This window comes from Odocoileus virginianus, chromosome 21, assembly GCF_023699985.2.
Source record: "Odocoileus virginianus isolate 20LAN1187 ecotype Illinois chromosome 21, Ovbor_1.2, whole genome shotgun sequence".
Lineage (NCBI taxonomy): Eukaryota > Metazoa > Chordata > Mammalia > Artiodactyla > Cervidae > Odocoileus > Odocoileus virginianus.
Window position 1 is genome coordinate 53,266,000 of NC_069694.1, and position 72,089 is coordinate 53,338,088.

General features: G+C 36.1%; 1 long non-coding RNA gene and 1 pseudogene across 2 annotated transcripts; one reads left to right on the forward strand and one right to left on the reverse strand.

Moving 5' to 3' along the window:
- Positions 1–10,686: 10,686 nt before the first annotated feature.
- Positions 10,687–17,010, reverse strand: LOC139030273 (uncharacterized). Of its 2 annotated transcripts, none has more exons than XR_011482583.1 (3): positions 16,878–17,010; positions 12,002–12,060; positions 10,687–11,412 (listed from the first exon to the last, which is right to left on the reverse strand). It is a non-coding gene; the product is annotated as an uncharacterized lncRNA (long non-coding RNA). The 2 variants fall into 2 exon arrangements; XR_011482584.1 differs by having other exon boundaries at positions 16,846–17,010.
- Positions 17,011–22,431: 5,421 nt separating this feature from the next.
- LOC110135500 (peroxiredoxin-6 pseudogene) lies at positions 22,432–35,556 on the forward strand (annotated as a pseudogene).
- Positions 35,557–72,089: the final 36,533 nt, after the last annotated feature.

Below are 72,089 nucleotides of genomic sequence, written 5' to 3' on the forward strand. Positions count from 1 at the left end.
GTCACTACAACTACACTGGAATATGTTGATTGGTTCCATTAAAACATTTCTCATTGAAGTGAAAATGACCAATTACATATAGAATTGGGTAAAGAGAAAGAAAATAGGTACTTATAGCTGTCCCTGAAAAGTGAAATTAACATGGCTGATCCAGGTAAACTAACTCTGCTAAGGGAAAAACTAAAGAAACAGTGAAAAAAATAGAAATTTTTTTTTTTTTTTTTTTTTTTTAATGTACAATGTCTAGCATGCTGTATTTTTTCCCTGGTGTTTCAGAGGTAAAGAATCTGCCTGCAATGCAGGAGCCACGGGAGATAGGAATTTGATCCCTGGGCCAGAAAGATCGCCTGAAGGAGGGCATGGCAACCCACTGCAGTATTCTGGCCTGGAGAATCCCGTGGACAGAGGAGCCTGGCAGGTTACAGCTCATTGGGTCACAAAGATTTGGACATGACTGAAGCTACTTAGCACACAGTTTTAAAATATCAGGTAGATTTTATTACTCTCTCAGAAGCTGTCAAAAATTTTGTCATACATTATACAGTTTTGGACAAAGGAAATATTTATTATAGTTTAAGTCATGTTTTACCCTACTTCCTGAGTGAAAGCTTTTAATATTTAACATTGTTCTATTTAGAATTAACTATCTCCTAAGACAACATTCTATTGATTATATCTTACAGCAAGTACCACATATGGATAAAGATAAATATCTTTTCATTTGTTCTTATTTTCAAATATAATTTGCCACCCATGCTGAAAGAAGCACGTTTGGGTAGCTATAAACTATATCTGAGAAGATACTATTAAATAATGCCACTTATAACAAATGCTCCTCTTCGGTTCAGGCTTCTCAGCTCCCCAAAGGAATCGGTCTCTAGTGGCAAGAGTCTTGAGGCTGCGTTTCTGCTTTTTTGCTACAGATTGTATTGACTGCCGGTAGTTCCTACTTTGAAACAATTTGTCTTCCTCTTGAATATTTGTTCAATCATACCTTGTTGTAGTATTGACCTTACACCATGAGGAAGCAGTGAATAATGACAAACTTCCCCAGGGCCTGACAGATGGCCTCAGTACTTGGCTTTGCTGTCAGCACTGAGCCTCAACGTGTGCAGAACAAAGAAACAGAGTGCAGGGAGATGTCTGCATTAAGAGCCAAGCGACCATTTGCAGACGAGAAGTATGCTAACTCCTGGATTTTAATAGGGATATATTTTCATCTAAACTAAGTTTTCAAGGCTAAACATGAAAAGAAAGGTTAATATGTGTATTGCTGACTTTAGCTGCCAGACTGAAGCATATGTAAGTTTAAAGACACACATAATTACATTTGAGTATTACAAATAAGCCATAATTTTAGTACCTATATATTTTTGAAATATGTATCATAGATATTAGTTTTATCTTCTCACACATTCAACAGTTAACAGTTGTTGATGTACAGTCAATTGACAATAAATTGTAAATACTTGAAATTAGATTCTAAAATATGATTTATCAATAGCACATACTTTTATAAGCAACAGGTAGATAAATGTCTTATATTGATATAGTCATTTCAGTTACAAACTTGAATTCACTTTCAGGCAAATAACATTGGATTTGTTGGTTTAATATTCTATTCTCACTTCAGCTGCTTCTCAATGATGTTATACTATGGGAATTACTGATTAGTATTTGCATTTTTCCCAGGTGACTCTTTCTCCTCTCTCCAATTAATTCTTCATATATTCATCAGAATTTTCCTCTGTAATACAAATCCGATTTTCTCATTTACCTTCCTGAATATCCCGTATGGTTCTCAACTGTTTAGAAAATAGACATTAAGGTCCTTAGTAAAAAAATTTAAGACCTTTCATAATTTGAATCTGATTGTTTTTTTAGTATCAAGCCAATTCTTGCCTCAAATACTGTATTTAAACTACCCTGAGTCCTCTAAAAATACTATGCTTTTTCACATCTCTACATTGCTCATCCCATTATTTAATCCTTCCCACCTTGCTCAGCCTAAAGATGCCTCATTCTTTTTTTTTTTTTTTTCATTTATTTTTATTAGTTGGAGGCTAATTACTTTACAATATTGTAGTGGTTTTTGCCATACATTGACATGAATCAGCCATGGATTTACATGTGTTCTCCATCCTGAACTCCCCTCCCACCTCCCTCCACTTCCCATCCCTCTGGGTCTTCCAAGTGCACCAGCCCTGAGCACTTGTCTCATGCATCCAACCTAGGCTGGTGATCTGTTTCACCCTTGATAGTATACTTGTTTCAATGCTATTCTCTCAGAACATCCCACCCTCACCTTCTCCCACAGAGTCCCAAAGTCTGTTCTGTATATCTGTGTCTCTTTTTCTGTTTTGAAAATAGGGTTATCATTACCATCTTTTTAAATTCCATATATACACGTTAGTATACTCTATTGGTCTTTATCTTTCTGGCTTACTTCACTCTGTCTAATGGGCTCCAGTTTCATCCATCTCATTAGAACTGATTCAAATGAATTCTTTTTAATGGCTGAGTAATATTCCACTGTGTATATGTACCATATCTTCCTTATCCATTCATCTGCTGATGGGCATCTAGGTTGCTTCCATGTCCTGGCTATTATAAACAGTGCTGCGATGAACATTGGGGTGCACGTGTCTCTTTCAGATCTGGTTTCCTCAGTGTGTATGCCCAGAAGTGGGATTGCTGGATCATATGGCAGTTCTATTTCCAGTTTTTTTAAGAAATCTCCGCACTGTTCTCCATAGCAGCTGTATTAGTTTGCATTACCACCAACAGTGTAAGAGGGTTCCCTTTTCTCCACACCCTCTCCAGCATTTATTGCTTGTAGACTTTTGGATAGCAGTCATCCTGACTGGTGTGTAATGGTACCTCATTGAGGTTTTGATTTGTATTTCTCTGATAATGAGTGATGTTGAGCATTTTTTCATGTGTTTGTTGGCCATCTGTATGTCTTCTTTGGAGAAATGTCTGTTTAGTTCTTTGGCCCATTTTTTGATTGGGTCATTTATTTTTCTAGAATTGAGCTGCAGGAGTTGCTTGTATATTTTTGAGATTAATCCTTTGACTGTTGCTTTGTTTGCTATTATTTACTCCCAATATGAAGGCTGTCTTTTCACCTTGCTTATAATTTCCTTTGTTGTGCAAAAGCTTTTAAGTTTCATTAGGTCTCATTTGTTTATTTTTGCTTTTATTTCCAATATTCTGGGAGGTGGGTCACAGAGGATCCTGCTGTGATTTATGTTGGAGAGTGTTTTGCCTATATTATCCTCTAGGAGTTTTATATTTTCTGGTCTTACATTTAGATCTTTAATCTATTTTGAATTTATTTTTGTGTATGGTGTTAGAAAGGGTTCTAGCAATCTTCAGAAAGAAGAATGGGGCTGGAGGAATCAAGCTGCCTGACTTCAGGCTCTGCTACAAAGCCACAGTCTTCAAGACAGTATGGCACTGGCAGAAAGACAGAAATATAGATCAATGGAACAGAATAGAAAGCCCAGAGATAAATCCACGTACCTATGTCTTCGACAAAGGAGGCAAGGATATACAATGGGAAAGAGACAACCTCTTTAAAAAGTGGTGCTGGGAAAACTGATCAACCACTTGTAAAACAATGAAACTAGATGCCTCATTCCTGATTCAACTTTGCATTGGCATGTTATATCCAACACAAGGCTTCCCTGGCCCTATCATTTCGATCAAATTTCCCTCTGCTGTACTTCGACTGAAATGCCCTACATTTTAACCTCTGTTTTGTTTTGCTTTTTAAATTGTCCCCTCACTCATAGGCATGCAGGTTTACTAATGCAGAAAGCACAAACAGATAAAAATATTAGATTATGATATTCTTCAGTAAAGTAACTTTTTATCTTATTTTCTCCCCAGACCCAAGCACAGTTCTCAGCCATGTCTCCTGCAGTGCATATATCTGAATCACTTGAATAGGGAACAGAGGGTAGAGGGTCAAAATAATCACAGAAATATTGAAGTCACTTTGTACTCTATTTTTTTCCCATTCACTTCTGGTATTCTTATAATAAAAATAACATGAAATTAAAAAAAACAGCTAATTATAATTTAAGAAGTTTAATTCAACTATTTAAAAAAGATTTCTGTATTCAGAAATAAAAACTTTACAGTATAGATAAAAGATATTTATTTCTTTAACTTTATTTGTCTATTGCATCTTTGCAAAAATATTCTGGAAAATAATATATATACTATGTAGCCAACCAAATAGCATCATTGTTATTTGAATAACAGACTCATGTAAAATTACATATACATCTTTTTCCAGAAAGGAAAGTTAACATAATAATCTTATTAAAGATTTTCATTAAACCAGATATTTTAGAATTAAAAGCAGAGCTGGAAGCAAGGCATGGCCTTTTAAATATAAATGTCATCAGACATATTACACTTTTAATGTTGAAGTGCCTAATTGGGCAACTATATCTTTTCTTCTTTTTTCAATTAGTCTTTAAACTATTTTATCTTCACAATAAAATCATGAATATTGGATGAATAAAACTTTTTAGTTGTGTATAATATTTGAATAGTCCTAAGGAAGCATCAGTTGTATTAATAAAAATGCATCCTTGTATACTAAAATTGAAAACAATTTTTTATAGCTTAGTTGGTAAAGAAGCTGCCTGCAATTCAGGAGACCCCAGTTCAATTCCTGGGTTAGGAAGATCCCCTGGTGAAGGGATAGGCTACCCACTCTTGGGCTTCCCTTGTGGCTCAGCTTGTAAAGAATGTTCCTTCAATGTGGGAGACCTGGGTTTGATCCCTGGGTTGGGACAATCCCCTGGAGAAAGGAAAGGCTACCCACTGCAGAATACCCACTGCAGTATTCTGGCCTGGAGAATTCCAAAGGGTTCCAAAGTGTTGGAGATGACTGAGTGACTGTCACTTATAGAACCATAATGTTTACGATGGAATCAGTCCTATGCTTGGTGTCAGAGCTTATATTTCAAGTCTGGATTCTGGCTACCACTATTATCATTTATTCTTTTCAGGCTTTCTTTATTCAACAGAGTATAACAAAGTTATCCTTCAAATTCTATAGTTATATTTTAGCAGAGTAAATATTTTAAACCTTTTTTAAAACTCTATTTTAAGGAACTTAGGTCAGCATTTATACTATTGTTTTCAGTATAAATGGAGAAATAGAACAAACCTAATAGTATATAACAGTCTCTGAAAAATTTCCTGTTTCTAGCCAATAACTAAGCTTCAGCTTGTTGTAATAAAGCAAATAGAAAAATTATAAAAGTGCTTAAATTGTAAAGAATCATTAAGAACAACCATCTATTTTTATAAGTGAAAAAACTGAGTTATAGGCAACACAAATTTCTTCCCCAGAATCCTATATCTATAATCAGACTTTTAACATTTTGCCTGTCTCTCCCATAGTTGGCCTCACATGGCAAAGACCAACCCAGGATATTCCAAGAATCTATCATTTCCTATTGTGCGTAAGGGCAGATAAATCTCTGTAGATAATCTTACAAGTATGACAGCTGATTACACTCTAAATTTATGCATGCACAACCCCAAGGGATATCTTATAATTTTCCTTCAACTGTTCTTCAGTAGCTTCCTTCCCCATACACTGTAAGGATAACAAAGTCTCCTCTTCTAAACAATGGTCTTACCCCTTCCTCATATTATTTACTTGTTTTGTATCTGACTGATGTAGAAAAGTAATTTAAACACTCACACAATGAAATGGGGTATTCAACTTGGTTGAGCAGTCATTCAATTTCCTTGTGATTCAGGTGAATACTTGAGGCTTGTTTACAATCCTTGTTAATACAGGCCTCATTGAATTTTCACTATAGATCAGATTAGCTCTACTATCAAGCTGGTGCCCTTGCTTGAGTCTCTACTGAATCACAGTCATTCAACAAAAACTGTCCATTTGTGCTAGATAGAAGTTTAGAGTCAGCTAGGTACACAGGGGTCTTCCCAGGTGGTCCTAGTGGTAAAGAACCCACCTGCCAATGAAGGAGACATAAGAGACAGGGGCTGGAAAGATCCCCTGGAGGAGGGTATGGCAACACACTCCAGTATTTTTGCCTGGAGAATCCCATGGGCAGAGGAGTCTGGGGGGTTACAGTCCATAGCATCGCACATAGTAGGGCAAACTGACGTGACTTAACACACAAGCAGGCAGGTAAAGATGAGCTGCTTCATCTCCCTCGTCGTTCTTTTCCTGGCCTCTTCGATTTCACCCTATGCCTATGTGACTATAGTCAATATCATCCTCTAGGGGATAATACACAGGTTTCTTTCATTTTTTTTTCCATTTATTTTTATTAGTTGGAGGCTAATTACTGTACAATATTGTAGTGGTTTTTGCCATACATTGACATGAATCAGCCATGGATTTACATGTATTCCCCATCCCGATCCCCCCTCCCACCTCCCTCTCCACCCGATCCCTCTGGGTCTTCCCAGTACACCAGCCTTGAGCACTTGTCTCTCATGCATCCAACCTAGGCTGGTAATCTGTTTCACCCTTGATAGTATACTTGTTTCAATGCTGTTCTCTCAGAACATCCCACCCTCACCTTCTCCCACAGAGTCCAAAATCTGTTCTATACACCTGTGTCTCTTTTTCTGTTTTGCATATAGGGTTATCATTACCATCTTCCTAAATTCCATATATATGCGTTAGTATACTCTATTGGTGTTTATCTTTCTGGCTTACTTCACTCTGTATAATGGGCTCCAGTTTCATCCATCTCATTAGAACTGATTCAAATGAATTCTTTTTAATGGCTGAGTAATATTCCATGGTGTATATGTACCACAGCTTCCTTATCCATTCGTCTGCTGATGGGCATCTAGGTTGCTTCCATGTCCTGGCTATTATAAACAGTGCTGCGATGAACATTGGGGTACATGTGTCTCTTTCAAATCTGGTTTTCTTGGTGTGTATTCCCAGGAGTGGGATTGCTGGGTCATTTGACAGTTCTATTTCCAGTTTTTTAAGGAATCTCCACACTGTTCTCCATAGTGGCTGTACTAGTTTACATTCCCACCAACAGTGTAAGAGGGTTCCCTTTTCTCTACACCCTCTCCAGCATTTATTGCTTGTAGACTTTTGGATAGCAGCCATCCTGACTGGCATGTAATGGTATCTCATTGAGGTTTTGATTTGCATTTCTCTGATAATGAGTGATGTTGAGCATTTTTTCATGTATTTGTTAGCCATCTGTATGTCTTCTTTGGAGAAATGTCTGCTTAGTTCTTTGGTCCATTTTTTGATTGGGTCATTTATTTTTCTAGAATTGAGCTGTAGGAGTTGCTTATATATTTTTGAGGTTAATCTTTTGTCTGTTGCTTAATTTGCTATTATTTTATCCCAATCTGAAGGCTGTCTTTTCACCTTGCTTATAGTTTCCTTTGTTGTGCAAAAGCTTTTAAGTTTCATTAGGTCTCATTTGTTTATTTTTGCTTTTATTTCCAATATTCTGGGAGGTAGGTCATAGAGATCCTGCTGTGATTTATGTTGGAGAGTGTTTTGCCTATGTTTTGCCTCTAGGAGTTTTATATTTTCTGGTCTTACATTTAGATCTTTAATCCATTTTGAGTTTATTTTTGTGTATGGTGTTAGAAGCTGTTCTAGTTTCATTCTTTTACAAGTGGTTGACCAGATTTCCCAGCACCACTTGTTAAAGAGGTTGTCTTTTTTCCATTGTATATCCTTGCCTCCTTTGTCAAAGATAAGGTGTCCATAGGTTCGTGGATTTATCTCTGGGCTTTCTATTCTGTTCCACTGATCTATATTTTTGTCTTTGTGCCAGTACCATACTGTCTTGATGACTGTGGCTTTGTAGTAGAGCCTGGAGTCAGGCAGGTTGATTCCTTCAGTTCCATTCTTCTTTCTCAAGATTGCTTTGGTTATTCAAGGTTTTTTGTATTTCCATACAAATTGTGAAATTATTTTTTCTAGTTCTGTGAAAAATATCATTGGTAGCTTGATAGGGATTGAACTGAATCTATAGATTGCTTTGGGTAGTATAGTCATTTTCACAATACTGATTCTTTCAATCCATGAACACAGTATATTTCTCCATCTATTTGTGTCCTCCTTGATTTCTTTCATCAGTGTTTTATAGTTTTCTATGTATAGGTCTTTTGTTTCTTTAGGTAGATATACTCCTAAGTATTTTATTCTTTTTGTTGCAATGGTGAATGGTATTATTTCCTTAATTTCTCTTTCTGTTTTCTCATTGTTAGTGTCAGGAACAAGACAAGGGTGCCCACTCTCACCACTACTATTCAACATAGTTTTGGAAGTGTTGGCCACAGCAATCGGAACAGAAAAAGAAATAAAAGGAATCCAGATAGGAAAAGAAGAAGTAAAACTGTCACTGTTGGCAGATGACATGATCCTCTACATAGAAAACCCTAGACTCTACCAGAAAATTACTAGAACTAATCAATGAATATAGTGAAGTTGCAGGATATAAAATTAACACAGAGAAATACACAGGTTTCTTGAGCTCTTTCTCTGCCTAGCGTCTTCCTCTCCAGTGAGCATCCCCGAATATCTCAGCTGACTCAGCAACCTGGTACTATCTCTGGTTCCTTAAATCCGCAAAAATTACTTGGCTCTGCTTGATTTTCTCTGTGAAGCATGTTTTGCAAACTCAACAGTGATTGTAGGGTTAAACTTATTGTTTGCTGTTAAGGCAGGAAAACAGTCCTGCTCTGCCTCTTGTCTTTTTTCTAAAAAGGGTCATTTTATACATTTTGTCTAGTTTCCTGTGTTTACTCTGCTGTTTTAGCACTTACTCGTGCCTGGAAGTAGAAGCCCCACCTGAGCTGTAGTTATTGTCAGTTTCACAGACATGGGACTAATTGCATAGTGGGAATATATAAGATAACATTAAAATTTATTGAAAAGAAATTATTAAATAGAATAATAAACTTTTGTCTTCAAAAGTGTTAAAAATACTCTTAATGTATATTATTCTTTGTCAAATACAGATCAGTAAACTGCCAAAGTAAGCATCATGTTATAGAATGTGCTCTGTAGGTGCAAATAATTACAGAGGGTTGACATTTTTGTTTCTTATGGGACTGAGGAAGTTAACATAAAATGGAAATTTAAAATTTCAATTTTAGTTTACATATAATGTGACATATAAATTTAAAAGTGAGAAGTTTAGACTAAGATCAGCATTAGTGTGGAGGATCAAAAAAAAAAAAAAAGGAAAAGATATGCTAAAGAGGTTTTTCTTTAAAAAAAGCAAGAGTAAAAATTTATTTTTTCAAAGTCTGGAGATTTTAAACCATTTCTAGACATCTTTCTGTTATGCACTGTTATGAAGGAAGCTTGGTGCTTTACATTTTGATATGCGACTTTCAGGAAGATAAAACAACATCTATTATGCCAGCAAATTTGGAAAACTCAGCAGTGGCCACACGACTGAAAAAATCAGTTTTCATTCCAATCCCAAAGAAAGACAATGCCAAAGAATGCTCAAACTACCACACAATTGCACTCATCTCACATGCTAGTAAAGTAATGCTTAAAATTCTCCAAGCCAGGCTTCAGCAATACATGAACCGTGAACTTCCAGATGTTCAAGGTGGGTTTAGAATAGGCAGAGGAACCAAAGATCCAATTGCCAACATCTGCTAGAAAATCAAAAAAGCAAGAGAGTTCCAGAAAAACATCTATTTCTGCTTTATTGACTATGCCAAAGCCTTTGACTGTGTGGATCACAATAAACTGTGGAAAATTCTGAAAGAAATGGGAATACCAGACCACCTGACCTGCTTCTTGAGAAACCTGTATGCAGGTCAGGGAGCAGCAGTTAGAACTGGACATGGAACAATAGACTGATTCCAAATAGGAAAAGGAGTACGTTAAGACTGTATATTGTCAACCTGCTTATTTAACTTATATGCAGAGTACATCATGAGAAACGCTGGACTGGAAGAAGCACAAACTGGAATCAAGATTCCCAGGAGAAATATTAGTAACCTCAGATATGCAGATGACACCACCTTATGGCAGAAAGTGAGGAGGAACTAAAGAGCCTCTTGATGAAAGTGAAAGAGGAGAGTGAAAAAGTTGGCTTAAAGCTCAACATTCAGAGAACTAAGATCATGGCATCCAGTCCCATCACTTCATGTAAATAGATGGGGAAACAGTGGAAACAGTGTCTGACTTTATTTTGGGGGGCTCCAAAATAACTTCAGATGGTGACTGCAGCCATGGAATTAAAAGACAATTACTCCTTGGAAGGAAAGTTATGACCAACATAGACACCATATTAAAAAGCAGAGACATTACTTTGCCAAGAAAGGTCCATCTAGTCAAGGCTATGGTTTTTCCAGTGGTCATGTATGGATGTGAGAGTTGGACTATAAAGAAAGCTGAGCACCAAATAATTGATGCTGTTGAACTGTGGTGTTGGATAAGACTCTTGAGAGTCCCTTGGACTGCAAGGAGATCCAACCAGTCCATCCTAAAGGAGATCAGTCCTGGGTTTTCTTTGGATGGACTGATGCTGAAGCTGAAACTCCAATACTTTGGCTACCTGTTGCAAAGAGCTGACTCATTTGAAAAGACCCTGATGCTTGGAGGGATTGAGGGCAGGAGGAGAAGGGAATGACAGAGGATGAGATGGTTGGATGACATCACTGACTCATTGGATGTGGGTTTGGGTGGACTCTGGGAGTTGGTGATGGACAGGGAGGCCAAGTGTGCTACAGTTCATGGGGTCACAAAGAGTTGACGACTGAGTAAACTGAACTGAACTGATTATGCTTGCACAGGTGGTGTCCTAAGTTCTGTCAAAAATTTTGCCAAACACTTTTATAAATGAAAGTTTAGAAATCCCATCAATATTTTAATATCTTATGTGGTCCAAACAAATTACAATAACCCAGTTTCATGCTGTCTATATGATATGATGAGTGATGGATCCTCCATTTGATGTAGACATTTACTTCCTGGATAAGCTCTGTACAGTTCCTAGAAGATCGGCTCATCTCAAACTGAGGTATCATACTTGGTTTCCTCTAGACTACTCTCAGTAAATCTGATTTTTCTTCTAGGTCTTGCTGCCCTAGTTATGTGCCTCTATTTAAAATTCATCACTGATTTGATTAACCTCAAATGCCATTCATAATCCAGCTGTCAGAGGCAAGAACTGAGTAGCAGCTGGGAATATGAAACAAAGCAAAGCAGACAGCGCAGCAGAGCATTAAAAGGAGTGGAATGACAAATGGGGAATACCACCAGGAATAGAGAATTACCGTAGGAGAACAACTCAAAAGCACTTTGCATGATCAAATTCCACATGTACTTGTTTGGATGCTCTGGGAAATGCAGGCAGCTCTGTCTGCTGTTCACAGCAAGTTGTTCAGCGTCTAAAAGATAATTAGGCAAGTTGGACTACTATGCTGTTTTTCAGCACATATTATGCTGAAACACTGTGATAATAAGGCAATTTTATATAAGCTTAGCCTTTAAACTATGCTCAACTTCTTTTTCCTGAAAAGAATACCCTAAACTTCAAACCATGATTATCCCACTAATTATTATGGCTTAATGAGACATAGAAGAATGAAAAAAATTGCCCCAGGTTCAAAGACAAATGTGAAAATATACATTGCATTTTAATTAACAAGACCATTAGCATTTTTTTTAAAGCTGTCTATAATGTTTGGAGTTTAAAAAGTGATCTATAAAGCCATGCTAAGGAAACCTAAGCATGTGATTCTTATCTGCCAGAATGAAAAAATTTGATTTTGCTGCTCACAAGAAAACTGTTTACCATATACCAACCAATCATGGAAAATAGGAATATTGACTACATTATAGTACTTTGGTGAGGAATTAGTATTCTAATAGGAGGATTGCTTTCCTAAAATGCTATGTTGCTATTTTCATAAAATATATCTAGACATAATTGGCTTCCAATAGCAACCATATAGTACAATAGTTAAGAGCACCTACTCAGTCATTTGCTTGATGTGTTACATTCAGCAGTTACATGTGTGTCTCAGCTTCCTGTTCTGTAAAAAATAAAGTAAGTTATAATGGTATCTTCATTGGAAAAGACCCTGATGCTGGGAGGGATTGGGGGCAGGAGGAGAAGGGGAGGACAGAGGATGAGATGACTGGATGACATCACCGACTCGATGGGCATGGGTTTGGGTGGACTCTGGGAGTTGGTGATGAACAAGGAGGCCTGGCGTGATGTGATTCATGGGGTCGCAGAGTCGGACACGACTGATCGACTGAACTGAACTGAACTGAGTACATAAGGAAGGACTGATGCTGAAGCTGAAACTCCAGTACTTTGGCCACCTCATGTGAAGAGTTGACTCATTGGAAAAGACCCTGATGCTGGGAGGGATTGGGGGCAGGAGGAGAAGGGGACGACAGAGGATGAGATGGCTGGATGGCATCACCGACTCGATGGGCATGGGTTTGGGTAAACGCCGGGAGTTGGTGATGGACAGGGAGGCCTGGCGTGCTGCCTTTCATGGGGTGACAAAGAGTCGGACACAACTGAGCGACTGAACTGAACTGAACTGAATGCATAAGGTTTTTCAGATAAGTTGTTAATATAGTAAAATGCTTAGAAAAGCACTAAGTAAAGAGTAAATACTGAGTATTTACTGTAATTATTATTATCACTGCCATTGTTTTGTTACTATTACTGTCATTTCAGTGAAGAATAAACCAATTTTGATTCTTCACATCTTAATTATTAATGAAACAATTTTATGAATAATTTATTAATTATAAATTATTAATGGAAACAAGTATTTTTTCCACAGATGTTACTTTATTAATATCTTCCAGATTCCTTCTGAAGTAGTTACAGAGTTGAACACAAATAGAAATGTACTAAGTATTTACATACTTTAGAAATTTTTGCTTACCATAACTAGCCTAATAACCCATTATTTGTAAATTAATTGTAATTATTAAATAAGGAGTCTGAGTTTAATAAAATTAAGTAATCCATAGAAAAAGCATAAATAATCATGACTCCAAATCTGATTATTCCCTTTAATTTGTTGTTGTTGTTTAGTCCCTAAGTCATGTCTGGCTCTTTTGCATCCCTATGTACTGTAGCCCGCCAGGCTCCTCTGTTCATGGGTTTCCCAGACAAGAATACTGGAGTGGGTTGCCATTTCCTTCTCCGGGGCTCTTCCCAAGCCAGGGATTGGACACGTGCCTGCCAATTTGGTAGGTAGATTCTTTACCACTGAGCCGCTCTGCCTGCCAATGCAAGAGATGTGGATTCGATCTCTGGGTCAGGTAGATCCCCTGGAGAAGGAAATTGTAACCCACTCCAGTATTCTTGCCTAGAAATTCCATAGAGAGAGGAGCCTGGCAGGCTACAGTCCATGGGGTTTCCAAAGAGTTGGACAAGGGCTTATCAATTAAAACAATGTTCCCTTTACTTAGAGAATAGTAAATTCTCAAGACTATACAGAGATCCTGGTCTTCAAAAGGTAGTGACACCAAGTTTCCCTTTCTTTGCAACAGAAAAAGAGGAAATGTTGGAAAACAAAATAGTGAAAAAATAGAAATATAAAAAAATAAGATGTGTAAATCAGTATATTTCTCTTAGTTTGATTCAATGATCCTTATTAAAGTGCCAAATGTATTTCAGAATTTTTTTTTCAGTTTTCAGAAAGGTAAAGGTTTACATAAAATATGTATACCCTCAGAAAGGAATGGGAAGAAAAGAGTGTAAATAATAATTGTATATAGTTTCACTAGAATTCAATTCAGATTGTATAGCCAAAAGTTTGTCACTTTCAAAAAAACTTTTATTTTCAGAGCTGTTTAGATTCAAAAGTAACAGACAAGAATAATTTACTTGATTTTACTCATCATATCCATTGAGTTGATTTTCAAATTAGGAGTGTTTTTTCTTTGCCTTAGTCATTCACTTATTAAAAAATTCTTACAACTATGTACTTTACCTATGATATACATACATTCCATGGCCTTTATATATTCAATATCTTTAAAAATATATAAATCAACTATTTTTTCCTTATTATCCCCAGATCTCACTAACTGATTAACAAAGCCAGATTAATTTAACAAAATACCAAAAAGAGCAAAAATGACTGATGCTGACATCTGATGTCTATTAATCATCTATTAATCATCTTCTTATCTACCTATTTATCTTTTTTTAATTGAATGATGACATTCCATATAGAAGTTCTAAAACTTAAGTTCCAGTCATTCTCCATTTGGATATATGGAGAATTTGCAAACATCCTGGAAGAGCATAATAAATGTGCATTTTTTAAAAAGTATGGCTTTCTTATACTAAATCAGATCCTCAAAATGATCCATAAATCAAATTAAAAATTATAAAAACAAGTTTCAAATATCATAGAATTGAACTTTCTGATAAGAATTTGTATCTCAGAAGTGCATCATTAGTGTATCCCCCAGAATATTTTTAAGAATAAAATTATGGGAAGTGGAATATCCTGTATGCATCTGCTGCACAGGCCCTTCTGGTGTGCTTGTCCTTGATGCTGGCACAGTCTGTATCAGTATGCCTGGAGACAAACTGGGAACAAGTGTAAGCCATGCATGCAGCCCAGGGAACTCCAGCTGACTTTACCCGAGTTGACGTTGAATCCAACTGTAATCATTGTTCATTTGGTAGAAATTACTTGATCCTACATTTTACAAAACTCACGCCAGTACTAAAAATGTCTTTTCCTGCCAGTTTGCTCCTTTGTTTACACAGAGAAAGTATGGGGTTCCCCATGTTAACATTCTTGATATGTTCCCAGGTATCATGTATATGAAGATAGAATAGAGATATTCCTCTGAGGGTTTTATTTTGGCAGCTTTCTTTCAAGTATTATTGAAAACTTGCCCTTACACAGGGTTCTTATTTAAAAGTGATCTAAGTAAATACTAGTGTCTTAACCTTTGCCAATTTTGTGTGTTCATTATTCCCCTGAGAGCAGTCAGACACAAAGTGAGTTTTGAAGACAGGAGCTTTCATCTCTGGTCAAAACCATTGAAAATGCAGCACAAAATAAGAATGGCTTCTAATATTTCATGTAAAGGAGTGCTTGTCATTCACAGGAAAAAATATTGAATTTACATGCATTAAGTAAAACAGAACAATTAAACTAAAAGCTGGTTAGGAAGTATCAAATAAGCACGGGCATATATGAAACACTGAAGAGACATAACATCAGTTATGGAAAAGTTTTATATCATTCATTATAAATTTCAAATTCCTCATGTACTCAAACAGTTTTCACTGTTGAGAGACCATGCCCTCTCATATTTATACAGAGAGAAATTCATCCCTGGTAACTCAGTTAAATAACAATTGAAAAGGTCTCTGTTGGGAAGATATTAAAATGATTTTTTCTTATTTTTATACCTATAATTCTTGCTTTAAGCTATAATTTTAAAACATCAACTACTATTACTGAAAACACTGTGATAGGAAGCCTGCACAAATATTTTCTCCTAAAACATACTCTAAATACTTTAAAAGAACCATGTTGTTCTAATGTTTCCTTCTTTTCTCTTCATAATCTGGATGTACCATAAATGCCTAAAGAAAAGTATATTAAAATAAGAGTCACTTATAACTACCATTTTAATAAGCATGGTTATTAAGTGTAGGTATAAAATATTATTTTAATAGTGTCTATATGATTTAAATAGAGTTTTAAAAATATCTGAACAGCTGGCTCTAATTAGGGCATGGTGGTGGCTGGTGGTTTACTAGATAAGTCCTATCTGACTCTTGTGACCCCAGGGATTATGACTCTTCAGTCTCCTCTATCCATGGGATTCTCCAGGCAAGTATACTGGAGTGGGTTGCCATTTCCTTCTCTAGGAAATGTTTCCACTCCAGGGATCGATCTTGAGTCTCCTGCATTGAAGGCACATTCTTTACCACTGAGCCACCAGTGAAGTTTTATAGAAATATTTGCAAGATTTAAAGAGATAGAATCTAAGTAGAGCCATAATGTTTGCATGAAGCTTCCCAAATTTGCTCAGATCTTTAGGCAAGAGCTTAGAAGCAGAAGAAAATTGCAGAAGTACAATGCAGTTTTCATCACATGATATCATACTAGGAGCATGACTTCCTGTAGGTCCGGATCTTCATCATTTACTAAAGTAGTGCTTTGCAGATCTCTCCACTAGAAGCACCCCTTTTTTCCTCTTTCTGTACTGTGCTCTTCACAAGGAAGTCATTCTTTACAGCTCAGTCTTAAATAGTGAAGAGTTAATGCTTCATTTCCTTGAGAATGGACTATCTTCTTCTTATTTAGAATTCTTCTGTACAAGAGTTTTGTATTATTTCTCTAATTTATTTGTATTTCATACATTCCTTTATGTTTCATGTATTTATTTATATCAGTATGGACTTATGAATATTAATTTATACATTGGATTTTAATGTAATGCTGCTTACTTAATTTTTTTCCTCAAACAGTTCCAGGTCTGGCCACTGGGAGCTCTTTCAGTTTTCTCCTGTATCCATCCCTTTGACAGACATTCCATTGTGGGTGAGCTATTCGTTGTTTTAATTTTTGAACACTTCCTAGTTTTCTGATATCACAAGATGCTGCAGTCATTTTTAAGTATCTCCTACCCCAGTAATTGTGTATATATTAATCTCTTCAAAATAGTTTATGTCTTTCCATAAAACTAACATAAAAACAGTATTGCAATACAAAATTTCTGTATGCAAGACTTAACTAGTTCTTCAGCAGAACAAATCTGTGTGTTCGGCATTGTCAGCCTGTGAGTCCCCAGCAGCAGTATGGCCTCACCCTGTGAGTCCCCAGCAGCAGTATGGACTCACCCTGTGAGTCCCCAGCAGCAGTATGGAGTGAGGACGTAGTGCAGTGGAACAGCTCGAGTTCCTCTCCTCCGGGACCATCCGTTGCACAGGTCACAGAATAAGGTGCTAACGACCCAACCCTTGCTCAACGGCAATATCATGCGGACTGGTAGCGACGGGAATCACAATGGAAAGAACATCTCAAACTTCTTTGTGAGGACGTGTGTTCTAAGATACTTAGGAGAAGAGGGAGACAAAAAGGCTGATGACTCCTCACGTCACACTGCTGGGGAATTGAACTGTTTATGAAATTTCTACAAAAATTGGGTATCCTTAAGCTGATAGGCCTGGGGAAAAAAAAAGAAAAACAATTAATTCACTAAGTTGTTTCACAAAGAAATAATTTTGAAAAAGACAGAAAATGTGTAAAATCAACCAAAATGTACGCAGCCATGGTTTAATGTACAATTACTTTAAAGTCATTGTCAACGTGAAAGTATCTTAAAGTAGAAATGGAATCACAGACATCCTTACACAGTTTATGCGAAATATCAAGAAAGCTGTCTGAATTATCAAGAAAGCTGTCCTGGATTCTCTTGATAGAAACATCTTTTTATTGTATTATTTTATTTACTTGCTTCAGTATGACACTTATGTGAATAACTAAACCTTTCAATAATTCCCTCATCTGAGTCATTTTTTGGAACTGAATATTATTAATGCCATGCAGTTGTTCCCAGTTTTAGTCTTTAGAGAGAAGAAACTGTCCCTGGTCAAGGAAAAGTGTTAAATAGTAATTGGTCTTGGCAGGGAGATCTACATTCACGTTCCAGCACCTTCTCCACTGGGGCGCCACTGTCACCGTGACCTCCACCTCCTTCAGCAGCATTCCAAATGTGCAGTGCTGCGGGCTACCAGATGTATCTTTGAAGTTCCCATAGGTAGGCTTTGCTTCCTGGGGAAATACTACTTATTCACATCAGTTTTCAAGGTTGTTGAGGAGGAAAACACCTACTTTTCCAGTGCCTAAGTGAGACACTGCATTGTGCCTTTCTTTAGCAGAAGACATTACTCATTTTTTCTCCTTCAAATAATGACATGAACTGCCTAATAATACTTTGTTCTTAATTATACTCCAAAGGTGATAATTGACACAAATTTAAAATTGTTTTACATAAAATGGTACCCTCAATATTAACTGAAAACTAACTTAAACTAATTGCTCTAAGTTGAAAGCACTAAAACAGCAGGAAAGAAAGCTTGGTCTTTAAGTTGGCTCCATGTATTTATGCTTCTAAAAATGACTGTACCATATTGGAAAATTTATAAGATCTGTCTTATTATGAGCATATCAAAGTTCATAATTATTTTTTCTTTTACTAATAATTTTATTTTTAAACTGAAGATTTAACTATCTCTGCATAAGTATTAGAAAATCTTTAAATTGCTGACATTATTACATTTTCTCCATTCACTGTTTAATTTCTGGTCAACATTCACTTAGCCTAAGAAAGGATTGGAAAAGAAAAGAAACAATATAAAATTTAGATGCCATATAAGGCATTACTGAAGAAATAATCTACATTATAAATATTTATGAGATAAAATTATCCACACATAATTAAATTAATAATTTCTTTATTTTCACTTTAACTTTTGATACACATATATTTTATCAAATAATAGAGCTATAGTTTTTTAACATAAATTTTTATGCTTGAAGATATCAGAAAATATCCATTAAATTTAAGTGATATTAAATGATGATATGTGGATATTTAAGTCAGTTTAGTCATTATCATACCACCCATTTCCCCCAATATATCAGAGATTCATGAATATTCAAGGTAGTCCTGATTCTGACCTTTACCCTCTGCAAATGGCTATTATTGAAATGTCACTATATTATTGTAATTATGTGTTTGCTTCTTCTCTTTTTACCTTGTGAACTATTTGTGACTAGTGGCTATTTGTCTACAACATTTAGCATAGTACAGACCACATGAGGGAAATTCAATGTTTGTTATATAACTGAATGTAAACAAATATATTTATTCATAAAATGCTTGCTTATTTTTCAAATTGAATGCCTGATTCTCATTTATCATGGAAATGACACTGTTGACAGCCAAGGAAGGAGGCTTAATTGGGGTTTAGAAATAAGCATTATAGAATTAGTAGTTTGTCCTTGAATAACCTCATACAAAAATTATTCCCAGTATCATGTATTTGACAAAGGTAAATAGCTTACTGTTCATTATTTTCCATGAGTTTATACCTTCCACGGCCAACATTAAACCACACTACTCAAGGGAGGCAAGTTAATACTTCACTATACATCCAACAGCACTATAGTACCTAGTGTGTTATCTGCTTCAAAATAGGACTCAAATCCTGTGTTAATTGTGCCTGCTCTAAAACAGCAGCAAATATTATTTGTTCAATCCAACACTACACTCAGCTTTGCATATTATTATTATTTTTCCATTTATTTTTATTAGTTGGAGGCTAATTACTGTACAATATTGTAGTGGTTTTTGCCATACATTGACATGAATCAGCCATGGATTTACATGTGTTCCCCATCCCGATCCCTCCTCCCGCCTCCCTCTCCATCCCATCCCTCTGGGTCTTCCCAGTGGACCAGGTCTGAGCACTTGTCTCATGCATCCAACCTGGGCTGGTGATCTGTTTCAGCCTAGATAATATACATGTTTCGATGCTGTTCTCTTGAAACATCCCACCCTCGTCTTCTCCCACAGAGTCCAAAAGCTTTGCATATTAAAGTTAAAAAGACAGTTGCTTCTCTTAGTGTTTATAAACTAGTAGAGAAAGAATAGTTATCAAAGAGTGAAAATGCATGGTAATAAACAGTGTGTTTGTGAAACTGAACCAGGTTTGGTTTAAGGAAGTTTTCAAAGAACTCATGTCAATGTTATGAACTAAAGAACAGTAGAGTAGAGTAGATACTTAACAGTAAAATAAACTAGATCTAGTCAACTAGACACTTTAAAGAGTTGGTGAGAGATTTCTAGGAAAAGTGGGAGGCACATGAACAACTGTTCTAGCAAAATAATAGCATGATAAATTTTGTATTTAAGAAAATACCATTGCCTGTGTTTTGGAAAATGATTTGGTGAAAGTCAGACGAAAGTTGCTTCATACAACTCCACAAAAGAGTCATGGTTGTCTGTGATAATGTAACATCACTGAGAATGGAGAGAATAGGACAGATTCAGATACTAGTAAGAAGATAGTCTTAACAGGACTTAGTCTTTCTATATATGTAAAGTTAGAGAGAAGGTATATACATATTCTGCCTTAGAGAGTTCTTACCACTATGTCTTCAAGTATCATCTATAGCTTGATGACTCCCCACAAAAACCTCCATCTGAGAGCTTCCTTTCCATCTCAAGACCTGTATTTATCTGTTCTCAGTTACCTGTATTTCCATGATTCAAGGGCATCTCGAGTTTAATATATTCAAGACTCAGTTTTACCTGACAAACTTCTCCTGTGTTCCCTATCTCAAAGAATGGCACCAGTATCTCTGAAGCTGCTGAAGCAGAAAGCTGAATGATTATAAACCCTTAACATACTTCCTCTGTAACTATGCATATGTGAAAAGACCAAGTCCTATTAAGATTATTTTGCTGTTCAGTTTCTAAGTCGTTTCTGACTCTTTGCAACTCCATGCACTGAGGCATGCAGGCTTCCGTATCCCTCACTGTTTTGTTGCCAATACCGGAATCTGTCCTCTTCTCTCCATTCTTGTTGATACCTTAGAACAGCCATAACTTTTGTGGAGTTCTGTGAAACAACCCGGTAGTTGATCAGCTTTTGTCTTCACATTCACCAAACCATGCTAGGGAGATGTTTAAGAAAATCAGTAAAGCCAACCAGTCCTTGTTAAAGCAGCTTTCTTCCCTGTGATCATAAAAAATACTATTTCCAGGTAAAATGGAAAACTTTAATTAGTTAGTAAGTTATCTTTCACCAATATTTCCATAAAACTTTATAAAGCAAGTGCTCAAAATAACTAAATCAAAATTGTGCAGTCAATAGACTGAATTTAATAGAATACTTCCCCTGGCCTGGGCTTTCCTGTGGCTCAGACAGTAAAGAATCTGCCTGTAATGTGGGAGACTCATGATCCCTGTATCAGGAAGGTACCTTGGAGAAGGAAATGGCAACCCACTCCAGTATTCTTGCCTGGGAAATCCCATGGAAAAAGGAGCCTGGTAGGCTACAGTCCATTGGTCAGAGTCAGATAGGACTGAGCAACTAACATTTTATTTCCCCTAGCCTAGTACTTTCAAATAATTTGTGAGAAATTTAAGAATCAGTGTCAACTTTATTGAAGTGGATGAAAACCATAGAGAACAAGCTTATATACAGACTTAGAAGCTCATGGTGTTAATTCTATAGAGCTTCTGTAATAGACAACATTGGATCAACAAATGATCAAATTAAACTAAATTTCAAAATATATTGTAAGTGTGTATCCAGAGTAAAAGCAATAATTTTTAAAAGTATCTCCAAGATTTATATTTACTTCTGTTAAATGTTAATGCATTTATTCATTTAAAGTGTAACTTATTTACAATAGCATATTAGTTTCTACAAAGAGATTCAGTATTTTTAGGATTATACTCCTAAAAGTTATTACAAGATAATGGGTATAAATCCCAGTGGTACTGTATAATATATATATAATATATATATTATATGTATATATAATATATCATCTATTTTACATAGTAGTTTTATCTCTTAATCTAGTATCCCAGTCTTATCCTTTTCCCTTCCCTCTCCCCATGCCTGGTAACCAATAAGCTTATTTTCTATATCTCTGAGTCTGTTTATGTTTTTACTATATATATTTGTTGGTTTTACTTTTTATATTCCAAATAGAAATGACATCACACTGTATTTATTTTTCACTGTCTGACTTATTTCACTAAAGCATAATATTCTCTAGGTTTATCCATATTGCTACAAATGGCAGAATTTCATTTTTTTGATTGGCTAAGTAAAATTTCCATAGATAGATACACCCCCCCCACATCTTCCTTATTCATTGTTGATGAATAAAGATAGACTGTTAATACACTATTAATGGACCCTCAGTTTGCTTCTATAGCTTTTATTTTGTCTTCCTCTCATTCTTTTATTTATTTTTAATTAATTTATCTTTAATTAAAGGATAATTATTTTACAATATTATGTTGGTTTCTGTCATACACCAACATGTGTCAGTCTTGGGTATACATATGTCCCCTTCCTCTTGAAATAGCTTGGCTTTTGTAATAGGAATGCTATGAACATTGAGGTGTGTGTATCTTTTTGAATTAATATTTTTTTCTTTGTCCATTTAGAATATATACTCAGGAGTGAAATTATTGGATCATATGGTACTTCTATTTTTAGTATTTTTGTTGTAGAATCTGAAGTCACAAACTACTTCTCAGAGGACATGCAAGACAGTGGAGTATAGCTATCAGGTCCAAGGGGAATCGGCTCCCAAAAAGGACCCCAATGATATCAGAGGACTCAGTTTTATACCTTTTGCTACATGGCCGGTTACACGTTAGTAATTAGTTTTGCAACAGGTAGGTATGGAAGAATTAACAATTACAGCATGCAGGTTCAGGCACTACCATTAATCTAACTGAGACAACCTGACCTTTACTTCCAGTCTTTGTTTGCCATCGGTGAGGAGGGGGTTTCCTGGTTTTTCTTTAAGGATGGTTAACAGGGTTCAGGCCCAATCCACATCCTGCCTTGAAATGGCTGAGGGTCTTCAAGATGAAATCCCTCTTGCCCTCCCCCAACATTTTGAGAAACTTCTATACCGGTTTCCACAGTGGCTGAACCAATTTATATTCCCACCATCAGAGTTCCAGGGTTCTTTCTTTTCTCCACATCCTCATCAACATTTGTAACTGTAGCCATTTTGATGATAGCCATTCTGCCAGGTGTGAGGTGATATCTCATTATTTTGATTTTCATTTCTGTCATAATTAATGATAGTGAGCATCTTTTTATGTGGCTATTATCCACCTGTATGTCTTCCTTTGAAAAATAACTATTCAAGTCTTTGCCCATTTTTTGATTGAATTGGTTGATTTTTTTCTTTCTTTTTTTTTTTTCTGAGATTGTCTTTAATGAGCTGTTGGCTTAGATGATAAAGCATCTGCCTGCAATTCGGGAGACCGGGTTCGATCCCTGGGTTGGGACAACCCCCTGGAGAAGGCAATTGCAACCCACTCCAGTATTCTTGCCTGGAAAATTCCATGGATGGAGGAGCCTGGTAGGCTCCAAGAGTCGGACTCGATTGAGCGATTTCATTTTCACTTAGATATTTTGGATATCAACACTTTGTCAGTCTTATTGTTTGTAAATATTTTATCCCATTCCCTGGTTTGATTTTTGTTTTGTTAGTGGTTTCCTTTGCTGTGCAAAAGCTTTTAAGTTTAATTAGGTCCCATTTCTTTATTTTTGTTTTTCTTTCTTTTTGCTTCTGATGTGGCTTGGGCCTGAATCCTGTTAACCATCATTAAAGAAAACCCAGGAAACCCCCTCTTCACAGATGGCAAACAAAGATTGGAAGTAAAGGTCAGGTTGTCTCAGTTAGATTAATGATAGCACCTGAACCTACATGCTGTAATTGTTAATTCTTCCACACCTGCATGTTGTAAAACTAATTACTAATGTGTAACCAGCCAGAGCCAAAAAATATTGCCATGTTTCATGCCAAAAAGTGTTCTGCCTATGTTCTCTTCTAAGAGTTTTATGGGTTTTGGTCTTACATTTAGGTTTTTCATCTATTTTGAGTTTATTTTTGTATATGGTATGAGAAAAAGTTGTAATCTTATTCTTTACATGTTGCTGTCCAGTTTTCCCAGCACCACTTATTGACAAGACTGTCATGACTTTGTTACATGTTGCCTCCTTTGTTGTGTTGACTGACCATAGGTTTGTGAGTCTATTTCCAGATTTTCTATACTGTTCCATTGATCTGTATGTCTGTTTTATGCCAATACATGTTGCTTTGATCACCTGAGCTTCATAGGATAGTCTGGGAAGGTTGTATCTTCAGCTTTGTTCTTTTGCCTCAAGATTGCTTTGGTAATTCAGCAACTTTTCTGTTTCCATATGAATTTTAGGATAATTTGTCCTAGTTCTGTGAAAATGTCATGGGTGTTTCCATAGAGATTGTATTACATCTGTGCATTGCTTTGGGTAGTATGGACATTTTAAGAATATTACATCCAAACCAAGAGCACAGGCTATCTTTCTATTTCTTTTTATCAACTTCAGTTTCCTTCATCAGTAGTTAGTAGCATCCAGATTATGGATCTTTCATCTCTTTGGTTAAGTTTACTCCTAAGTATTTTAAGTTTTGATGCAATTTTAAACAGCACTTCTTTACTTTCTCCTTCTGATATTTAATTACTAGTGTATAAAGCAGCAGCAGATTTCTGCATGTTAATCTTGTATACTGCACCTTTACTGAATTCATAATGAATTTTTAAATATTTTTTTGGTGGAGATTTTAGAGTTTTCTATGTAAAGTTCACTTAAGCTGCTAATAGCAACAGTTTTATTCATTACCTTCTAATTTGAATGCCTTTTTTTCTTTTTTTTTTTTTTTTTCGGTCTGACTACTGTGGCTAGGATTCCAATACTACACTAAATAAACATGTCAGTAGTAAGCAATTTTGGCTTGTTCCTGAATTTAAAGGAAAGGCTTTCAGCTTTTGACCATTGCATATTATAGTGACTTGGGTTTTTGTAAATGGCCTTTATTATGTTGAGGTATGTTTGTTCTCTCCATCCCTACTTTGGTGAGGTTTTTCTTTTAATCAAGAATGGATGTTGAATTTTGTCAAATGATTTTTATGCACTTATTAAGATGATCATGTGGCATTTTTCTGACCTTTTGTTAATTTGTTGTATTACATTGATTGATTTGTGGATATCAAGTCATCTTTGAATCCCTGAAATAAAGCTAATTTGATCATGATGTATGATACTGGATATATATCAGATTTTGGAAATAACATCCTATGAAAGTGTTTGTTGCCCAGTCATGTCTGACTTTTCGGGATCCTATGTACTGTAACCTGCCAGGTCCCTCTGTCTATGAGATGTTCCAGGCAAAAAGACTGTAGTGGGTAGCCATTTCCTTCCCCAGGGGATCATCCTGACCCAGGGATAGAACCCATGTCTTCAGCATTGCAGGCAGATTCATATGAGTCATCAGGGAAGCCCCTAATACTGGAGACAGTTGCCACGCCCTCCTCCAGGGGATCCTCCCAACCTAGGGATCTGACCCAGGTCTCCTGTATTGCAGGGGGATTCTTTACCAACTGAGCTACTTAGATAACTATTGAGTTCAACTGGCCCTTTTAATCTCTCCTTGGATCCTGTTTGCTAATATTTTTCAGGATTTTTGTATCTTATATTTATCAAAGACAATTGGCCTGTGATGTTCTCTTTTTGTACTGTTTGTTTGGTTTTGGTATCAGGGTAATTGTGGCCTCATGGAACGCATTCAGAAATGTTATGAACTCTTCAATTTTTGGCTTAGTTTGATAAGGTTAGATATTAATTATTCTTTATATATTTGGTAGAATTTCCCTGTGAAGCCATATAGTCCAAGACTTTTGTTGGTTGGAAGTTTTATAATTACAAATTCAATTTGACTACTAGTATTCAGTTTGTTCAAATTGTCTTTGTTCTTGCTTCATTTCTTGGCAGGTTGTATGTTTCTAGAAATCTGTCCATTTCTTTTGGGTGTCCACTAGGTTGATGTATAACCCCGCATAGTCTTCTTTTCTGATTTTTCCTATCTCTGTGGTAATGGTTGTTATTTCTCCACTTTCATTTCTTATAATTTTTATTTGGGTGTTTTGTTTCCTTCTTAGTGAACCTGGCTAATGGTTTATCAATTTTATTTTTTCAAAAACCTCCATCTTGTGTTCATTTATCTTTCATATTATTTTTTAATTTTCTATTTATTTTCTGTCTCTCAATTCCTTAATTCTGCTTATTTGGGGCTTTGTTCTTCTTTTCCTAGTCTTTTAGGTGGTAGGTTAGGTTGTTAACTTGAAATTTTACTTGTTTCTTGAGGGATGCCTGTATCGCTATGAACTTCTCTCTTAAAATTGCTTCTGCTACATCCCATAGAGTTTGGAAAGCTGAGTTTCTATTTTCTTTTGTCTTGAGGTGTTTTATGAATTCTTTGATATCATCATTGATCCATCATTTTTGTAGTAGCTTGTTGTTTAGTGTTGAGAGGGTAATAGGCAGGAAGGCTAGGGGCCCCCAAACAGAGGAAATAGGCTGCAAGTGTCAGATGGTTTTTCTCTCTCTCTTCAGCAGCAGGAGGAAACAAACTATAAGTGTCAGATTTTTTTCTCTTCTGTATACAAAATTAAAAGGAGATTTCTTTTAAAATTCTGTGTTCCATGATAACACCTGGTTCCACCTGAACTTTTCCCAACCCTTGAGCTTTTCTTATGGAAATGTTTTTCTTAAGCTATGTTAATGAACTATATATTTACCTTAGATTCTTGTCTTTCTTCAAGTCAGTTCCACCTAAGACTCAGAGCGAACCTAAGACTCAGGACCGACTGGACAAACCAGTATATTTTAACCAACAAACCAGTATGTTTTACTCATTCAAATGTTCTCTTAAGCTATGTTAATGAGGCTATGTATTTGCTTGGAAACCTGCCTTTCTTCAAGATTTATATCAATATTTTATGGCCCAGGACAACTAACCTTGTGGCAGTATTATCTCAGAATGCATGTTATGGGTGAGGGGCCTGGTGCCACTCTCTGAGTTTTGGGACATTTCCTTTTTCTAATTAGCAACCTACTGGTAGGTATATAACTTCCTGCTATAGACTAGCAGGGGAGCACTCTTTCTGCCCCCTTCTGATGTCTATGTCAGAAGTGCTCTCTATCTCTTTTATGCTTTAATAAAACTTTATCACACAAAAGCTCTGAGTGATCAAACCTCATCACTGGCCCCAGATTGAAGTCTTTTCCTTCAGAGGGAAGAATCCTGGGTGTCTTTCATGGCTCAGCAACAACCTTTCAGTATTCACATACCTGTTCTTTTCCCAGTTTTATTTATGTCATTTGATTTCTAGTTTCATGCCATTTTGGTCAGTCAAAGTCCTTGATATAGTTTCTATCCTCAAATTTATTGAGATTTGTTCTGTGGCCTAGCATTTAATCTATCTTGAAGAGCATTTTATGGACACTTGAACATGTACTCTTCTGTTTTTGGATATAATGTCCTATAGGTACCTAGTGAGTTCAACTGGCCTATTGTTTCATTTAGTACCACCTTTTAAGAAAATTTAAAGAAAACCTTTTAAATTTCTGTCTAGATGATCTGTCCATTTATATATATCAAAAAAATAAACATAAAGGAACAAAAGCATACTGCTAAGGAACATCAAACCACAAGGGAAGAGGCAAAAAGAAGGAGAAATAAGCAGAGAAAAACTCAAAAAATAATTAGAAAACAAGTAATAAAATGTCAATAAGAGCATATCTATCAATAATTGCTTTAAATGTCAATGAATGATCCAATCAAAAGACACAGAGTGGATGATTGGATTTTAAAAAATTCTTTCTACTTACTCACTTCAAGGGATCACTTCACATCCAAAGACACACACAGACTAAAAGTGAAGGAATGGAAAAAGATATTTCATACAAATAAAAATGAAAAGAAAGGGGATAACAACACATTTCTTTTAAACAATTTCTAGAACAAAAGATGATGAAAGTCATTATATAGTGATAATGGACACAAGAGACAATCAATACAAGGAAAGGAGATAAAATCTGTTCCCATGTATATACCAAATATTAGGCACACCAAAACATATAAAACAAATACTAACAGACTTAAAGGGAGAAATGACAATAATACAATAATAGTAGGGGACTTTAAAACCACAGTTGTATTAAAGAACAGATACTCTGTCCATTATATCTACTATAGGATTTTTATTTTTTATTATCAAAGGGCTCATATATGATATGTTATTTGTTTCTCCTTTGTTTCTAAATAACAATCTTGCTAGGTAGAGTATCCTGGATTATAGATTTACCCTTCCAGCACTTTGAATATATCATGCCATCTCTCTTCTGGTCTGTAAAGCTTCCTTAAATCAGCTGATAGCTGAACAGAAATTTCTCTTGTGTATGACTATTTTTTTTCTCTCATTCTGTTTAGAAATCTTTTCTTATCTTTAACTTTTGCAGTTTTACTTATGATATTTCTTGATGTGTTTTTTAGGTATTAATCTTGTTTGGAACTCTCTATGCTCTCTGAACCTTAATATCTGTCTTTCTTCAGGTCCGTGTAGTTTTTTTTTTTTTGTTCGTGTAGTTTTGAGCCATAATTCCCTCAAACACATTTTTTATTCCTTCTATCTCTCTTCTCTGGGACCCCATTTTGTGTTTAATATTATCACAGAGATCTCTTAAACTGTTTTCATTTTTAATTAGTTTTTTTTTTGCTATTATGATTGGGTGATTTAAATGTATATTTTTGATGAGAAAAACATTTTATGGAATGAAATAGCTATATTTGAAAGATATTCAAAATAAGTATAAAATGAAGTATTCAAAAATGTAAAAGTAATGTATTTTGTATTTATTTAAGCAATCAAGTTTAATGAGTGATCACAATTAATTGACATACCTAAAATATTCATCATGTTTCATAAAAAACATACATAATAGCATTAAGGAACTTGTGTCTTAAATATGCTTTTATTTTTATAAGTGAAAATACTCCTTATTTTTAACTCCATGAAATCTACAATTTACTATTCTTGGAAAGGAAGAATAGATGCACATACTTCCTCTGCATATGCTTGATCAACTTTCCTAACATATGGGAAAACACCAGGCACCTGCCCACATCAGAAATAGTGCTTTGTGAGTGTCTCTGCCTGGAGTCCTCCCTTACAATATATGGGCATTTATCCCTTATCTCTTTATGTTGACTTTTGAATGTCACTTTCTCTTTTCCTGATCACTTTAAAGATAAAATTTCATCTCTACTATCAGGGTTGCTTTTAATTTTTTATGTACACTACTTACTTTCCTTATTTTGCTTCATAGTAGCAACCATACCAAATATAATACATGTTGTCTTTATTTGTTCATGGTCTACCTGCCCCCTCTAGTATATGACCCTTTTAGATTACAGATTTTATTGACTGTTTTGGTCATTGCTATATCCCTAAAGATCAGGACAGCTGCATGTTAAATGGTAAATGCCCAATGCATGCATATTTGTGGGAAATGATGTTGTTTTTATTTCTAATACTCAAATTTATTGATTAAAGAATTAAGTGAAGAATTCCCATTAGCTATAGGCTTAAAAATTCTGTCTTGAGATAAGAAATGTTAACTAGCTCATTCATATTTCATAAATATTGTATTATTTTTAGTCTAGTAAAATATATTATTAGAACACATAGATTAGAAAAATCAAATCTTAATAACTTTATATCCCAAGAAATCTGTCTTCATTAATTGAGGGATGCTTTGGAAACCAATACTGTTCTCCAATATCATTCATATCTTTCCCAAAACAAATAATATCTTACAAAAACACTTTTTGTTTAAAATCCTCTGTGAGATAAAATGTCATTAAGAGGAATGGTTAAAGACATAAACTCTAAAGCAGAAAGCCTCAGTTTAAAGCTCAGCTCTTCCATTTATTAGCTATATAGCATTGAAAGAGACCCTTAATCTCTCTGTCTAGTTCCCACAGCTGCAAAATAAGAATAAAATGAATCATTTAACTATTACTACCTCACATGATTGCTATGTGAATTTAATGAATCAATACAGGTAAAAGCCTGTAGAACAGTCTAGTGAATAGTATATAAATACATGCACACATTATAATGCACAGAATACTATTTTTCAGGATTAAAAAAAAAATTCTACCTCCCTATATCTCCCCTCCCTTCAAATTTAAGCATTAGCTTCCCAGACAGAATGTGATTTTTGGAGTCATGTATCAAAGGGCATATGAAGATAGAAGTGTGAAAAAGTAAATGAGTGGACTCAAAAGAGATTGCATGAAGCTGGACAATCAATTTAGTCTCAGTTTATGCATGAAAATGATGTATTTTTTTAAAAAAGAATACATCATAAAATCACAAGCTATGAATTTGAACCCTTGCTTTTCTTCTTGTGCCTCTTTGAGAAATTGATTTTCCTATGCTCAACAATAAATGGAGACAATTATACCTGCATTAAATAGCTTGAGTAAATTGCTGCAAGGATAACATATATTGCTACTAGTGAAAAGCAGTTTATGGTGATGGTAACCAACTTGCCTTTCTCTCCATGTCTTGCTATTGCATTTCAAGTTCAAAGAGGTTCATGATTTATAGAACTGCCCACTTCACCAGCTTGTCTTTTGTCCTGTCTTGATTGTTTATCTATTGTAAGGTTGTTCAGTTCAGTTCAATCACTCAGTCTTGTCTCACTCTTTGCAACCCCATGGACTGCAACATGCCAGGCCTCCCTGTCCATCCAAACTTATGTCCACTGAGTTGGTGATGCTATCCAACCATCCCTTCCTCTGTTGTCCCCTTCTCCTCCTGCCTTCAATCTTTCCCAGCATCAGGGTCTTTTCAAATGAGTCGGTTCTTCGAATAATGTGGCCAAAGTATTGGAGTTTCAGCTTCAGCATCAGCCCTTCCAATGAATATTCAGGACTGGTGTCCTTTAGGATGGACTAGTTGGATCTCTTTGCAGTCCAAGGGACTCTCAAGAGTCTTCAACCCCACAGTTCAAAAGCATCAATTTTTCGCCTCTCAGCTTTCCTTACAGTCCAACTCTCACATCCATACATGACTACTGGAAAAAACATAGCCTTGACTAGACGGACCTTTGTTGGCAAAATAATGTCTCTGCTTTGTAATATGCTGTCTAGGTTGGTCATAACTTTTCTTCCAAGGAGTAAGCGTCTTTTAATTTCATGGCTGCAGTCACCATCTGCAGTGAGTTTGGAGGCCCCCCAAAATAAAATCTGCCACTGTTTCCTCTGTTAGAACATACATAATTAACTGACAATTCTATGTGGTTTACAAGAGACATATCTAAAATGGAAGGACACAGGCAAGTAGAAGGTTAAGGATCAAAAAATTATAGCATGTAAATTCTAAATTAAACAAAACTAAAAAGTTCTTGCAGCTATATTGCTATCTAACAAAATAGACTTTAAGGATAAAATAAAGTGAAGCAGACTAAAATTATGGTCATTTTATAGTGACCATAATTATTTCAGAAGGAAAATACAGCAATTTTAATTTAGCTTACACTTAAGAATGTCACTGTAAATCTGTTTAAGTGCAGGTTCTGTCATTTTGAGCTTGAGAAATAAACTCTATCTCAAATAAGAAGAAAATGTAGGAAAGCTACTGATTAGCTCATTAGGCTGGCAGGAAGATTACAAAATTAGATACACAGAAAGAAAGACAGCAATGCTAAGTTTCAACTACTGCATCATGATTATAATGCAAGGGACAGTCAGGTTACAATGTCATGTGGACACAGCTGTAACAGCTGACCCCAACACTATGGCTGGATATAGCTGCTGACACCACTGGATTTTCTGGGCAATTCTGGAGGAGCTACATGGGTGAGTGAATCCTAGACCTTTCTCATCACTTTAAAAAGGAGCCCAAGAATCCTAATCATCAAATCCTTTCTGGCTAGAAATTGATAGATACATACAAACACATATAAAATTTTTCTAAATGGATAGTAATTGAGAAAATTTAAAAAATACATACAAGTAAAAATTTGCTTTTGCAAATAACAGAACAAACATGGCCTCTACAAACTACAGCACAAGGCTAAAGTATTCAACTTTCATGGAAATTACTACCCTGAAGGATTTCAACTTCTTTTTCCATGCCTAGCCTGAATGGATTCCTGACTTATTCATTGATCATTAGGGAAGGTGGCAAAATATCCTTAAATAATTCAAAGTGCAAAATCCAGTCTCCAAAACAATTAATAGATTGTCTCAATTTTCTTCCACTTTTATCAAGCCACTATTGATATAGAATTCTGTGATCCTTTGGCCTAAAATAGTCACCATAGCAGGGCTTGCAATTTGGCAGGATAAAAGACAAGCTGATAGCCATTCCTCAAACAAGCATAGACTGCCCTTCCAGTGCTAAACTGAATTTGACATTTAATTTAAAAGGTATTTTAATGTAGATTCACACACACACACACACACATTCTGCTATTACAAAATCAGTGTTATCTTACCTGAACCACAAAAAAAAAAAAAAAAAAAAGAATCTCCTGATATCCAAGAGGCAGATTTTTTTGTAAGAAATATAATTATGGCTCTATAATCATGAATCTTGATAGATTTAAAAATAATATATTATAACTAGTTTACTATTGTAATGGGTCTCATCACTACAGAAAATAATAACTAGTAAGAATCAAGAAGGAATTACTATAAGTACAGAATTCAAATTCCTGTTGCTATAATTATTTACCAACTTAAGTAAAAGGATGTGTAAGTGTGCATGTGCACAACTGTTATAACACATTAATGAACAGGAATCATAAATATATCAAAAAGCATTGCATTAGTTTTATTTTTAAGAAGGAAAACCTTAATTTTCTATTGAGGATTATTTAGAGAAATAGGAATAGCATTATATTTGGTTTTACAGAACAACTAGCACATAAATTCTGAACAAAACATATTTAATAAGTAAAAGAAAATATAGTGTCACTATATGACCTATTCAATCAAATAAGGCAGCGGCATAATCTAAAAGCATCAAATTGACTAAAATAGCAATTTTCAGTATACCCTGCACCATCTTGCCCATGAAATCAGCCATTTGGCATCCAGAGTCAGCCAACATCTGGTCTTGTCCCAGTTGGTTGAATCATGATGTGAAACTGACTAAGGAATTGAAGCATCTCAGGTTTGGTATGGGGGCTTGTGGGGAGATTTGAGGGAGGAGTATAAACAATCCCTCATGGATGCCAAGGAATTATTGTACTTCTTTTCAGTATACTGTCTTACCATATTACATTTTGTTAGGAAAATAAAAAGAAAAATTCCATTAATTCCAAATTAGTTACATTTTTAGAAACTATACTAAAATTGGAGTCATTGAAGGAGAAAAGCAGCAAAAGCCATTAACTGTAATTTTTAGTACATCTTTGCTATATTAGAACAGTTTAAAAAATAAAAAGATGCCTCTGTGAAAACAAGAAACAAACATTAATAAGATAGATTGCAGAAGGTTATTAGTGTTTGGGATGACTTGGTTCTAAACATTATTGAATAAACTGTTGAAATTTTTGGCCAGCATGGAGAAACTGAGGTTGCCTTAATCATAGGACTGGATGCAGCATAATTAAGACTGGGGCTGTAATTAAGCCCATGATGAATACTTGAATGTTTGTTGAATGAGTGAATAGCCACTGGTTGACCAATTTGGATTTATCAAGAGTTCAGAGAAGAAAAGTTGCATTGGTAGTGTCACTGGAAATTTTTCAGTCTATCAGCATCTTTTACCAAATACACTTCTATTATTTTCTTTCCTTCCATGTTATTAATTTCAGTAAAGTTTCAGGAATACAAAAGCAACATTGAAGTATCAGTTGCATTTCTATACATTAAGCATAAACTCTCAGGAAAAAAAAAGAAATTAAGAAAACAATAATTTTTATAATAACATCAAAAAGAATAAAATACTTGAGGATGAATTTAACCAAGGAAGTGAAAGACTTGTACATTGAAAACTACAAGACATTAAGGAAAGACATTGTAGAAGACACACGTGAATGGAAAAATAGTGTGTGTTCACAGATTGCTATTGTTGTTCAAGTCACGTCTGACTCTTTTTGACCCTGTAGCCCACCAGGTTCCTCTGTCCATGGGATTTCCCAGGCAAGAACAATGGAGTGGGTTGCCTTTTCCTTCTCCAGATGCTCTTCCAGACCCAGGGATCGGTTCTGCATCTCTTGCATTGGCAGGCAGTTTCTTTACTGCTGAGCCAACAGGAAGGTCTGTTGGAGGAATTAGTAATATTAAAACATCTGTACTAGAAAAGTGATTTACAGAATTAATAAAATCCATGGCAAAATTTCAATGGCATTTTTCACAAATGTTGGAAAAATAATCCTAAGAATCAAAAGAAACCACACAAGATTCAAAATAGCTAAAGCAATCTCGTGAAAGAAGAAAAAAAGAGGCATCATACTTTAAATTTTCTATTTGTATTACAAAGCTATAATAATCAAAACAGTATGATACTGTTATATAAAGAAACACATAGACCAATAGAACAGAATGAAGAACCCTCAAATAAACCCACATATGTATAATCAAATGATCTTTAACAAAGGTGTCAAGAATATAAAGTGGGGAAAAGACAGCTTCTTCAATGAATACTGTTGAGAAAACTGGATATTCATATACAAAAGAATGAAATTGGAATCTTACACCATATACAGAAATCAACTTAAAATGAATTAAAAACTTAAACATAAGCCTTTAAATTGTAAAACACCTAGAATAAAAAAATAAAAATAATTTCTAGCTTGGTCTTTACAATGAATTTTTTATATGACACAAAAACACAGGAAACTAAGAAAAATGAACAAAGGAAGTAATCAATAAAATTTCCTATGGAATGAGAGAAAATATTTGCAAACCATATGTCTGATAAAGAACTAATATCCAAAATATGTAAGAAAATTCTATCACTCAGTAACAAAAACTAAGCACATTAAAAATGAGCAACTGGAGAAAGGAGAACCAGCAGGCTAGTGGCTGTTGGTCCTGCACCTCCTCCTACGGCCGCATCCCCGCTGCCGCCACGCGCTGAGGTCTCCTCCTCCGGGATGAGGCTCCCAACTTCAAGGCAGTAGTACCGTCAGCGCATCCGTTTCCATAACTATCTGGGAGACTCATAGGGAATTCCCTTCTCCCACCCTCGGGACTTTACCCCATTCTGTACCACGGAACTCGGCCGAGCAGCAAAGCTGGCACCAGAATTTGCCAAGAGAAACGTTAAGATGACTGCCCTTTCCATAGACAGTGTGGAAGGCTATCTTGCATGGAGCAAGGATATCAACGCTTACAATTATGAAGAGCCACAGAAAAGTTACCTTTTCCCATCACTGATGATAAGAATCGGGACCTTGCTATCCAGTTGGACATGCTGGACCCAGCAGAGAATGACGAAAAGGGCATGCTTGTGACCGCTCATATGGTGTTTATTTTTGGTCCTGATAATAAACCGAAACTATGCATCATCTACCCAGCTACCACTGGCAGAAACATTGATGAGATTCTCAGAATAATTATCTCTTTCCAGCTGACAGCAGAAAAGAAGGAGGTCACCCCAGGTGAATGGAAGAACGGGGACAGCATGATGGTCCTTCCAACCATCCCTGAAGAGGAAGCCAAAAAGGAGTCTTTCCCTAAAGGAGTCTTCTCACCAAAGAGCTCCCATCTGGCAAGAAATACCTCTATTACACCCCCAGCCATAGGCTCGCCATGGAGTTGGTGCTGGAGCTGCCCACTTCACACCGTGAGCCAGAGGACGACAGCTGTCCATCGTGTTTCCCCGAAACAGTCCATTAAAAACATCCTGGTGTGATCACAGCCAAGGTCCTTAGGTTGCTATACTACCGCTTATTAAATGAAAGCGGTTCTGAAATTTTCTTGGGATCCTTTGTGCCTTCAGTAGCTTTCTCCTCTGTTCATATATCTTCGCACTCTCTGCTGACTCTCTTCGAAATTTGAGACTCATCTTGGATCTCTGCAGGGTTTATAACCAAGAAGTGATATCAGTTTATGGTCGAAAAAGCCTGCTTTGCTCCATTGTAGTGTCGGCCAAAATGGTCATCTCACTTTTTAAAACCTGAATGAACGTTTTGGCCAACCCAATAGAATGACTATCAGGGGTTTGTTTTTTGGGGTGTTTGTTTTTTAGCTATTCTAATCAAATCCTCTGTTACCCATTTTGGGAAGGAATACAACTTGAGGTTCAACTTCCTCTGTGCAGATTTACATGTGTAACCTAAGAATTTAAGATTAATCTGGAAGTTCTTCAGTATTCCATGTTTTGATCACAACTGGGGAGAAAAGATTTTTTTTTTTTTTTTTTCAAATTCAGTACTTTTCTAGTAGATAAATGAAAGATGAGCCTGGGGAGAGAATCTTTAAATTTTTTGCTATCAAGAAAATTTTTCAGTAAATTTCTACTGAAAACAAGAAGCTACAGAAAAGGTTCCACTTGCCTACCAGGGAGGTTATCAGAAGGCATGAGCAGAATGACAGGCCAGGTGCCTTTCCGACAATCTCTGGATGTCAGTCTGCTCTGTGATAAAGTGCATGTGAAAAGGGCTGACCTAGGAAGAGGAAAGAGGAGGCCTGAAAATGTCTTCTATTGGTCTATTCTTGCAGTGGGGGAGGGAGATGTTTTTCTGAATTTTGCTTCTTAGGGATCAGCAAATAAATCCTTTGTCAAAAACATGGGGGGGAGAAATGAGCAACTGAATAGACATGTCTCGTTGAAGAAGACATGTGCTCTTTGGTGAACATGTGCTCAACATTACTAATCACCAGAGAAATACAAACCAAAACAACTGAGATATCACCTCAGTCATCTTCAGTTCAGTTCACTTCAGTCGCTCAGTCGTGTCCGACTCTTTGCAACCCCATGAATCGCAGCACGCCAGTCCTACCTGTCCACCTCCAACTCCCAGAGCTTACTAAAACTCATGTCCATTGAGTTGGTGAGGCCATCCAGCCAATTCATCCTCTGTCATCCCCTTCTCCTCCTACCCCCAATCCCTCCCAGCATCAGGGTCTTTTCCAATGAGTCAACTCTTTGCATCAGGTGGCCAAAGTATTGGAGTTTCAGCTTCAGCATCAGTCCTTCCAATGAACACTTAGGAGTGATCTCCTCAGACAACCATTTTGTCTTTTTGCATTCCTTTTCCATGGGGATGGTCTTGATCCCTGTCTCCTGTAGCATGTCACGAACGTCCGTCCATAGTTCATCAGGCACTCTGTCTATCAGATCTAGTCCCTTAAATCTATTTCTCACTTCCACTGTATAGTCATAAGGGATTTGATTTAGGTCATACCTGCATGGTCTAGTGGTTTTTCCTACTTCCTTCATTTTAAGTCTGAATTTGACAATGAGGAGTTCATGATCTGAGCCACAGTCAGCTCCAGGTCTTATTTTTGCTGACTGTATAGAGCTTCTCCTTCTTTGGCTGCAAAGAATATAATCAATCTGATTTTGGTGTTGACCATCTGGTGATGTCCATGTGTAGAGTCTTCTCTTGTGTTGTTGGAAGAGGGTATTTGCTATGACCAGTGTGTTCTCTTGGCAAAACTCCATTAACCTTTGCCCTGCTTCATTCTGTACTCCAAGGCCAAATTTGCCTGTTACTCCAGGTGTTTCTTGACTTCCTACTTTTACATCTTAGAATGGCTATTATTAAAAGGTCAAAAAGATAAAAAATGTTGGTGAGAAAGTGGAGCATAGGAAACTCTGATATACAGTTAGTAAGAATATACATTGGCAGCCATTCTGGAACACAGTATGGAAGGTTCTCAAAAAACAAAAATTGCAGTACTATGTGATCCAGCAATCTCCCTTCTGGGTATATAACCAAAGGAATTGTCATCCGGACCTCAAAAGATAGCTGCACTCCTGTGTTCATTGTACCATTAGCTATCACAATAGTCAAGATATAGAAATAAAGTAAATGTCTATCAATGAATGAATGAATAAAGAAAATTTAGTGTACACGTAGAAGGGAATATCATTCAAACTTTAAAAAAAAAGAAAATCATGCAATTTACAACAACAGTATCCTAGGTAAAAAATAAACCAGACATGAAGACAAACACTGCATCATCTCTTTTCTGTGTGGAATCTAAGGTAGTAATATGCAGAAGCAGAGAGTAGAATACTGGTTGCCAGGGGACTCACAAAGAGAGAAATGAGGTGATGGTCAGAGGGTACAAAGTTTCAGTTATGCAGGATAAGTAAATTCTCAAGATCTGCTATGCAGCATAGTGCTTATAGCTAACAATGCTGTATTGTATACTTAAAATTTGCTGAGGCAATCGTGTCTTGCTACACATTAAAAAAAAATATTAATAAAAGAAACCTTGTGAGGTTCTGAGTATATTTATGACCTTGGTTGTATTGAAGGGTAGCAGAATATATGCTGTCCCAAAATTTGACTATAGGTATTTAGAACATGCCAAACCCAAATATGCTGCTTTAGTATATTGATTATTTTGATCTATATGTATTTGAAAAACACCTAATTCAGGGAGAAGCTTTCCCTGAACTCTCTGTATCTGCCTAAAGACAGATCCTTTAAAAGAACTCAGTTGTCATAAATCTCCATTCTGAGAGTTTCATCAACTGGGGAAGATTGACTCATCACAGGAGAGGAGACTCGACATGGATACCACAGCCAGACAAACTTGGTCACAAACCATCATACTTCCCATGCATTATTCTGAATATCCATTCATTTTTCAAAAAAAAAAAAAGCAACTTTTATTCTCTTCTAAGATGCCTCATCTTTTGTCCCCTTTCCCTATGAAAATAGTATATAATCCTGAATTCTAAGCCACCACTTTGAATTACTCATTTTCCCCTGGATATCTCCCAAAATGCATATGGCATACATGTTAATAAACTACTGTTTGCTTTTCTCTTGCTAATCTCTTTTATTATAGAGATATCCGCTAAGAATTCAGAGGATAGAAGGAAAATTATTTTTCATCCCCTGTGGTGGTGATAGTTTCATAGTAGTTAATATGTGTTCCCGCATAGTGGTTAACTCATGTCTGACTGTTTGTGACCCCGTAGACCGTAACCCACCAGGCTCCTCTGCCCACAGGATTTCCCCAACAAGAATACTGGAGTGCGTAGCCATTCTCTTCTACAGAGGATCTTCCCAACCCAGTGATCAAACCCATGTCTCCTGCATTGGAAGGCAGATTCTTTACCACTGAGCCACCTGGGAAACCCTCATAGTTGTACACAAACTCAGGAATTTCTGTAGATTAAACTTGTATAGCTTTTTTCATCAGTCATACTTCAGTATTTCTTAAGGTTCATACCAGTATAATTGGTTTTAAGAGCTTTCACATGTATATGACCTTAAACATATTCCCCAGTTAGAGAAAAATTATTACCTTTTGGCTGAGATGTAAGTTTTAAAATTTGTTTTAAGAATTATAGAAAAAATAGAGAGATATATATACTCATGCTCCATTTCTGAAAACTGAGGCCTATCTGAATGATGCAAAGTTATCATTTCCTTGCTCTCTGAGGAAAATAGTTTGAAGGCCAAGATCAAACCTTAATCATCAATATAATCCCCCCTCAGAGTGTTCATCCATAATTTATGGCGTAGTATTTCCCCTCAAGTAATTGTTCTGTAAATATTTGCAAATAAATTATTAAAATTTAAAGTCAAGAAGAAGAAGAAAATAATGAATGATGCCTTGGATAGAATGTCAAAATGAGTAAATAGCTAAACTTAAATAAAAGATAGCCACTCACAGATTTGCTCAGATAGTCCATAGTAGTGAGAACAAATGGATACAGCTTTTTTCATTCAGTGAAAAGGAGGCCAAGAATAAGTCTTCTTTGTATGGTAGCATGTAAACTCACACATACTCATCTGCATGTTTAAAATGTACACTTAGTGTTTCTCATGTGGCAGAATCAGTCTACATGTATTTGTTTGATGCTTGCAATTATTTTCTATAGGAGAGAGAGTCCACCCCTTATTTAATCACATCCTAATAAACAATCCATTACTTCAAAGTCTGTTTTTCATTCCACACCAAATTGTTGTTTTTTTTTTTTTAATTTTTATTAGTTGGAGGCTAATTACTTTACATCATTACAGTAGTTTTTGTTATACATTGATATGAATTAGCCATGGATTTACATGTACTCCCCATCCCAGTCCCCCCTCCCACCTCCCTCTCCACCCGATCCCTCTGGGTCTTCCCAGTGCACCAGGCCCGAGCACTTGTCTCATGCACCCAACCTGGGCTGGTTATCCGTTTCACCCTAGATAATATACATGTTTCAATGCTGTTCTCCTGAAACATCCCACCCTCGCCTTCTCCCAGAGTCCACAAGTCTGTTCCATACATCTCATTTGACATCGTTTCTCAGTTCTTTCCTTATTCAAGTCACAAAATGACTTTTTCACTGGGGCTTCCCTTGTGGCTCAAATGTAAAGAATCTGCCTACAATGTAGGAGACCCAGGTTCAATCCTTGGATGAGGAAGATCCCCTGGAGAAGGGAATGGCAATGCCTCATCCCAGTATTCTTGCCTGGATAAATCCATGAATAGAGGAGCCTGGTGGGGGTCGCAAAGAATTGGACATTAATGGATGACTAACACTTCATTTGACATTACAATATATTACAGAGATTTTAATTATAGCAATTTTAACATTTTGTTTAACTTAGTTTTCAACTACATGCTTTTTAATTATTTATTCCTTGGATACAAAAATGAGTCTTGAAAGCATTTATATTAATATAATAGTTCATTGCATGTTGAATAAATGAATGGGGAAATTCTTTTTTCTTTTTTAAGTTTAAGGCAAAAATTTTAACCTATAGTTAGCAGAACAGGTGTGAATATCAAAAATTAAGGTGGCTTAAGTAGAATGTTCTACTTTCATAAACTAAATTGAGAAATATATAGACAGTGATCAATTTAGACAAGTATAACAAAGAATATGTGTTATCACTCCCAGTGTGGGTTAGACAGCATGCTTCCTCTATTAATACTTCTTTCCAGATCCCATGAAATTTTATCCTTCAGTAGAATTCAAGAAATATTTTCCTTTTTACCTGGTAGGTGAAAAGAGATTTGGATAAAAGAAAGCATTTGAGGAAAAAGGAGGAAAAAGATGGTAGTTTGTCTCTTTTCTTTATCTCACCATGGGTCAAATTTGAGCATCTTGGATTGAGGAGGGAAGGCCCCAAACTTTTAGAGTTATGGAAATACTCTATGAGTCTCTGAAAGTTGAAAGTGTTAATCACCCAGTTGTGTCCAATTCTGTGACCCCATGAATTGTAGCTCATCAGGCTCCCCTGTCCATGGAATTCTCCAGGCAAGACTACTGGAGTGGGTAGCCATTCTCTTCTCCAGGGGATCTTCCCAACCCATAGTTCAAACCTGGGCCTCCTACATTGCAGGCAGATTCTTTGCCACCTGAGCCACCAGGGAAATAGTATTTAAATAACGCCATGTGGCATCAGGTTGGCAAGAAGCCCCTTTCCTCCACTGAAATCTCTGCATCATTCTGACCCTCCAAGGAAGAAATGTCCTCAAAAAGATGGGAGACAGCTCCCTGCTGGTGTTTCAGGATGGCAACCTGCTGTGTGGTAAAGCTTTCCATAAGCCAGGGAAGCAGGTGTGGGCAAGTGGAAGCTGAAGTAAGAGAGTAATACCAGAGTAACACAACATGATGACTGCAGCTTAGAAATTCACAAATGGGTATATGTGAAGAATTTATCTTATAGGACACTGAAGGGGAAAGCTTTCTCACATTGTCATATAGGTCAAGGCCATCAAACCAAGAGTCATTTGAGTGGACAAGAGATGGAATTGCCAAGTAATTTTGAGCATTCAGCTGAAATTGGAAACCGTAAATCTGCCCCATATGACAGAGTTATGTAGTTTTTTTCCAGCAAAGCTCAGGAGTGGGGAAAAGGTTTTGATTAGAGAGGTCCAGTTTGGGAGCGTGTTTATATGAAAGCAGTAAAGCAGCAGAAGGGAACTGAAGAGAAGCATGACCTGAATGTCCAATCGTGATGATGCATTTAGTTTGGAAAATCAAACCAAGAAGCAAATTATAATCTAAAAATATATGAAGGGATTTAAACACTGAAGTGAATGAAAAAATATATTTAGTGGAGATAAGTTTGTTATAAGATAGAGGGATTTGAAATTAATGATTTAAAATATAGTTCAATTCAGAGAGATAATAAATCCTGACTGTGGCCTCAGGTGTTTACTGAAGAAAAATATAGTGAAAGTTATTGCTATAGAAAAGATTAAGAAATTGTGAAAAACAATTGAAGTTATTCAGGATAAGGCAAGAATGGGAATAAAATAAAACAAAGTGAGTCAGATGTATATTCTTCCCAGAAGGCAGAAATTTGTCTACATTTATAAAAATGTATTGAACAAAAACTAAGCCTGTTTCAAATAATTCAAAAATCCCATTCTTTAAACCAATGAAACATTTTTCATTTATAGAATGGTACTATTGGGTATGTGGGCTTCCCAGGTGGTGCCATGGTAAAGAACCCACCTGCCAATGCAGGAGACATAAGAGATGTGTGTTCTATCCCTGGGTCAGGAAGATCTCCTGGATAAAGGAATGGTAACCCACTCCAATATTCTTGCCTGGAGAATTCCATGGGCAGAGGAGCCTGGTGGGCTACAGTCCATAGGGTCACATAGAGTTTGAAATGACTGAAGCAACCTACGCATGCATGCACACACACACACACACACACTATTGGGTATATGGTAGACCACCTTCAGGGCAACACAAATATCTGGGATCCTTTCTAGTCCTTGAGCTATTGACAGGATTTTGCTGCATCTGACTGGCAGATGAGGGGAGAAAAAGAGTGAAGAGGTTAGGTTGAGATGGAGGTGGTGTGTTTCAAATCTGTTTACTTCTCTGGCTGGAATTCAGTTGGTTCTATATAATTTTAAGAGAGTTGGGAAACTTAGCATGGTTGTGTACTGGAAAGAAAACAATCTTGTGTCTCCTTTACTCTCATACTTCATTTTTGGTTGTCTAATATGTAGGGTTTTTTTTTCCTCACACCAAGGAATTCTGAGACCACAGTTCTAGCCCTACAGTTCAATTCAGTTCTGACACTGTCTGCCTGGAGTTAGCATCACCTGCAGGTTAAGGATTCAATCAACCTCATCACTCCATTTCAGAAGTCATTTTCTAGACCACGTTGTTATCTGTGTTTCTGAGCAGCAGGTTGTAAATTGGAGGACCCTCTCCTCAGGTTCAACTTCTTTGCTAGAAGGTCTCACAGAACCCAGTACTTGCTAGAAAGAGTTTACTTACTAAGTAACTGGCTTAGAATAAGGTGTTAAACACAAGACCAGCCAGGTGGAAGTGTAGCGTAGAGTAAGGTATGTGGAAATGGGCTCTGAGTTCCCATACCCTCTCCCAGTACCTTCACATGGAGCTTCCATCCATCCTGTTGGGTTTTTATGAATACTTCAATAGCTGCAATTGATTAAGTCATTGGTTATCAGTGACTGAACTCAGTATCAAGCTCCTCTGCTCTTCCCAAAGATGAAGGTAGTGGTGGGACTGAAACTTTCAACTCTCTATTCATGTGGCTGGTTATGCTTGCAATCAGCCCTTGTCCTTAGGGACATACTGAAAGTCATTTCATTAACAAGCTCAGATATGGTTAAAGGAGCTTGTTATGTATAATGAAAGATGATTATTATAATTATCAACAGTTATTCAAGCTTACAAAATAAAATCAATTCATTTAAAATTTGACCCTGATGATTTTATTTTTAATAACTGTAAACCAGGCACAATTATTATTTTTATTATTACTTAAGAACTTTAATTTTATTTTTTGGTGATTATTTACTTATTTTAATTGAAGTGATTTACAATGTATTCATTTCTGCTGTATAGCAAAGTGATTCAGTTATACACATATATACATTCTTTTACATTATGACCTGTCACAGGATACTGAATATAATTCTCTGAGCTATACAGTAGGACCTTGTTGCTTATCTATCCCATATATATAATAGCTTATATGTGCTAATCCCAACCTCCCACTCCATCCTTCTGCCAACCAACTCCCTGACAGCCACAGTTCTGTCTACAAAACACAAACCAGACTCTGTCTGCGAGTCTCATTTCTGTTTTGTAGACAGGTTCATTTGTGTAGTTTTACTGGGGCTTCCCTGATGTCTCAGTCAGTAAAGAATCCACCTGTAATGCAAGAGACCTGGGTCTGAAAGAACCCCTGGAGTAGGAAATGGCACCCCACTCCAGTATTCTTGCCTGAGAAATCCCATGGGCAGAGGAGTCTGGCGGGCTACAGTTCACAGGGTCATAAAAGAGTTGGACAAGTCTTATCAATGAAACAACAAACCTGTATTCTGTCACCTTTCTATAATCACTTATTAGTTCCTGTATTTTTTTTTTCGTTGTTGTTGTTGATTCTGTGGAATTTTATACATAGATAAAAATGCCCCTTGAGAACAAAGACACTTTTATTTCTTCCTTCCTGATGTATGTAACTTTTATTTCCTTTTACTGTCATGCTTCTATTGTCAGAAGGAATTTTTTTTTCAGTTTTTCTTCATGGCTTATCAGTTTAAATTGTATTAAAATAGCTTGTTTTAGAGTTAAACACAAATCTTCAGCAACTTAAAAAACATCTTTAGTTGACTAAGTAATCTGGATTAGCTGGGTCAGAGGCTCATGTGTCATGTCTGGCTATGGCATTGTGGGACTGCTGTAAAAACTGTTCCTGCTGTGGACTCCACTCACAAGTGGAAGTGGTTTGGCTTACCTGGCAAATGGGTCAGTGTAGTACACTCAGATAGGGCCTATTTTTGCCTTCCACATCTAAACATTTTCACCAAAACTTTGCAACAGCTTACTTTGTCTCATCATACTTTAGACTCCTGGAACCCCCAAAACTTTACAGAGGTAACAGGCCTCTGAATGTTTTGCCTTTATCTCCTACATGGTAGTCATGAGAAAGCATTTAAAATGCTTGCAAAACTTCACCCATCAGGTTCAATTATCTTAATGTCATCAGTGTTATAGGCAAGACTGATGCTTTGCAAAGTGCTAGTGTGATGTTTTGTAGAACATCAAGATAGTGAAGATCTTTGTAGCTCTTCATATGCCATAGATCAGGACTGACTGTGGAGATGGGCTACCATTTGCCAAGTAGAAGTAAATGAATTCTGCTAGGGCTTCATATAAAGAGAAACTACTTACCAGTTCCATATTGAATACCAGTTGTGAGAGTTTTTGTTGAATTGCTTTCTAGAACTGCAGCTGTAACTGGAGTCACCATGTAGAAAAGTTGCATAGCTCATAGCTATTTTTCAAAACCAGCCTTCTTTCTAGACAGGCCAGAAACACATTAAATGGGGAGGTGATAGTCATGACCAGCCCTGAATTTTTAAAGCCCCTGATGATAGCGTGAATCTCTATAATACCCTGAGGAATGAGTTATTGTACTAATAGTGTGATAGAATCAAGACAAAGCTCCATTTAATCCCTTGACACCACCACCCTTATGGAAAAAAGTGAAGAAGAACTCAAGAACCTCTTGATGAAAGTGAAATAGGAGAGTGAAAAAGCTGGCTTAAAATTCAACTTTCTGAAAACTAAGATCATGGCATCCATCCCATTACTTAATGGAAAATGGATGGGGAAATAATGGAAACAGTAAGAGACTATTTTTTTGTGCTTCAAAATAACTGCAGATGGTGATTGCAGCCATGAAATTAAAAGACATTTGCTCCTTGGAAGAAAAGCTATGACCAATCTAGGCAGCATATTAAAAAGCAGAGACATTACTTTGCCAACAAAGGTCCATCTAGTCAAGGCTATGATTTTTCCAGTGGTCATGTATGGATGTGAGAGTTGGACTGTGAAGAAAGCTGAGCGCTGAAGAATTAATGCTTTTGAACTGTGGTGTTGGAGAAGACTCTTGAGAGTCCCTTGGACTGCAAGAAGATCCAACCAGTCCATCCTAAAGATCAGTCATGGGTGTTCATTGGAAGGACTGATGCTGAAGCTGAAATTCCAATCCTTTGGCCTCCTCATTTGAAGAGTTGACTCATTGGAAAAGACCCTGATGTGGGAAAAGATTGAAGGCAGACGGAGAAGGGGACGATAGAGGAGGAGATGGTCAGATGGCATCACTGACTTGATGGACATGAGTTTGAGTAAAGTCTGGGAGTTGGTGATGGACAGGTTGGCCTGGCGTGCTGCAGTCCATGGGGTCTCAAAGAGTCTGAGACAACTAAGTGACTGAACTAAACTGAATCCCTTGACTGTTAAACTCCTATATGACTGGTTGACTATTGTGGCATTTTGATTTTGTAGAATTAGTGTCATGTCAGGGCTAATGTCATGTAATCAATAAAAATTTTGATTATTTTACTCTCTTCTTTGCTAAGACACCCAGGTGAATGATTTCAAGTTCCTTTAGAAAAGGCTAGGAAAGATTTACAGTGTAACTTTTTCACCTGGGTAGCAGAACATTTTCTCAAGCAGAAAGGGGGCTCGTCTTTTATTCAAAAAGCTCTGAGCTTGTGAACTGTTTCATATCTAGAAACTTTTTGAGGAGCAATTTTTATTGCAATGGAAGAATTCAAAATTTTGTTCAGAAGAGCTAGACCTTTTCTGCTTATACAAGCCAAGTAAGATTTTAGTATACTACCCATCTATTTCAGTTCTTTAGATGCTATATATGCTGCTAAGTTGCTCAGCCATTTCTGACACTTTGTGACCCCCGTGGACTGTAGCCTGCCATGCTCCTCTGTCCATGGGATTCTCCAGGCAAGAACACTGGAGTGGGTTGCCATTTTCTTCTCCACTACTATATATATATATATATATATACCAGTGACAAATATATCTGAGAGTAAAAACATTCTGATCATGATTCTGAATATTTTTCAATTATGGTAAATATGTTCCCCTGACTCTGGCATTTAAGTGCCACCACTTGACCCACCCCTCCCAGGATTCTGCCCTCATTGAATACAGGAAGCCAAATTTAATGACAGCAATTCTCAAAGTCATTTTTTCATTACAAAGATATTCTCACAGAGCTCTCAGGGGTGTTAGTATCCCCCTCACTAATGTATTTTTTGCAGTTTTGTGGGTATGCCAGTGTCTATAGTAAGCATATGTGTGAGTAGTTATTATATAAGAATTCAGTTCTGATATCTCTATTGATATCTTTTGTTATCTTCCCTTGCAACATAAGAATAAAGTTTGGTATTTCACTTTTATTCTGTCATCTATCTTTGCATACAGGTTTCATTGAGCCAATCAAACTGAAAGGGACACTTTCAGCTTGTTTTAAGATGACACATTGAATACAGAATCTCTGCTGAGTGTAGAACAAGCTTTTCCCAATTCAGTGTTTCTGTTCCATCCTGATCCAACTCCCAGGGGACTTTTCCACACATGCTCTCTAACCTTTGTTGGTAGTAAACTACCAACATCTTGGAATAATTTAGGCATGTCTGGCACCTCTCAGAGCCAGACTATTCACCTGCCCTCTTGTAGTGTGCAGGTCTTACTTCTGGTTTAGAAGCCGTGAGAAGAGGTGTAAGTGGGTTCTGAAGAGCAATCTCATGCATGAAAACTACTTTAGAAGTGGAAAGTGAGCTAAGAGGAAATCAGTCTCCTGGGACAGGGGGAAAGGGGCTATTTCTGCTGACAGAGAAAGCTCATAGAATGTAAACATTCAAGGGTCTAAGCTTCATTTTCATTTTTTTTCCCAATAAACATGTCAGAGTGAAGTGTCTCTGATGATGTAGGGATGGATTAAGATGCTGTTGACTATTGAGCAGGAATGTACTGGAGGTGAAACATCTGTCATGGAACTTGCTTGTGCTGCTGTTACCTGCTTGAGTTCAAAATTATGTGTGCATTTTCCTTAGTGACTGTTTTAAGCTTACCATTTCCTGACTTAGTGAATCAGCTCGCACATCACTTATTATAGTCTCAGGTCGCAGAGTGTGCTGAAGTGCCATACTTATGTTTCCAGCCTCTCAGAGACTCTTAGTGTGACAAGGGACGTGCAACATGACTTTGCCCTCAGTAAGGTATAATTTCCTAATTCAGATTCCCTCTGGTTCCATGCAGTATATTCACAATATATACTTTGAGTATCAAAGCCTTGGTTCTAAGGACTAAGTATCAGAGCAACTCCCTTCCAACTTAGATATGCTAGAAATCAGTTTTCTTTCACTGGGCCTCACTCATAGATGTCAGTAAATGCATGATTGCTGCATATGTAAAATATTTCTCTCATTCTCTTTCTTAGTCTAGCACCATCAGAATCTTTTAAATTGTTGCCATGTGATTGGTGGCATTTCCCTCCATCTCAAACAATGCTCCTGCTTTCATGTGACATAATTACCTTGGCCATAAATGTACCCCATATTGACTTTGGAATATAAGCCAAGTTATACTAGTCATCAAGGATCAAGAATGTAATTTCTGTATATGTTTATTTTTCAGAACATCCAAACTTGCCATATAATATCAGAAGAATCATGACTTAAGGGAATTGACATTTTAAAATGACACAAAAAGTAAGTTATCTAAAGTCATGCTTTTGCAATATTATTTTAAGTTGCAATGTATATTCTTGCTTTCTTCAAGAAATATGTAACCCTAGACATAGTTCAAACAAACCCTTTCATAGGTTACAATGTTAATGCATTATTTATAATGCATCTATAAGAAGCGTTTTATTGTGGAAGGAAGTCTTTTTGAGAGAAATTCAAACAATTCAGACATCTCTTTCCATATCATTGTGTTACAAGAGTTGTGAAGAAGTATTCTGCCTCACAGAAAGTGGCATTAAGGAGCCTTAATTGGTGGTTTGAGAAAGAGTTGGTGAAAAGTGGTCTAAGGAGTGGGAGAAATTATTCTTCTAGGCCACAACCCTTAAGCAATGCATCTTTATCAATGTAGGAGGAAAGAAACAAATATAGGATCAAATTCCAGAGAGGTAAGAGTGGAAATGTTTCAGTCCTCTTATAAGGCTCTTATACCCTAATCTTTAAAGTACAATCATAGTTTGGGTTTTCAAAAAGGAAGCAAATTGGGCATTTATGTCATTTATTTAAAAGATAACTCTGTTCCTTCCAAAATGATAGCTGATTTTTTTTTGGATCTAACGTTGGTAGACAGCCCATTTATTGGATCTAATGTGAAATAAGTGAAATAGATGTATGCTATGTGCCCCCGCAATAAATGAATTTCCCATGTTGGAATATTAACCATACTACCACCAAGGTGCTGGTATTAGGAGATGTAGCCCATGATATGTTAGTTAGGTCATGAGAGAAGAGCCGCCCTAGTGAAGGAGATTTCAGAGAGCTAGCTCGCCCCTTCTGCCGTGTGAGGACAAACCAAGAGGGCGCCCTGCCAGGGGGTGATGCTCGCCAGACACTGAATGTGCTGGCACTTTTATCTTGAACTTCCCAGCCTCCAGACAGTGAAAAAATAAATCACTGTTGTTTATAAGCTAGCCAGGTTTTTATAGTCGCCCAAACAAGACAGTTTGTATTTTAAAATACTAACTTATGTAATGTTTCTTTTTCATTTGACTTTTTTGTGGGAGGAGTGGTAACTTATGCTTCCTTAGAGCCCTTCATCTGAGGCTCAGTGAGGGTAGAAGTCAACAAAGAAAAAGGAGAAATCATTGAACTTGTCTTTTAAGCAAGAGACTTTTCAAACAGACTCTTACAAAACCCCCGAAGACAAAAATTGCAAATTAATTGCGAGTGTTATCCATTTGAGAAAGAAAAGAATTTTCTAACTTCCAGAAATTTTTACATGTAATTATCATAAGCAAAATTTGAAGGAATGGGAGGAATTTTAGCTGAATGCCAAGGAGGTGAAGATATTCTCTTATATAATATAGGAACATTATACCAAGACTCGCTGACCAAATACATTCCCACTTCACTTAAGGTTTCATAGACTAATTATAGATTATTGTTGTTTGAGCTTATCAGAGTAAATCAAAAGGGATAAACACACACGCACACACACACACACACACAAATCTGCCTTTGTCTATGTCACATACCCTGAGTGGATAAATTGAAATGATTTTGATGAGTTATACGAAAGCAGATTATTGTTACAAAAATAACGGAAGTTCATATCTGTATTCCAAGTAATACTGTTTTTTGAAGAGATAAGTCTCATCAATCAATTTGAATATCTCTTCTAAATATAGATATTTCAAAATGATTCTAATATTTGAAGGGAAGCCCATTTCCCCCTAAAACTTTCTAATATCAGCTAATTATATCAGTTTCTATAAAATAGAAAAATTAAAAACTTTTCATAAAGGAGCAGTCCTTGAAAACGTTAGTGTCTTTTGTTTATTTTGAGCAAGCTGTCAGCATGTGCTGTCAGCAATCAAAACCTGTAAAGAATAAAGTATAAGAAGATATGTAATAGGAGTTTCTGATATTGTACCAGCTATCAGGTAAAGTAATTGAAGAATCAGTGTGAGATAGCTTAACCTTTGGGATTAGAAGACATGATGTATTTTCAAGGAATTAATTTTATTAGATTATATCAGATCAAGATGTCTTAAAAGCTATACTATAACCCCTAAGTTATAAGTAAAGGATATGTTTTGCTTTATGTTCACATATCAAAATTTGGTAATTTATCTTATGGACATTTAGAAGTATCCCCTTTCATTTATGGATAATGATAGGATCAATATATTTCCAGATAAGCTAAAGAGTTAATTTGAGTCTAGATAATACAAGGTCTGGAGGAAGCACATGTTGGAATCAAGATTGCTGGGAGAAATATCAATAACCTCAGATATGCAGATGACACCACCCTTATGGCAGAAAGTGAAGAAGAGCTAAAGAACCTCTTGATGAAAGTGAAAGAGGAGAGTAAAAATGTTGGCTTAAAGCTCAACATTCAAAAAACTAAGATCATGGCATCTGGTCCCATCACTTCATGGCAAATAGATGGGGAAACAGTGGAAACAGTGGCTGACTTTATTTTTCTGGGCTCCAAAATCACTGAAGATGGTGATGGCAACCATGAAATGAAAAGATGCTTACTCCTTGGAAGGAAAGTTATGATCAACCTAGACAGCATATTAAAAAGCAGAGACATTACTTTGCCAACAAAGGTCTGTCTAGTCAAGGTTGTAGTTTTTCCAGTGGTCATGTATGAATGTAAGAGTTGGACTGTGAAGAAAGCTGAGCACTGAAGAAATGATTCTTTTGAACTGTGGTGTTGGAGAAGACTCTTGAGAGTCCCTTGGACTGCAAGGAGATCCAACCAGTCCATCCTAAAGGAGATCAGTCCTGGGTGTTCATTGCAAGGACTGATGCTGAAGCTGAAACTCCAACACTTTGGCCACCTGATGTGAAGAGCTGACTTTGAAAAGACCCTGATGCTGGGAAAGACTGAGGGCAGAGGAGAAGGGGATGACAGAAAATGAGATGGTTGGATGGCACCACCGACTTGATGGACATGAGTTTGGGTGGGCTCCGGGAGTTGGTGATGGGCAGGGAGGCCTGGTGTGCTGTGGTCCATGGGGTTGTAAAGCGTTGGACATGACTGAACTGAACTGAATATAAGGTCAAAACCAAACTGATTGAAATTAGAAACATATTGCTGGTCACTGATTTTTTTTTCACATAATTTTATCTACATTGTGAGTGGTTTTGCAATGGCTAAGCATTCTGTCTTCTTTGTTGACTGATTCTATCATATTCAGTGAATTATATTTCCTAGTTTTTTTATATTTTGTTTCTCTCAAAGAACTATCTGAAAACAAATTAATTGACAAAAATTATTTGGAATTTTTTCTTCAAATACTATTTTCCATGCATTAGTTTCCATTCATTTAAAATATAAAAAATATTTAAGAAAAAATCATGTTTTCTTAAGTATCTTTATTTTTATGATAAAATTTATATTCCATTAACTATGCTAAAGTTACCTCTTTAAACTTGTTTTTGATAGCATTTTCTATGCAGTTTTATCCTACAATTAAAGAGCTTTTTTGAGTACAATTTTAAGTATAATTTCTTAAACTATTTCCTTATATTGCTACAATTTAAAACAATTTTTGCTTTCAAGATTGAAGTATAGAAAGAAGTCTTTGCAATCTCAGTGACAAGTTTAGATATAGAAAAATGAACCAAATGCTAAGAAAGAGTTTAAACAGTTTAAAAGCCCCTCTCAAGGAGTTTAAAAAAAAAATCTGATAAAAGGCTGAAAAATTCTTAAAGCTGCATGAAACTTGCAAAATTACTACTGTGAGGCAAAAATTATAAATAATTGAAAACCTGTACTTAGAAGTATTTACTTTTTATCAAATTGTCATTTTGAGTAAATTGTTATTATGATCAATTTATCAAATCAACTATTTCTTACAATTTTTTACCTATATTTAAATAAAATGGTTCTACATTTGCTGGTGTCAGCCCTTAATTGCAAAGGCACTAAAAATTAAACTACTGTTCAAGGTAACTATATGTAAAATTACTTTTTTCCCCTATCTAAAGTCTGGTACAGCAAGCAGTACCTTGGAACATATATCAATGTATTTTATACAACATACACTTTCATCATTCTCAAAGGTTTAATTTCCTGTGAAGAGGAAAGGTAGAGAAAACTATTCTTTTCCCTATATTAGCAGAAGAAATAATTAAACACATGTTTACTGAAGTGTTTCTTTATTTAAAATATCTTCCCCTTTCTTTTTTAATATTGAATTTTTTTTTAATATACATCTTTTTTTTCCATTTATTTTTATTAGTTGGAGGCTAATTACTTTACAATATTGTAGTGGTTTTTGTCATACATTGACATGAATCAGCCATGGATTTACATGTGTTCCCCATCCCGATCCACTCTCCCACCTCTCTCTCCACCCAATCCCTCTGGGTCTTCCCAGTGCACCAGCCCTGAGCACTTGTCTCATGCATCCAACCTGGGCGGGTGATCTGTTTCACACTTGATAATATACATGTTTTGATACTGTTTTCTCTAAACATCCCACTCTTGCCTTCTCCCACAGAGTCTAAAAGTCTGTTCTGTATATCTGAGTCTCTTTTTCTGTTTTGCATATAGGGTTATCGTTACCATCTTTCTAAATTCCATATATATGCGTTAGTATACTGTATTGGTCTTTATCTTTCTGGCTTACTTCACTCTGTATAATGGACTCCAGTTTCATTCATCTCATTAGAACTGATTCAAATGAATTCTTTTTAATGGCTGAGTAATATTCCATGGTGTATATGTACCACAGCTTCCTTATCCATTCGTCTGCTGATGGGCATCTAGGTTGCTTCCATGTCCTGGCTATTATAAACAGTGCTGTGATGAACATTGTGGTGCACGTGTCTCTTTCAGATCTGGTTTCCTCAGTGTGTATGCCCAGAAGTGGGATTGCTGGATCATATGGCAGTTCTATTTCCAATTTTTTTAAAGAAATCTCCACACTGTTCTCCATAACGGCTGTAGTAGTCATCAAGACAGTATGGTACTGGCACAAAGACAGAAATATAGATCAATGGAACAGAATAGAAAGCCCAGAGATAAATCCACGAACCTATGGACACCTTATCTTAGACAAAGGAGGCAAGAATATGCAACGGAAAAAAGACAACCTCTTTAACAAGTGGTGCTGGGAGAACTGGGCAACCACTTGTAAAAGAATGAAACTGGAACACTTTCTAACACCATACACAAAAATAAACTCAAAATGGATTAAAGATATAAATATAAGACCAGAAACTATAAAACTCCTAGAGGAGAACATAGGCAAAACACTCTCTGACATAAATCACAGCAGTATCCTCTGTGACCCACCTCCCAGAATATTGGAAATAAAAGCAAAAATAAACAAATGGGACCTAATGAAACTTAAAAGCTTTTGCACAACAAAGGAAACTATAAGTAAGGTGAAAAGACAGCCTTCAGAATGGGAGAAAATAACAGCAAATGAAGCAACAGACAAAGGATTAATCTCAAAAATATTGAATTTTTTAAAAAAATCCCCAAATCATGAATCAAGTTTCTAATAATTGTTAATTCACCTCATCATATAAAGCATAACTTATTGTGACATATGTAAAACAAGAACTGTCAGGTAGTAAATTTTAAAAAGATAGTATTTCCAATGGGATAATCTGCTAAATATTCTTGATCTCACTGATGTACAAAGTATCAAGTTGAGGGAACTTTGCAATTACTGATACATAATAGTTAGAGCTATTATGTGGTCATGTATGGATGTGAGAGTTGGACTGTGAAGAAAGCTGAGCGCCAAAAAATTGATGCTTTTGAACTATGGTGTTGGAGAAGACTCTTGAGAGTCCCTTGGACTGCAAGGAAATCCAACCAGTCCATCCTAAAGGAGATCAGTCCTGGATGTTCATTGCAAGAACTGATGCTGAAGCTGAAACTCCAATACTTTGGCCACCTCATGCAAAGTGTTCATTCATTGGAAAAGACCCTGATGCTGGGAGGGATTGGGGGCAGAAGGAGAAGGGGACAACAGAGGATGAGATGGCTGGATGTTATCACTGACTCGATGGGCATGGGTTTGAGTAAACTCCAGGTGTTGGTGATGGACAGGGAGGCCTGGCGTGCTGCGATTCATGGGGTCACAAAGAGTCAGACACGATTGAGCAACTGAACTGAACTGAACTGAATAGTGAGAGCAGGCCAACTTACTGTCTCCTCTACTGCAGTCCCTCCCCTCCTTCTCTTCCTTCCTCATTCTGTATTCCCTTTTCCTTCCCTCTTTCTCCTCACTCTCCTTTTCCTGTTTATCCTTTATAATGTGAGATGTAGTGCTTTAATAACACAAATGCATTTACAAATAGTGTATGCCCTAAGAACATATCTGCATAACAAAGCAAGCTCTTAGTATGAATAGTTTTAACTTTTAAGAGCTTACATTGACACTTAGATTGCCCAAACAGTACTGAATAAAGGAATGTTCTTCAAAATCATCCTGTTAATATCATTAGGTGATGAAGAGATATGTGTATAGACCTCTCTCTGAATGGGCAAAAAAAAAAAAAAAAGGTTTGTATCTCATGTGAATGGTTATCAAAGGTTGACCTCAGCAGAGGAGGATTTTAATAATCAAGTAGATTGATCTCTTTGGCGGATACCAGTCAGTTCATTCCTTAGCCACCCCTGTCATTGCTCAGTGGGCTCGTGAACAAACAGCCATAGTGGCAGGAGTGCCGGTTATATGTGGATGCAACAACGTGGACTTCCATTCACCAAGGCTAATCTGTCTAGAGCCAACACTGAATGTCCAATCTGTCAGAAAACAGAGACCAGCCCTGAGTCTTTTATATGGCATTGTTCCCCCGGGGTGATCGGCAAGCTACCTGGTAGCACATTGATTAAATTTGACTATTCCCATCATGAAAGGGGTAGCATTTGTTCTTGCTGGAATAGATACATACTCTGGATATGGATTTGACTTCCCTGTATGCAATGCTGTCATCAAAACTATCATCCATGGACTTAGAGAATACCTTATCCATCATCATGATAGTCTACACAGTATTGTTTCTAATTAAAGAATTCACTTCACAGCAAAAGAATTTCATCAATGAGCCCATACTCATGGAATTCATTAGTCTTACTATACTCTCTACCATCCTGAAATGACTGGCTTGATAGACAGATCAGTGGAATGGCCTTTTGAAGATGCAATTATAATACCAGCTAGATCTCAATAGCTTGCAGACAGAAGCAAGCTTCTCAGGGAAACATCCAATACATCCAATACAAGGTCCTATTTCTCCTGTAGTGAAGATGTGCAGGTCCAGGAATCAAGGAATGGAAGTGGGATTGCCACCACTCTCTATTACTCCTAATTAACAGCAATAAAGATTTTTGCTTCCTATTCCCATATCCTTATGCTTTGTTGAACTAGAGGTCTTAGTTCAAGAAGGAGGAATACTTTCATCTGGAGACAATGATTCTACAGAAGTGGAAGTTAAGATTGTCACCCAGTTAATTTAAACTCTTCATGTCTCTAACTCAATAGGAAAAACAGGGAGTTATTGTGCTGACTGAATGATTAATCCTGTCTACCACTGGGAAATTGAACTGCTACTCCACAATGGAAGTAAAGTAATAATCTGGACTACAGGAGATCCCATAGAGTGACTTTTAGTATTATCATGCTGTGATTAAGTTCAATAGAAAACTACAACAACCTAATCTAGGCAGGACTACTAATGTCACAGACCCCTCACAAGTGAAATTGAGAGTCACCCTGTCAGATAAAGAAACCATGACTAGCTGAGGTGCCTGCTGAGGGAAAAGTAAATACAGAATGGGAAGTGGAATATGGTAGTCATAAATATCCACCACAACTACATTGCCAGTACAGACCAGTTACAGAAATGGGGACTGTAATTGTCGTTAATGTTTCCTCCTTATTTTGCTATGAATATGTGTGTCAGCAAATATCTTTGTTTTCTTTCCTTCTTTATTCTTTTATGTAAAATAAGATGTATTGAATCTACATTATAGTATTTAAGTATTGTCAATTTTATATCATACCACTTGAGGAATGGGATATCAAGGAAAAGAGTAAACATAACTCAGGAACTTTATCTCCTCTTCTGGAGAAGGATTTGTTTGTATACAAGTGTATCATGTGAGGTAGAATTATGACTGTGTTTCTGTCTTTATTTAGAGATTAATTAAGGAGATGCATATAGGTAAGCATATGCATGTGGGCTTAAGGAGATGCTTATGGGTATAGAGTTTATAAAGAGTGGACTTATGATGGCAATTTTATGTCATTATGATCAAGACACAGCGTGCCCAGATATTTGGCTAAACAATTTTTTTTCTGAGTTTGCCTGTAAGGATATTTCTGAATGAGATTAGCATTGAATCAGAAACTGAATAATGCAAATTTCTCTCGCCAATGTGAATTGGCATTACCCAATCCCTTGAGGACCTGAACATATCTTATTAGTTCTGTTTTTCTGAAGAACTAATACATTAGCCTAAGTTTATATTTAAAGTTTTCTTATAGCTCTAAGATAGCATAATTTTGAGACTATATTAATATGACAAACTTAAAGCATATTAACAGCTAGATAAAAGGGAGTGATCAAAGTTGAGAAGAGTGAGGGATGGACTCTAGTTCTTTTGTCAAATGCCTTCTATAATATTTAATCCAAACCCTTAGTGTAATAATTCAAACAAAATTATTACATTCTTCCAGTTTTTACTCCTCCAAAATTGAAAATGTATTGTTACATCACACTCTATCTTTAAAGTATCTTCAATTGTGCTTCCAGTCGCTACCAAATATTTGTATATGTTGTCTTTGCCTGGCATTTCTAATAATTTGAATAATAATTATAGTTTAATCATTTGTTAGTCATAAAATGTCAAAACATTTTCAATTTGAGCAGGTTTCTATTGTGGACTTCAATTTTCCTATCTCTGAAATGGAGAAGATTACCACTGCTTTCTCTATATCCTGAAATTTGATGAATCTATGAAGAAATGGAGAAAATATTACTATAGACATATGACTGATTCAGCAGTTTGAATATGATTGTGTATGTGTGTGTAAATTTATTCCATTTGTTATTCTTCAAACTTCTTAGATCTGTGGTTTTGCATCATTATTAATTTTGGAGAATTATTGGTTATTTTTCATTCAAATTTTTCTTCTCTCCACTTATCTTTCCCTTCTTCTTTGAGATTTCAATTACACATGTATATTTGATATCCTCCCATGGCTCTTGGATTCTCTAACTTCTGTGTATTTTCATGGTTTCATTACTTTCTTTTTTCCTATAGTTTTACTGACCTATCTTCAAGCTCACTGGTTCCTTGGCCATGTCATATGTTTTGATGAGCTCACAAAAGGCATTTTTTTCATTACTGTTACTATGTTTTCCATTTTTATCACTTCCAGATTTTTTCATAGTTTCCTTTTTTTCTGGAATCTGAATTTGTTTGCACTTTGTCTACCTGATCATTAGAGTCTTTAATATATTAACTACAGTTATTTTAAATTCCTTTTCTGATCATCTCAACATGTTTCATATTTGAGTATGGTTCTATTCTCTGTTTCTTTTGATACCATTTTGATGCCTTTTTTGACATTGTGTATGCTGCCTAAGTATTTCTTTTGAAAATCAGACATCTTACCTAGTAGAGTAGAAACAGATGTAAATAATATCTATTAGTATGTTATGAAATAGGCAAAACTTTCTTCTAGATCTTTTGTGTGGGGATTTGAGTCAGTCTTGTCAGTAGGTGAGCTGGGTTTGGAATTTGCTGTCACTTACCCACAGTATATCACAGGGTTCAAACTTCTCTAAGGTCCCCTGTGTTTGAAATGGAGACTGTGTTACCAGAGAGTTCTTTCACTCTATAACACTCAGTTTGTGCAGAGGGGCCTCTATTTTCCCTCAGTATTTCATTGTTACCTTATGCTCTATGTTTATTAGCTTCTTGGTGACTGGGAAGTCTACTCAAATTCAGATTCAGCCTCTGACTTAGGCAATTACTGTGCTCCTGTAGGGAATTTTCAGAAGTCTTTCTTTTTCTCAGCTTAGTTATGGACCAAGCATGTATTCCTGCCCTGGCTAGTAATAGATTTTTTTTTTTTTTCTTTTTCTTTTCTTCAAGTGCAGTGGGTTTTCAACAATGCCCAAAGGCAGAAATGCTTGCTGTCCTCTTAGTAGTTCATGATTTTTGAATGTTCAATAAGAGAGATTGGAAGAATGAATCTAAGCAGATTCTGTTTCTTCACTGTGGTTACCACTCATCTCACCCTAGGCTTCAGCACAAGAGACTCTGATCCAGGTTTCACAGTGATATCTTGTCTGATTTTTGGAGAGATGGTGGCAAACTATATGAAAATTTCCTTTACATGTCCAACTCCCAGAGCTTCTAATTTTCATGCTAACCCATACTTACCCTTTTCAGTTCCTTAAGAATTTCTGCTCAACTCTTCTTACTGGTTACCAGAGGCATCTACCCCAAGTAAGCAAGTATTCAAATTCTCTTTTCCCTGTAAGCACTTTTTTTTCCCTTAAATTTCAGGTTAGTTTGTTTCTCTGTGACATCTACTCTCTGATGGGGTTTAAAACTTGTGAATTTGTAGATGGCTTGATTTTTATTGTTATTATTATAACAACAGGAAAATGTCCTTTTTAATTTTTACTTTCCAGGCAGAAACCAGAAATTTTTTGCCTTTTAAAGTCCCTTTTATACTTTCAATTTGATCAAGCTATTAATATGAACTTGAGTAGGCAAGTTTTGAAGAGCTTCATCTTCAGCTCCTCAATTTAGTTCAGAAATGTCTTTTGCAGAATTATTTGATTCACTGTATCCTACTTTATCAGTAATTAAAGAGAAGACACATAGATTCTTAATGGGATAACCCTATATTGCCAATTTGCTGTTAATAAGTCACTAACATCATCAGGAATTTGAAAGTAGTTGATGTGTCTTGAATATGAAGTTTCATAAACAGAGCCGTCCCTCCAAAATTAGGTAAGATAGAAGGAAATCTAAGAAAAGTTATTTCTAAAGACTGTTCAGTTCAACAATTTATGGAAGGAATAGGACTTTAGCTCAGAGAAATTGATTTCTTGTTGACATAAATAAAGAATGTCTTCTTTGATACTCTTGCTCTTCTTTCTGCTTCCAAATGATCAGGTCCATAGGCTTAATATGTATCACTTTGTTCCAGCATAATATGTGACATTCTTTATATTTTTTAAAAATTCTTTATATAGTAGTATTTTTAAAGCTAGATTATCTCCTCCAAAATTATAAAATAGATTAATGGACATATACTCATTCTAATAAGCATTTGTGATTCTTTAATTTATACTACACACACACACACACACACACACACACACACACATATATATATAAAATAGGTATAAGTTACATTTGAATAATTCCTTTCACTTGAAAACTGACAATTCTATGATTTGGTATTATCAAGATAAGATATCAACTAATACTTAACAGGGTTTCCCTGGTAGCTCAGCTTGTAAAGTATCCACCTGCAATGCAAGAGACCCTGGTTCGATTCCTGGGTCAAGAAGATCCCCTACTGGCTACCCACTCTAGAATTCTTGGCCTTCCCTGGTGGCTCAGGTGGCAAAGAATCCACCTGCAATGTGTGAGACCTGGGTTCAATCCCTGGGTTGGCAAGATCTCCTGGAGAAGGGAACAGCTATCCACTTCAGTATTCTGGCCTGGAGAATTTCATAGACAGACAAACCTGGCAGGTTACAGTCAATGGGATCACATAGAGTTGGACACTACTGAGTGACTTTCACTTTCAATACTTAACAATATTTTGTTATTTGAGTCACTTTATAACTCTAAGTCAATGAAATACTCCAAAAAATCTTCTGAATATATTATGCCATATATTCTGTATTAGAAATTTTACTCTATGATATTTGCATTGCAATTTTGATTTTGAGTCATCCACAAATAGTCTGCTTACTATATAAGTTACTGTATTTGCCTAAACAGAAGGTTCTATTCCTTAACCATACCACTGACCAGAGTTGCTTGAGTGTTACCCTCATTTGACTAAATATAAGACAAACTTCCTGACTCTAGGATCCTAACCTCCCTTTTCTTAGAGCATTTACTTTGGAAAATTTATAAACATTTTCCCTGCCCTCCTGAGACGCAGGTCTTTAAGAAGCCTCTTGGTTTTCTATCCCAGGACTGTCTTTCTCAAGGACCTAGAAGCCCTCCACCACTTGCTATTGAAATATAATCATCAAGAAAGGTAGTGCTACCTCTGTCTCAGTTTCTGTGGGAGGATAGAACCTTAACTTCAGTGAACACCTTACTCCAAATCATTAAACTACCTCCTGCCGTGAAAGTAATAGAAAGTTTGTTTTCCCTTGGGAAAAGGTCAGTCAGCAAACACTGATCTCCTAAGATCGCTTCCTAACTCCAACTATTGAAAAAACTACTGTCTTTAGTTCAATGGAGTTGGGCTCAGACGGGATTCTGACATCACTCTTCTATTGCTATAGTCTTAAATAAAGTCTGTCTTGCCTGTTTAACTTTATCAAATGAGAAATTTGCTCTGATGCCTGAAAATATATAATTATTTAATAAACAATCCTACTCTAATTTAATAATATTAAGATAAAAAAAAAATTTCCTGAATCTAGAAGTTCAACCAGTAGTTTTTTATATCTTTTGAAATGTTTACAGAATTTTATTTTTTAGTGACTAACCTATCTAAGTATTTATATCTAAATCTATACATTGTAATCAAACATAATATATATTTATGTATTCATGATTTAGTGTTTATTGCTCAGTCATGTCTGACTCTTTGGGTTCCCATGGACTGTAGCCCACAAGGCTCCTCTGTCCATGGAATTCTCCAGGCAAGAATGCTGGAGTGGGTTGTCATTGCCCTCTTCAGGGGATCTTTCCAACTCAGGGATCAAACGCAGGTCTCCTGCAGTGTAAGCAGATTCTTTACTATCTGAGCCTCCAGGGAAGCCCCATGTATTCATAAGTATATATTTATGTATTCATTATTATATAATATTAATGATATATAGTATATACACTTGTATATATTTATATATTCAAATTCTACCCAAAATTTGAGTTAGTATTCCCTGAAAAAAGTTAACATATTTCTCAAGTCCATTTAACTTTTGACTTCTGTAAGGCAGACATTATGTCAATTGTCTTATATCTTTATATCTCTGAATCCTCACAAAATATTCTTTAACTATCTTCTCTCTGTCACTAGGAATATGGTAATATCACCAATTAATTTCTTATTAGTCACTTATTAGTTACTCCAAGATAATAAATTCTATTCACTTTCAACCTAACTAGATTTGGAGTAGTAAGTTAAATGTTGAAATTGACATATGCATGGTATACTCGATGGTCTTTGATGTTTTGAATAAAACACATCTTTCAATGATTTCATGATCTATATAACTTTTAACTGAGATTGATAGGTTACCCAATACTATAAAATAATGTGGCAGATATAAACAAGCATGCAAAAGGAAAATGTACTACTTTCGAGGTACCTTGCTTTAAATATAATCACTTGGAATCATTCAAAACATAATGGTAAAAGGGGAAGGACTTTGATTAGTCCAAGCTGCTGCAATTTGTTTTTGTTCAGATATAAACATTTTAAATGCATGATGAGAAATAATGTATAGGGAACATAGAGGAAAGAGAGAGGGGAAAGGAGGGAAGGAAGGAAGGAAAGAAGGAAGGGAAGGAAAACAACAACAAAAAAAAAAGGATTTAGCTAGTCACCTATTTAATTACCCTGCCTAACCTCCGCTGGCAGAGGAACCAGAGATCAAATTGCCAACATCCTCTGGATCATCAAAAGAGCAAGAGAGTTCCAGAAAAACATCTATTTCTGTTTTTTTGACTATGACAAAACCTTTGACTGTGTGGATCACAACAAACTCTGGAAAATTCTGAAAGAGATGGTAATACCAGACCACCTGACCTGCCTCTTGAGAAATCAGTATGCAGGTCAGGAAGCAACAGTTAGAACTGGACGTGGAACAACAGACTGGGTCCAAATAGGAAAAGGAGTATGTCAGGGCTGTATATTGTCATCCTGCTTATTTAACTTATATGCAGAGTACATCATGAAAAATGCTGGGCTAGATGAAACACAAACTGGAATCAAGATTGCCAGAAGAAATATCAATAATCTCAGATATTCAGATGACACCACCCTTATGGCCGAAAGTGAAGAAGAACTAAAGAGCCTCTTGATGAAAGTGAAAGAGGAGAGTGAAAAAGTTGGCTTAAAGCTCGACATTCAGAAAACTAAGATCATAGCATCCAGTCCCATCACTTCATGGCAAATAGATGGGGAAACAGTGTCAGACTTTATTTTTCTGGGCTCCAAAATCACAGCAGATGGTGACTGCAGCCATGAAATTAAAAGACACTTACTCCTTGGAAGGAAAGTTATGACCAACCTAGACAGCATATTAAAAAGCAGAGACATTACTTTGCCAACAAAGGTCCATCTAGTCAAGGCTATGGTTTTTCCAGTGGTCATGTATGGATGTGAGAGTTGGACTATAAAGGAAGTGGAGTGCTGAAGAATGGATGCTTTTGAACTACGGTGATGGAGAAGACTCTTGAGAGTTCCCTGGACTGCAAGGAGATCCAACCAGTCCATCCTAAAGGACATCAGTCCTGAGTGTTCATTGGAAGGACTGATGTTGAAGCTGAAACTCCAATATTTTGGCCACCTTATGGGAAGTGCTGACTCATTTGAAAATGCCCTGATGCTGGGAAAGATTGAAGGCGGGAGGAGAAGGGGAGGACAGAGGGTGAGATGGTTGGATGGCATCACCGACTCAATGGAGATGAATTTGAGTAAACTCCGGGAGTTGGTGATGGACAGCCTGGCATGCTGTGGTCCATGGGGTCACAAAGAGTCAGACATGACTGAGCGACTGAACTGAACTGAACCCTCCACCAAAAGGAAAACATGCTTTCTGTGTATTTATGTTGTAATTTTATTTTTTTAATAATTTTCTTAATTCTATAGGTTATAGTGTTGCTAATGAACATTGAAGGCATAGTAAATATGAAATTAAACAGGTTATTCATTCATGACATAATTTTACATAGTGGGCAGGTTCTTCACTTTTCCTTTGATTATCATTCATTAACACATAAACTGCCAATTCACTTTTTCATTACATTTTAAGTTGACCAGTGAGTCTTCTAGCAATTTATTTTGCCTATGCACCACAAAACTATCTTTTCTCACTTATTTTTACCTGATGACTTGTTCTAGATTTCATGATTTAAACACTGAAAGTAGCAATAGGAAAGAAGGTTCTCAAGGAGCTGATAATTAGGGAAGGGGCTTCAGGAGTCATCATCAGCTACATTCTTGATTCATGTTATTAAAGTCCTCTTGGAGGAGTGAAAGTGAGAGTTGCTCAGTCGTGTCCAACTCTTTGTGACCCCACGGACTATAGAATCCATGGAATTCTCCAGGCCAGAATACTGGAGTGGGTAGCCTTTCCCTTCTCCAGGGGATCTTCCCAACCCAGGGATTGAACCCAGGTCTCCCACATTGCAGGCAGATTCTTTACCAGCTGAGCCACAAGGGAAGCCCAAGAATACTGGAGTGGGCAGCCCCTGCTCTAGGGGATCTTCCTGACCCAGGGATCAAACCAGGGTCTCCTGAATTGCAGGCAGATTCTTTACCAACTGCGCTACCAGGGAATCCCCTCTTAAAGCAGAAGGAAAAATAAAACTCATTATGCTTTCACATCATATCATGAAATGAGTAACAGTAAGCTTTAGTTTTTGCTTTTAATCAGAACAAAAATATTTCTTTTTTAAGCGAAGTTTTTTTAATTGATGAAAAACTATGTTTTGGGTGTAATGACTGCAGACATAAAACTATTTTAGCTGGTCAGTTTTTTAAAAGTCAGAAACATATTTTGGAATTGAAATAGAAAATTAATAGTTTCATGTGTAGTCACAAAGAAAATTTTCTATCAACAAATGTAGATACATTTGAAGCAATCTCAAAATCTGTAAAAGTTGTTGAAAGCAACCAATAAACTGCTTTTCAAAGGGGAGGTCATAACATACTTTTCTAACTGCAATGAAATAATATGTCATAAATATTTATTGATGTTTTAAGAAGTGTCATATTTACTCGTGCTAGATTTTAAATCAGTCAGCACATGCCCATTATTAGACTCAGCTGGGAATCTCTGAGGACACAACCCTAGAACTATTCATAATAGAACTGCAAGAGCTGAAACAACAAACTGAAAACAAAGTTGATCAGCAAAAATTCTTTGAAGGAAAGTCTTTACACACTATGTTATAAAATAAAGATTCCCCAAAGACTGTAATTATCCTTTAATAGCATCAGCACTCTAGCTTCCCTATGTCTAAATGGAGAGGATGCCTTGGACTGCCCCAGGCCAGTCATATATCGATCTCTGCATCAGGTCTTTAGCAGATGGTTGAGGGCTATAGTACAGCATGCCGAAATCAATGCTATTTGGTTCTATCACTTTCTAGACTATAAACATATATGTCTTTTGCAACTGATGTTGCTAATCTAGAATTTTTTCAATTATTGATGGAATGCAATCCTATTAATCCTTATTATACAGCTCCCAAAACTGGATGATCAAAGACACTAAAGCAAAGTAAACAAACAGAAAAAAACTGGTCTGCCAGCACCTATGTATTCCCGTTACATTTTTGTTTATCCAGAAATAATTTTAAAAATCATTCTCAGTTCCATAAAGAAGTCTATCCACAGAATGCTGCAATAAAGACTCATGAATTCTTTGTGCAGTGACATCTGGCAGTGCTCCAGACAAAACCTTGTCTAATGCACAATCCATATGGCACTTGCCTGGAATTAGAACTTCAGAGAGAATGAGAATGTAGCCCAGCTGCTCTTTCACAGGGCACTCAATGAATCATCTGCAAACTCAACAGCTCTGACTGTGCTTGAGGGACATTTTTATTCAGTGTGATATCTGTTAGATGAAAGTAATTCCTTTTTTTAATTAATTTTTATTGGACTATAGTTGCTTGTGTGTGCGTCTGCTGCCCAGCGAGATGAGTCAGGTGTGTACTCACAGTGAGGATGGCTGTCTTTGCGTATATTCTGTCTTTTTAAAATGTCCTTCCCATTTAAGTCCCACAGAGCATTGAGTCATGTCCCCTGTGCTATACAATAGGTTATCATTAGTTATCTGTTTTATATGCAGTATCACTTGTGTATATATGTCAGTACCAATCTCCCAACTCCTCCCATCCCCCTGCTTTCCTGTTTGGATTCCATGCATGTATTCTCTATGTCTATGTCTCTATTTCTGCTTTACAAATATGATCATCTCTATCATTTTTATAGATTCCACGTATATGTGTTAATATGTGATATTTGTTTTTCTCTTTCTGACTTACTTCACTCTGTGTGACATTTTCAAGGTTAACCCACATCTCTAGTAATGACACAATTTCGGTCCTCTATATGACTGAATAATACTCCATTGTACATATGTACAGCTTCTTTATAGTTTCCTCTGTTGATAGACATTGTGGTTGCTTCTATGTCCTGGCTATTGTAAATTGTGCTGCACTATTGTAAATAGTGAACATAATGATGTTCATTGTAAATGAATATTGGCGGACACATATCTTTTTGAATTATGTTTTTCTCTGGGTGTATGACCAGTAGTGGGATTTCTGGGTCATGTGGTAGTTCTACTTTCAGTACTTTAAAGAACTCCATGTTGTTTTGCATAGTGGCTGTATCAGTTTACACTCCCACCAAAAGTGCATAAGGGTTTCAATCTGCTAAATTTAGAACCTTATATGACTTCTTTGTATAACAACACTAGGGAGAAAAGTAATGAAAGAATGGGATGCTGGATTCCTATTTTTATTGCTTCCATCTTCTAAAGCCCTGGACTTTTTATATAGACATACACACACATACACACACACACACACACACATATGCAAGATATATACACATAAACATACATATGCACACATATGTATTAATATATTTTAAAATCACATTTTATAGATTTTATTTAGATATTTGTAAGTTATATAAAGCTTGTATATTTTGGAAGCTTAGACATAAAATGTGATACAAAAATAATGGCCCAAATTCAGCAAAAAGTGTCACACCCTATGAAATTTTACCAATTACCAATTTGAAAAATTTTAATTCATATAAACTATTCCACAGTTACTAATATATTTTGATTTATAATACAAATAATTCAGTTATTGAGTATTTATTAAACTGATACTTTCTAAATTCCTTATAATTGATGTTCTTATTTAATGTTATTCAAATAATATGAGACTTGTATGATTATACCCAATCTATGGGTAATGAAATTGATGCATTATCAGTTATACAATTTACCCAAGTTGACCCAGAAATGTTAGTAGTGAAGTACAGATACAATCCTATGTATAGTCTTTCTGAAAAGTGAATTAGATAGGCATAAAGGCCATCTTAATGTTTAAAATGTCCATCTCAGAATTATCCACATTTATTTGAATTTATAGATCAAATAATTATTGTTTTAGATTGAAAGAGACTCTACAAAGCATATAGTTTACTATGATGCTATTTATTTATACCAAAAAGTCAACTTAATACACTCCTAGTCAACAAATCTCCATTTATCTTAAATATTTACAAGAGAATTTCATTTTAGTTTGAAAATACTTGATCTTTACTTCTTTTCACTGAGATTTTTCCAGAGACAGAAGAAAATGTCAGCCTCTGCTTTGCAGCACCTACCTTTTGGAATCATTAGATTCCTGTGATGACAGATGACTCTATGTACCCGAAAAGAAAATGTCAAGATATTCTTTATCATTAAAAGTATCTAGCACTGTTGATATTGAACCTAAAAGCTTGACTTAAAATAAATATGCCCTCTAAAATATCTTTATGATAGTTTTTGTGTTATAACCACACTAAAGGCTTCTTCTTTGAGGCTTTTCAATTAGCTAAAGAAGTCACTGCTGCCACAGATGCTGCATATGAAGACCCCAAGACAGGGAACGAGGAAGCATATTGTCATTTATCTGCATAAGAAGGAGAAAAGTTAGAGCAGCAGCAAATAATTCTGCAGAAAGTAAGATCACCTGTGTGGAATGGTGGACAGTGTTAAAAATGAAAAAAAAAATTAGTGTTCAAAAGTTTTTCTCAGACTAACAAGAAAAGCCCCACCATAGGTTGAAAAGATTTTTCTTCTCTACCTAAGATTTTATACTACATGTACGAACACATGCACAACACATACACACACACACACACCGAATTCCCCCTTCTCCTATACAGAAATTATAAACCACACTTCTAAATACAAAAAAAAAAAAAAAAGTGTCTAAAGGAAGTACTATGATTCAAAAGGTCTGACTGCTAATTTTCTCTCCAAGAGAAAAAATGATTATGTTAAGGTTTTTTGTTGTAGCTGTTGCGTTTTAAATGTCACCTCAATTTGGGGAAATTGACATCTTTACAATATTGTATCTTGTAGTCCAAGAACATGGTATATTTTTCCACTTATTAAAATTTTATTTGATGTCTTTTATTGACTTTTATCCTGGAGAAGGGGACAGCTACCCACTCCAGTATTCTGACCTGGAGAATCCCACAGATTGCATAAGGCCTATGCAGAGTTTTCTGCATAGGTCTTATACATCTTTTGGGGTTTTTGTTTTGGTTTGCTTGCTTTGATTCTATTGTAAATGGTATGGTGTTTTTAATTTTGAATTGTTTGTTGCTACGCTCAGTGACAACAATCAGGCTGCCAATGCAGGAGATGTGTTTTTGATCCCTGGGTCGGGATGATTGCATGGAGAACGAAGTTGCAACCCACTCCAGTATTCTTGCCTGGGAAATCCCATGGACAGAGGAATCTGCAGGGCTACAGTCCTTGGGAACACAAAAGAGTTGGGTATGATGGAGCTAGTAAACAGCAACAGCAAAGTATACAGGGAGTCAGTTGACTACTGCATAATACCCGTGTGCAGGAGACATGCATTTGAATCCTGGGTCAGGAAGATCCACTGGAGTAGGAAATGACAACTCACTGCAGTATTCTTGCCTGGGAAATCCCAGGGACAAAGGAGTCTGGTGAACTATGGTCCATGGGGTCACAAAAGGTTTCGGCACAACTTAGCAACTAAACAACAAACCTGTATCCTGTCACCCTTCTATAATCACTTATTAGTTCCTAAATTTTCTTTTTTTAAATTTTTGATTGCTGTTGCTGATTTTTGGAATTTTATACATAGATAATCATGCTACCTGAGAACAAAAACAGTTTTATTTCTTCCTTCCTGATGTATATACCTTTTATTCCCTTTTATTGTCTCATGTTTCTGTTGTCAGAAGGATTTCTTTTTTCAGGTTTTCTTCATGTATGATCAGGTAAATATTATCAAATTACTTGTTTTAGAGTTAAACACAAATCTGCAACTTAAAAAAATATTCAATTAAGGGATAGATTTTATGTCAACATATTTTTTACTAGTTTTATGTGATGGTAGCCATGGTAGAAATTAAATAGAATCAAAACTGGCTAGTGTTGATTATATTATAAATGATTTCTCTTTTAGGAATTCTTTCCTAACTTAAAACTCCTGCATCATTCACCATTATAAGTACATACTGGCGTGCCAGATCCCTTCTGTTTGCCTTTTAAGAGTCTTCCTATATCCTGTCTTACCTAGTTCCTTCTTTTGCAAACCAGTGTGTTGAACTAAATTAATAAAGTCACTTTTCCTCCAGCTTCACGTTGGGTTCAGACTATGTAATGACCCATAACAAAGCAAGCAGTGGTTTCAGTAGCCAGATAGGTGTGCTAGGTCTAACGAATGCCGTTACAATTCTCATCTACCGGACCATTGACTAGGAAGAGTGAATCTCAGTACTAAGTCAACAAAAATAGTCCTAGATTCTCTGGGATCTGATGCAGGCACACAGGGCCCAAATGTATATAAGAAAAAAAGTATGCATCAAAAGAAGCATGAACAGAGAGGGAGTTTGGAGGACAATGGTGTGAAATTACCAAGAATCATCAAAGATTTCTTCAGAATTTCGTCTGTGACTAATGTGGATTTTTGACTTTCCATTTCAAAACTCTGTAATAGAATAAGAAGCAATCTTATTGCTATCAACTGAGGTGTGTCCCACAGCATACTCATAGTTGAGGCCCTAATCCCCAATTTGACTATATTTGGAGATAACTTCTCCAAGGAAATAATTAAGGTTAAAGGAGATCATAAGCATAGGACCCTAGTAGGGTAGAATTAATATTAATATGGAGATACCTCAAAACAAATTCAGGCCAATGGTAATGTTTAGATGTTATGCATTCACTTGACAGCAATGGCACCTTTATAATTATTTTCAAATATCTCTTGAGCAAAGGCAAATCAAATAGTTTGTACATCTTCAAAGCCTGAAAAAAAGCGAAAATTCAATATTTTCTCAGGTTTACTAAAATTTTGATTTACTGTTAAAGCCAAATTTGAAGAGCCAGATGTTATGATATGCAGTGTTATATGTCAGCATGACACCAGAGTTCCTTTCTTGTTCCTTAGGCAAGCCAGATCAATGTTCAGTGACTTTATTGCCTTCAGTGAAGTGAAAAACCAAACTAGTTAGAGGACCTCATGATAGCACATTTCATTATATATAATTATGGGCTGGTGAAGAGCAAGTGGCTGGGGGTAGAAAAAAAAGTAGTGAGAGGATGGGGAATATAAGATTTTATTTTATTACAAAAAGGAATTTCTTATTGACATAATTAGGCCATATTTACATTTTTATTTATGTGCATATATATGTTTTACATCACTTTTGTTGTAACAAAGGGACTCACAAAATGCCAGGAAAGGAACCTGTACTCTTAATGCTCAAAAATCCCAATGAATGAATACTCATGGCTGAATAGCATATGATTCTTAATAAACTTTCTAAGTATGCTCCAGAAAGATAGATTTCTATGCATTGTTGTTGTTTAGTTGCTACGTCGTGTCTGACTCTGCAACCCATGGACCGTGGCCCACCATGCTCCTCAGTCTATGGGATTTCCCAGACAAGATACTGCAGTGAGTTGCCATTTAGTTCAGGGCATCTTCCCAACCCAGGGATTGAACACACGTCTCCTGCACTGGCTGACAGTTCTTTACCCCTGGGCACCTGGGAAGACCAGACTTCTACACGTACTGATATATTTATTAGTGGTATTCTAACACCCGGTCATCTGGAACATGAGTAAATTACACAACAGCAGGGATAAATTTCAGATGCTGGCAAAGCATGGTGTACCATCCAAATATGCCAAATTTTCATTAAACATGGATATTAAGAGTATTTTGTTTATGCTTGGTGATTTTCTAAGAAACATAAATGTTTTTGTTGTGATTGAAGTTAATCTGTCATTTGACAAGTATTAATGCAATGTAAATATTTGTCTATTTGTTTTGAAGAACAACTTGAAAGGAAATTCATCTTGAAGGTTATACATTTATTTTGTTGGAAGAAATTGTGCTAGTTAATAACCAACTATTTATGCCGGTATATATTCAGATTGTTCAAGTAGCTGCATTAATTAATTTCAAATGAAATTTTACTTTGAAAATACTACTTCTAAAGTATCTTAAAAGTTTAATCCAAATAATAAGCTCTTCTATAAATTATTTCATAGCTTAGAGGAAAACAATATGAATACTATAAAACCCATTATATATTTCATGCTACCTATTTCTATATCAAAAAGTTTTTTCTGTGTTAGCGTGAACATTGGACCATTGTTTATCATTTAGCATCTTTAGGATTCCATTGCAGAAAAAGTGTTTCTTAATATTTTAAACAGAAAGTTTTTTAAGTTTGAGAATTAGTTGCAGAATAGAGGAATTGATTGTAAGCAAATTCTCCAAGAATAACTCCAGGATGTCAGGGCAGTGCCTGTTGGAGGAGCTGCTGCTTCTGACTATGCTGTGAGGCAGGGGATTAAGGAGACTCTGTAAGGCTCTCCTTGCCACTGCCTCTTGGCCTTTCCCCCTCCTGCTAGGGTCTAGCCCCTGGATTGTTATTCCCTAAGATCCTAGGTCTCCACAAGGTCTCTACCAGTGTGTTTATTGACAGAAAACATCTAAGCAGAAGGCTAGTAGACCATCAAACTCTCACGTGACTGCATCTCATTGGTTTAAAGCAATTTGTAAATGAAAATGCCAAGATACGTAATTTTTAGTGTTGCAGCCTTTTCAGGACAAGTTGGTGTACTGGGAGAAACAGTGAAAAATAAGAGTACTAATCCTGCTATTTACCACAATTTAAAATTACTTTTTATTAATAAGATTTCAAATGCACTTTCTTGGTCTTTTTAAAAATAAAAGAAAAAGTTGAAAATAAGAATAAATTAATATCCTGATGAGGAATAAGGTGCTCCTTTTGCATTTTATGCATGAAATCAGATAATGTTTTTTAACTTGAAATATAATTCTTGGTTTTATATCATGAAATCACAACTAATCCTTATTTGCAGTCCTTAAACTTCTAGTATGTTATCCTCAATTTTGTTTAAATGGTGAGTTTAATCTTAAGTTAGTAATTGAAAAAGTATAAAGGTGAATTGCATGCTCCCCACATTTATTTTATTAAACTATAATCACATATAAATAGAAAATGGAAGGA